At 37.8% G+C, this 72,089-nt stretch overlaps 2 protein-coding genes across 2 annotated transcripts; one reads left to right on the top strand and one right to left on the bottom strand.

Annotated features, from left to right (window-relative positions):
- Positions 1-15,237: 15,237 nt before the first annotated feature.
- On the bottom strand, positions 15,238-16,651 carry LOC104893618 (protein MIZU-KUSSEI 1). The gene has a single exon (XM_010679747.3). It carries the CDS (start codon positions 16,511-16,513, stop codon positions 15,761-15,763), a length of 753 nt encoding a protein of 250 aa, XP_010678049.1. The 5' UTR covers positions 16,514-16,651; the 3' UTR covers positions 15,238-15,760.
- A 22,642-nt stretch (positions 16,652-39,293) lies between these two features.
- On the top strand, positions 39,294-66,996 carry LOC104893619 (wall-associated receptor kinase-like 20). The gene is made up of 4 exons (XM_010679749.4): positions 39,294-39,667; positions 39,983-40,900; positions 65,186-65,245; positions 65,492-66,996. The coding sequence occupies exons 2-4, from the start codon at positions 40,039-40,041 to the stop codon at positions 66,568-66,570; spliced, it is 2,001 nt and encodes a 666-aa protein (XP_010678051.1). The 5' UTR covers positions 39,294-39,667; positions 39,983-40,038; the 3' UTR covers positions 66,571-66,996.
- Positions 66,997-72,089: the final 5,093 nt, after the last annotated feature.

Below are 72,089 nucleotides of genomic sequence, written 5' to 3'. Positions count from 1 at the left end.
AATTATCGCGAGTAATGTCGTAACGAACATTTGAATTCATATTGAAGTCGACAATGAGGCCCGATTTGGCTAAGAACCCCCAAGCGCGTTGTACAGGACTGTGCGCCAGTCGCACATGCCTGCACTTGGCGTAGCATGCTGACCTTGGCGCTGAAGCGTGCGTCAGACACCAGATTCGTCGATGCACTTGGCGCACGTGACATGGGACAAAAATTCTCATTTTGGAAACCTAGGCGGTGCGCACTTCGCAATGGACATACATTAATGGCAGATCCATTGTCTACTGGTGTCATGGGGAGATTCATACTCATGCATGCTATAGTTTGATGCAAAGATTTATTGTGTTTGCTTCCTTCAAAAGGAAGGTCATCACCAGTAAATGATTTGTTTTCCTTGGATTGGTTTATCAATAGTTAGGAAACTAACCAACCCTTCAGGTGAGGTATCAGATGACATATTCATCTTTGTGATGAATATCATGAGAGGAAGCTATCAATTACCAAATGTCCACATCAGCTTTTGTTTTCATGAGCTGTTAGATGAGAGAGTTTTCTTTGGGAAGAACTCCTTTAGGAGATGCAGGCGATGCGGGAAGGTTATATTGAATAGGCTGGGTTAGCCTTCCAGTTCGAGTGAGTACTCATAGAGACTCTTCCTCCTCACTTTTGCACCAATCCATTGCTAATGTAATGTGATCGGTTTGGAAATCAATGATTCCTTCATTGTCGTGAAATTTCGGAGATGAAGGGATGCATATTCCCCAGATATAGTCACTTTCGGCAGTGACATAGTCATCTTCCTCATCACTATCCCATATACCATTGATATCAGGTGATGTGCTGACAATAATGATAGCGGGGACAAGATCTCCTATCGATGTGATTAAGAGATATGGATCATAGCAGTATTGATCTTCAGAGATAGCCAGTTGTTTAATGGCCTATCTTGATTGTTATGCTTCTTCCGTGCATGAGAAATGGGAAGTCTACCTTCACTAATCATGTCCAATCATGTCTTAGATGGCGTGTTTTAGTTTAAAAGATTCCCCCGTTTTGTGACCATTCCCTGTATGGTATTTGCAGTAAAAAAATTTGTCCCAATTTGATCTTTTCTTACTTGCTTCCGGATGGGGAATCAGTCCAATGGGAAACAGAGCGCCCTTTGAATTGAGACGATCAAAAGCGGTGGCCTACGACATGCCTATTGGAGTGAATATCCTCCTTTTGGTCCTTTGGAACGATCTCTGGGGTGCCTCAAGAAGGTTCACCTCTCCACCTTTAGAAGTGGATCCATGATCTTTTTTCTTGTTTTTATTATTTCCCTTATAACGATTCTTGTCACTTTGGGCATTTTTCAACAAGTCATCTTCGATTTGCACACCTATGTCGTATAACTTAGTGAAATTATCGACACCCAAGTATTTAAGATGAGTTATGTATTTGGGCAATAAGTTGTTGACGAAGATGCAGACGAGCTCCTTGTCGGCAGGTCTGGAGACCATGTAAGCAGACTTTTCCCTCCACCTATTAAGGTAGGTGGTAAAGCTTTCATTAGTATCATGCTTTAACACTTCCAATTTCCTTAGTGAGGTTTGGATTACAGAATTATGTTCATTTTGCTTCATGAACTCTCTAATGATATCACCCCATGTTTCAACATGTTTGTGGTCTAGGGAGTAAAACCAGTTTTGAAAGGCAGGGTCCAATGACATTGGGAACACCGTTAGATAAAGTTCAAGGTCCACAATGGCCTTGAAATTCCTCAAGTGATACTTGGGGTTGTCAGTAGGCTTTAACTAAGGGAAGTCACTCGTGGAAAATTTTTCAGGTAGTATTCCCTTGAATTTCCTATTCTCATCAAAATCGAAGTAGGATTCCTTATTGATGACTTTTTGAACAACATTTTCCATTTGTTTGGTGAATCCAACAGTTTTACCACTTTCAATTTGGTGCAGACGAAGAGTGACCTCTTCCATGTTCTTAGCCATTCGTTCAATGATATTAGTGAACTTAGTAACCTTTTTGTCACCCATCCTTGCTTCAACAATTAAACGTGTTTTAGCTGGTCGAACAGATCCAACCTTTCGCGCACGTGAACGAGCTATCAAAAGTGCGTTCTCGATTACCCTATTTGATAAGGACACATTGACTTAGGACTCACTCCCGAAAATGGATAGGATGGGAAATAGAAAAAAAAAACAAACAAAATATTATCGAAGAGGTCTTTTTAATGTGTTCGAAACTCCTGCCAAAAGGAGACGATATTTATGGAAGGAAATCTATTTTCTGGAAGGAAGTGGATAATGATATACCGGATATTATGGATACTTATGGAGATGAATTTATTTTGTGAAGGGACATGGATAATGATATATTTGATGTTATGGATATTTATGGAAATAAATGTATTTTGTGAAGGAAAATGGATAATTATATAATGGATGTTATGGAGATTTATGGAAATGAATGTATTTTGTGAAGAGAAATGGATAACGGTAATTTGGTAAGAGTCTGTTGACGGGTCGTTATATACTCGCCAAATATAACCTAAACTACTCAAGATAGGGTAAGTATAGTGTCGAATCCACAAGGAAGTAGGGTTAGTCAAAGTTCAATTAGCCAATTACAATGAGCTAAATCATTTTTTGGGGTTTTATAAAAGTTGATCAATGAGTCTAAAGTCTAAATAAACTAAGAAATCGATAAATTAAATCAACAAAGCAAGTAGGGAGATAAAATAAGGGTGAAAGAACTAAGGGATTAAAGGGTTCACCAATTCTCAATCCAAGAATCCAGTCATTAAAACCAACGGGAAACAATTAAGAGATCACAAGGGGAAAAATCAGGCATTTAGGAATTCTAATTACTCTCTCAAGCTAATTAACGGAGCTTAATTAGTCACTCATGACGTATTGTCATGGCATGACCAACCAATCTAGCCAAATCAAACACAACATGATTAATCAAGCTTCCCTAATCTAGAAAATGCCTATTTTCATGGAGATCCTAGTCTAGTAACCAAACATAGTTTATTCCTAGCTTCATTATTCGATCCTTCACTAGAAATTTCAAATATGCAAGTTAAGTGGTTCGATCCCCCTAGTACTGCAAGTTTGATCCAACGAACCAAATAGAGCAAGTTTGATCAACAAGTTCAACCTCTAAAGTTAACTTAGATTTAGGATCCGAAGAGTACATGAAGATTACATCCCTTCCCCCTAGTAGGAAACTACTTACACATTATGGAAATAGAACAAAACAAAGCTTGAAATAACGTCATCACCATAACTATGAAGGAAAGATAAAAAGGAAAAATTAACAGAAAAATAAACAAGAACTAAGTAATAAAACAATGATAATAAACAAGATTAAGGAAAGAGAAGAAGAAATAAACAAGAAATTTAAATACTTCGGACTAGTCGCGGTTATTGGCCAAAAGGAAAGCAAATGGTTGGGTGACAACCCCCACAGTCGGAGTGTAAGCTTTTTCAATATAAAAGCTTTTTCAATATTGAATTCCTAATAAGGAATAACAGTAAATTTGCAAATTCTAATATAGCTTAAAGCACAATACTTACCACCATCTCCGGCTTAGTATTTTGGGTAACAAATGCCTCCTAATCTTCTCGTTTTATATGTGACCAAATCTCAAAAGGCATGCTATCCGGTTGTTGTGGATCTTCATCTCCCCCGTCTATTCTGTTTCTTCCGTCTCATTTTGCTTTGCTTAATGAATTTTCCTCTTCTTTTCATTCCTCTTTCTCCGTTTCGTGATCCATCCACTAACTAGTTTGCTTTTGAAAGCTCTAAATCTTTTGGCCATCGCGGATAGGAACAACGCCTTTTTAGCTTCATTCGGAGTAATATGGAACAAATTCTATAGAAAAAAGAAATAAACAATTAGTTAATTCCATATAAATATACACCAATGAAAACATATGGCTAAATACAAAAAACAAATTACATTGAACATGAATAACAAAAATCGACCCGAAATGACCTTTACTTACCCAAAATGGGTTTCTAAATATATGAATAGATTTTAGTTGTGTCTAATGGTTGTATAAGTTGTTATTAGAGCTAAACATTTCCTAACAAGTGGCTAAATGCATGAAACTAAGTCACTGAACATGAAAAGCAAAAATCGGCCCGAATTGACCTTTATTTACCCAAAATGAGTTTCAAAGCATGTGAAGTGACTTTTCTTGGCTCTAATGGTTATATATTTTTTAATTATAGTTATATATGTCCTAACATATGGCTAGATACAGAAAAAAATTACATTGAACATGAATAGGAAAAATCGGCCTGAAATGACCTTTACTTACCCAAAATGGGTTTCTATGTATATGAATGGATTTTAGTTGACTCTAATGATTGTATATGTTGTTATTAAAGATAAATATGTCCTAACATATGGCTAAATGCCTGAAACTAAGTACATTGAATATGAAAAGCAAAAATCGGCCCAAATTGGCCTTCATTTACCCAAAATGGGTTTCAAAGCATGTGAAGTGACTTTTCTTGACTCTAATGGTTATATATGTTAGTTATTGTTATATATGTCCTAACATGTGGCTATATACAAAAAAAAAACAAACAAATTACATTTAACATGAATAACAAAAATCGACCGGAAATGATCTTTACTTGCCTAAAATGGGTTTCATCTTCCCAAAATGGGTTTCTAAGTATATGAATGAATTTTAGTTGACTCTAAAGGTTGTATATGTTATTATTGGAGATAACACTAGTAGAAAAAGGTCGATTTACGTCGGACCTGGGACCCCTATTTGCGTCGGACTTTGGTCCGACGACAAAGGTCTCGATGCAGATGACCTAGAACTGATCTGCATCATATGCAGAAACGACGTAGATGTTTTAGCTATTTGCGTCGCACCTTGTATACGGTGCGACACAAATTGGTCTTCCCAGCCCCCAAGAGGAGAACAAATGTGCGTCGCACCTGAGGCAACGTGCGACGCACAATACCCTCCCCAGCACCCCAGGCAATGTGCGTCGCACCCAGGCAAGGTGCTGATGTATTTAATCTACTAAAAGACTAAATAACAAAGTGCGGAAGCTAACATAAATAAAGGATAGTACTTAGTTGATTGCCGTTAAAGAATTTAATCACCACGAAAATCAAACTAAGGTTTGGATAGGCTTTTATGTGAATTCTATAAAGAATTTAATCACCAAGAATAACATAAAAGGTTCGAATTGTTTGATTAGCATAAAGGCAAAGCCACCAACTAAACAAAACAAAACTGGATAGTACTTAGTTTATTCAATGATAAAGGCAAAGCCACCACAAGGAATAAATCTAAGGGTTTTGAATGCGTAAAGGCAAAGCCACCAGCACTCAAGAGAATTTGGGTAAACACTCAAACTCACGAAATTATTATTATTCACCATCTAAAATTCGAACTACATAGACCCTATTTATACTAGTTTAATTATGCTAATCCTAGTAGGAAAGAAATAACCTAATGCTACTAGGAAAACATAATAAACTATAACCCTAATAGGCTTAGGACAAGTCCCTAAGTCCTATACTTTCTATACTCTTTGAATCATGTAAAATCCATCGTTTTAAGAACGTAGGCAAAACCATGATTCCTAATACAAGTAGAACTAGGAAAGCAATAAAGATATGAGTTCTAACATAACTAGAACTCTACACAATTCTATTTGACATCATGACTCAAGAGTATCCAAGAACAAGTATCCACATCATCTCATGCATCAGGTGCGACACACATTCCCCTGCCATCCAGGCTAGCCTGGGAAGGGCAATGTGCGTCGCACATGGCACAAGGTGCGACACACATTAGGCAAGGTGCGACGCACATTGCCCTGCCTAGGCTAGCCTGGATGGCAGGGGCAATGTGCGTCGCACCCTGTGCTATGTGCGACGCACATTGTGCAACATCTGTGTCGCACTTTTTGCCATGTGCGATGCAGATGTATGATTTTTTTTCCGTTTTGTCAACTTTATTTGTTTTTTTTTACATATTACTAAAATCAGATGATTCAAAACTAAACAATCATTCATATTAACAGTTGTGAGGGGAAAATTCGGCAGAGTTTCCTTTGTAATTTGGATAACCCAAGAAATCGTTGGGAAAAAAGTTATATATATATATATATATATATATATATATATATATATCAAAACCTGTTTCAATACATCTAAAATGATCTCAAACAAGCATCCAATGTTGCAATACTCAACCAAGGTTGCAATACTCAACGAATAATGTACAACTACTACACTAACAAGTTACTTGGCCTTTTCTTCCCTCACGAGATGTTTAAAGTATTCCGCAAAATTGTTTTTGAGTTCGTTGATATCTTCTATGGTGTATGATCAATGCTTGAAGGAAATTCCTATAAATATGTTAACTTAGTTAACAAAATTTAAAATTATATAAGTAAAGTAACGAATTTACAACATATATAAACCTTCTTCAAATCATTTGCCTCAAAGAGAAAGCAGACGATTAGAAACATGTATCTCATGACGAAATAGCCGCATTCATCTCCTCCCGTTTGTTGAGCACACTACACCACATTTAAATACACATATTAGAATCGAAAAATTAAATACACATATTAGAATCGAAAAATTAAGAAATATTAAATAGAACTATAAAATGCGTATCAAATACAAAACCATAAGAGCTTTACCTTCATAGATATCCAAGACAATTTTGTTGCTTTTTTGATACCTTCAAGGCGCGTGAATGATGTATATGCACTAAGTACAAAAAATTTTAATAATAAAAGAATAATTACTATAAACATTTATAAATTATTTAAAATATCATAAAATACATGTAAGAATTATAAGAATTATTAACTTACGTATGCATCGGTTCCTTGATAGCTAAGTCTCTATCTCTCCTAAGCGAATCAAATACATATACGGTCTTTTTGGGTAGAGAAAGGAAGAGAAGAATCCAATGTTCCCTAAAACATGCAACAAAATGTGATGTTCAACATATACTTTAACTACAAGTTCATATATAAAGATAAAACAAAGTAAAAATTAGTTTAGAGAACGTATTGTGTCGGATTCGTCCGACCATAATCTTTGGTCGGACGACTTTCAGGTGGTTCCAATTTTTTTCAGGTAGTCTTCATTTTTTTTCAGGTGGTTCCAATTTTTTTTCAGGTAGTCTTTATTTTGTTTTCAGTTAGTCTTCTTTGTTTTTCAGTGGGTTTTTGTGCTTCAGTTAGACTTACTTGGGTTTCATTTGGTCTTTATTCTTTTTCAGGTAGTCTACATTTTTCTTCAGGTAGTCTTCATTTTGTTTCAGTTAGTCCATTATTTCTTTCAGTTGGCCCATTATTTCTTTCAGTTGGTCCAACTGAAAGAAAATAAAGTCTAACTGAAAGAAAAGAAAGTCTAACTGAAAGAAAAGAAAGTCTAACTGAAAGAAAAGAAAGTCCAACTGAAAGAAAAGAAAGTCCAACTGAAAGAACACAAAGTCCAACTGAAAGAAAACAAAGTCCAACTGAAAGAAAACAAAGTCAAACTGAAAAGAAAATAAAACACTAACCTTTGATTTCTCTCACTTTCTCCTCCTTCTTCATTCCCTAACCTGTCGAACAGCATCTTGATTTTTGTAGCGGCTGAATCGTTTGACGTATTGCAGAGATTTCTCGAATACTTGAGGCATCTGATTTAATGGGTCTTCTGATACTTGTTGAAGTTGCTCTAATCTGTGCTCCAGAATCATCGCTACTTCTCCATTCATCAAACACTTTGCTTTAACGAAATCTTCTCCCAGTTTTAGCTCTGCTGCGTTCTCTTCTTCTTCTCCTGACATTTTTTTTTTGTTGGGGCTCCTTTGGTTCACTTTCTATCTCCAATTACAGTTCTCGAAGATTTAATATCGCCAAAATTTAACATCAATTTTTCTAAAAATCCAATTTTCCAATTTCAAATTTTGGAAGATCAAACAAATTCCAGTTTCGAAGATTAACATGGATCTCCATACCGTCGTCGCCAATGACGAACTAGCGAGCTGTCGAATATGTCGATGAAGATTCTGAATGCGGCGATGATGACGTCAATATTGTTGTTAGTTTCTCAAGCTCACATCAATGGCGGATTGAGGAAAGAGAAGATATATAATTTGGTTCCCGCTAAGAAACAAAGTGCAGCACAAATAAATCCATGAGAAATCATTTGTAAAATGGCCCCATCCCTAATCTCTAATGAAAATCAAAAAAGTAAGTAGCAGGATGAGAGGAGAGAACTAGGCTCAGCCCGTCTGACGAGAATATTGGGTCAGACGGTCTGACCCAATACTTTCACATTAGTTTAACCAACATACTTTTCAATGTACGGAAGCATGATGAATGTCATATTCCGATAGACTTTCATTGACCTTGGCATGTAGTTGATCGCGACATCTGGTTCAGTGCGTAGCATGGTCTCCGAAATCAAACTAGGACACATGAAACCAATATTTGAATCTCTATTCAGCTCGTTCTCATCTGACAAGAACCTATACTCCAAATATTTATAGTTAGACCAATAATAATAATTAATATCAATTTTGATTAGTTTAGAGTTTGAGAAATCTCACATCATAAATACTTGCAAAATGGATACATTAAGCCATTCTCCCTTCAGAAGTTGGAAAACATCTTGTCGGGAGAGAATGATCATCTGATCAGTAGTATAGTTGAAGTAGGAACTCCGATTAACTTCAATACTAAGAGGCTCATCTGCTGGTTTTTTGCAAAACATTTGATGCATATCCTTGACAGAATCAGACATATCCTCACGTGACAACTCAATCAATGGATCTACATGTCTATGTGCAGACTCATCGGTGCAAGACATTAGCAACTGTTTTCTTTTCTTCTTCTTCTCGCACTTTCTTTGGTGTATGTTCCTAATTCAAATCGACTTCTTTTTAATTCATATTATATAAAATAAAGATTATTTGGTATATATAAATCAAGATTTCTAAGTATATACATTTAGATTTCTTATTATACTAAATCATAATACTAAACATAAGTTACCTGATTATCTGAGACTAAAAATACCAACTCTTTTGCCAATTCTAAGATAGAACCCTCAGCTTGACTGAGTTTCGTGATAAACGGAGTAGGGAGTGGATCTGGAGCAGCTGCATAATCCGCATTAAAATCATACAAATACTCTCACGCTGCGTCGTAGAGTGTGACGATGACTCCTGTCGTGGATGAACGGTACCTCAGCTACAATGATTGGTCCCGAGACATCCGTTATTGCCAAGCGACATGGAACTTGACTCTTAACATCCAATGAAAGAAGAATGTCATCAATTAAGTGTTTTAGAAGCATAATATAATAATTAGAACATATATAAAAAAATGAAATATACTGCAAGTCACAAATGGATCATTCCCCCCGATTGACAGCTACTAGGAACGACTGGAGTGGAAGGAGTTGGTACATGAATACCTAACTGCGCCGCAAAAGCCATTAACCTTTCTTGAACTAATGCATCTATCTTCGAGTTCATCTCTTCCATTGTCTGCTCTCTAACTCTTTGACTCACTCTAGCCTCTAATGCCTGAATCTCCTCATCATCCATGCCCCTACCCTTGGAGCAGTACTGCTTCGATCAGGATCTCCCCAAACAGATGTAATCCCAATGCTACGCCCAGCTGTTAACACACGCCCAGGTCGGTCTTTCCTCTGCAGTGCACGTGATAGAGCATCATCTACCCGACTTGGAACAAACTCTCCTTCACTTCTTTCTTTTTCCAATCATCCTGCGTTCAAGTTAAAAAAAATCATATGATTAGTAGAAGACGAGTAAGTAGACAAGAAAAACGTTATAAATTTGAACAATGCTTACAATGGACTCTTTTATCTTTTGTTTTCTTCATTAGGAAAGAAGAATTTCCATCCTTATCTTTTTTCGATCTCGCAAGAAACCAAGGCAATGTCCGATCCGGTAAGGAGGAAATCACTGATGATGTAGATGAGTCAACAGATGATGCTGTAGAGGATGAAGGGATATACCCTTTGCGTTGCCAAATGGGAATCATCTCCGCATATGATTTTTGACCCAAAAAATGAGGATGCTTGTTAGCAGCCTGAGAGATTCTTGCTTTTTCACTTTTAGCCTAATATAGGATTTAGTAACTAGTCAATATTAAAGAACCTAATGATGATATAATTTCATATTATATATTACAGACCTGGAACTCCTTAGAGCCACATTTTTCTACAAACTTGTCCCAGATCTCTCGCGTGATGAAAGGATACATATCGTGGGGTAGCCTATCATTGTTAGGCCCCTTCCTCGTTTTCGTGATCCATCTAGTCACCAATCTTGACTTGAAATCTCTCCACCGTTTATCACATGTAGTCAAGACATCTCGTTTCTTCAAAACATCCTCTTCTATTCCAAACTCTCTCTTCAATATACAAAAATAAACAATTAATAATAAACGATTAGAATAATAAACATAATCTCAATTATGTATTAAAAGAATAAGGTTACTTACTTTACATCTTCCCACAAAGTTTTTTGTGCCTTCTGGAACATCATCCCAACTGTCGTACAAGATAGACATTTGCTTCTACTGATCTCCCCCAATATATCTTGTACTCACCAGCAAAGTGCCTAATCGGACGTATCCACTCATCCCAAGCAAGAACTCTCTGAAAGCCGGGTTCAGAACGTACCTCTTGGCCTACTCACTTTCTTCTTCCTAGCAGCTCCATCTGTAATCTGGGGCTCATCAGATGCATCATGCATTTCTCATCTTCCATCACTACACCTGAAACCATGTACATGTTAGATTAATCAATAAATTAATACACAATTATTTGAACATGCAAACACAAAATAAATAATTAAAGATTATAAACATTAGTAGTTGTGTTAATATTACATAATTTACCTATTAATCAGCTATTTCTTTGCCAACGTAAAATCCCTCATTGTGGTCTCGACGAATGTAATTTGTGTCTAGATCTTCCCCTAATGTACTTGGAATGACTACTGACGAAGCAATGACTTCATTGAATTGTGCATCGTAATCTTCTTCATCGTGTACATCATCAATTCCAAGTATTCTCCTTTTTCCTTCCATGACAACAAACCATTTTGAATCGGCAGGGTCAACCATGTAGAATACTTGTTTTGCTTGTGATGCCAATATCAAGTTATCTTCATATGTCCTAACCGGCTGAAATTGACTAATGTAAAAAAGTCATGTTCATCTTCTTCACACCAGACGAATATCAACCCACTTGCATTGGAACAGCGGAATTTGAAGTCAACATAGTCAAGTTCTAATATCTCTTCAATGAACCCATAGTAAGACTTCATTGTCTCAACAATCGTTCTATCTCTTTACTTTTTACTCTGATGACAAAGCCCCCATCGTAACACCACTGTTTTGCATCGTGGATTTGTCATCTTTCGTTAGTATAATGCATAACCGTTGATGTCATACCTCTCATAGGAAAGAACTTGCGTCTTTGACCCATATGCTAACCATTTCAACGTATCCGATACATCGTTGGGAGTGTGAGATAATTGGTCCATAACTCGTTCTTTAAACCAATCAACGAATGCCCGATTATGCTCAATCATCAAGTCACGTTCATTTACAATGGATACTGAACACTAAGCACAGTCATGTGCTCATCTAAGTAAGGATGAACTTGTTTCAGATTTTCTAGCACAATCAACTCTGCTTTTCTTTTTAACTCCCAATCAAGACACAATCTTTTTCTCCCAATGGTACCACAACCTTCAAGCCTTCCTTCATGTCTATATTTTGGCAAACCGATTACTTGTGCACGTGCTAAATATTGACTTCATATTCAGATACTTCCTCAGCAACTGTTCTTTGGACAACACTTGCTTCTGGTCTAGCTGGATTCATCACTTTAAGAGTACCCATATGTCTTTCAAAAGGCCACATATACCTCATACAAACGGGCCCACAAAGTTTAATTTCTCGGACAAGATGAAATATCAAAGGAGGCATGATGTCAAAAAAGATGGTGGGAAGTACATTTCAAATTGACACATCGTCTCTATTAAATCGGCTTGCAAGTTATCTAGAGTGTTAGGATCAATCACCTTGTAGAGATAGTTCTGAAGAAGAAACACAATTTGTGATTGTATATCTTACTTGGGAAGGCAAAATTCCTCGTATTGCAACAGGTAATAATGTCTGCATCAAGATATGACAATCATGAGATTTCAAACCAACAAGTTTCAAGTCCTTCAGTGAAACAAGGTTTCGGAAATTTGACGAGTATCCAGCAGGAACCTTTAACCTATGCAGGGACTCACAAAAACTGGTTTTCTCCTTAGACAAAGTGTAGCAAGCTGGTGGAAGATAATAGCTTGTCCCCGCTCCTGAGGTGCTAGTTCTGGTTTCCCATTTCAGCCATGTCTTTCCTAGCTTTAACTCCATCCTTTGTCTTCCCGGGCATATTCAACAATGTTCCGACAATGGCATCACAAACATTTTTCTCAATGTGCATTAAATCAAGACAATGTCTGACTTCCAAACATTCCCAATACGGAAGGTCCCAAAACTTAGATCTTTTCTTGTATAAGTTCTTTGAGACACTTTTGAAGGGCTTGCCAAAAATTGTTTCAATATCCTTTACCCTATTAGAAACCTCTTTTCCACGTAAGGTACAGGGCTTCTCTCATCTCCACTTTTCCGTTGAACAATTTTTCTTCTACGGAATGGATGATCTAAAGGAAGCCATGTACGATAATCCACACATTCTTCCCACAATGATGTAACCGCTTGTCAATCATATCCTCATCACAAATAGGGCATGCCTTTGCTCCTTTAACCGTATACCCTGACAAATTCCCATAAGCCGGGAAATCATTAATCGTGCAAAATATCATGGCACGCAATGTGAAGTCAGTTTTGCATACGCATCGAACATGGAAACACCTTCATCCCACAACAATTTCAGATCTTGAAGGAGGGTCAAGATACACATCTATGTTCGTTTCCGGGTTGCTTAGGACCCGAAATAAGAAGCGATAGCATAATAAATTTACGCTTCATACATAACCAGGAGGGAGATTATAAATTGTCAGTAGAACCGGCCAAGTGCTATGTTGGGTACCTAGTGTGCCAAATGGGTTCATCCCATCTGTACAAAGTCCAAGCCTAAGATTTCGAGGTTCTTTACCAAAATCGGGAAACTTTCGGTCGATATTTCTCCATTGCGGAGAATCGGCCGGATGTCTAAGCATCCATCTTTTTTCCTCTCGTCCGCATGCCATCTTAATAATTAGCATTTTTTCATCCGAAAATAAACGCCTAAATCGCGGAATGATTGGAAGATACCAAAGAACCTTCGTCGGAGTTTCTTTCTTTCTCATCCCCTCATCATTATTCTCTTTTACCTTGTATCGAGACTTTCCACACCTAGGACACTCACACAAATTCTGGTACTCGTTTCGATACAACACATATCATTTTGACATGCATGTATCTTCTCATATTCCATACCTAATGGACACAACAATTTCTTTGCCTCGTAGTAGAGTTGGGCATTTCATTCCCTTAGGTAGCAATTCTTGTAAAAAAGTGAACAACTCACTTAGACTTTTATCTGTCCAACTATGCTTCGATTTCATATTGAACAATGTGAGGGTGCCAGAAAGGTTAGTGAAATTCTTACAACCCGGATACATAGGTTTTTTCGCTGCACTTAAATACTATCATACATATGCGGACAATCGGTTCCTTCATCCTCCAAATTGTGCAACATCTCATCTACTCTATCATTTTCATCATCTACCATATCATTTTCATCATCTACCCTATCATTCTCATCATCAGCATCTCCTTCAATCTCAACCTCAACCTCAACCTCATCAACATGCAAATCATCACACAAGCTAGTGGAGCTCATACCCATATCATAAAATCTCCATGCCATGTCCACCTAGTATAGTTACTCTTAAACCCACGACGAATCAAATGATCTTTAATTTGATCCATATCATGATACCCCCTTGAGTTATTGCAATCACAACACGGACACAAGACTAACTTTGACCCATTCTGCGATTGATGTTCTAACGCAACTCTAATAAATTCATTAACCCCTTGTAGAAATGTCGCCGAAATTCGATTACCAAACATCCAGTTTCGATCCATATTCATACACTAGAGACACCAAACAAGAATACAATCGATCACATCATTCAAAGTGGTTTATCAAATACAGTCATGACCATTTGGGTCCTTATCACTCTAACCTAACCCATCATTGAGTTTCTCATCTTACTAGTGAATGAACATTTGATTTTCAATCTTAAGAAAAATCCGGCAGCACTTCCCTACAGTTCACAACTATACAAGATACATCAACTATTTGCAAAATACAAAATTAGAAGAAAATAATCTAAATTTAATAGGTAGAGGAATGAAACATTTTAAAAAGAAAATAAACAAAAAGGAAAATGAGATTAAAAAACATAAAATGAGAAGAAAACAAAAGAACAAGAGAAAAATCTTAAAGAACAAAGAAAGTAAACAAAAAAAAAAAGAAGATGAACTATTACAGTCTACACGAGGAGTTGGCAAAAAAAACCAAAAAGAAAATGAAAAAATGATATCTTTGGGACTCGAACCCACATCACATTGGGGTCAAAAAACCAAACGCAGCTTGTCAACCAATGAGCCAACACACATCTAACTGAACTAAATGGATGCGCCATTATTATTTTGTTATAAACTTTTGTTTCTTTTGCCTATTTCGTCCAGTTTTTTCACAGATCTTCGTGGGTTCAGTTGAACCCTGAACCCACGCTAGATCCGTCCCTGATAGTGGGACTTGTCATGCATTATAGTTTAAATGTGTACTATAATTTCATTACATGTGGTAATGCTAATTCATCCCAAGATATCAATTTTCTTCGTGAAATGTCATTACCATCCATTACCACTTCTGAAGATAAAGTTTCATTTCTATGTTCATTAACATGAGAACTTTTTTTACAAATTTACACTAAATTTTCTTACTATTACCACTAATTATAACCACAAACCAAAATCAAACAATCTTTTTAAACTCATTGAAAACAATGCATGCATCAGCTCCGATTTCTTCATGCACCTTCTGCATTGTATTACAACTTTCAATTGCAGCAATCACAGCAGAAATCTCTTATGCCCACATATCAGAATTATTTTCTTTACAGTAACATTATATCACAATAATTTCTTATAAATCCAAACTAATTATATCATACAAAAACTAATCATAACTGGAAAAAACTAATTATATCATATAAAAATTGAATAGTAAAAAAAGCTGACTTTATCATAAAAAAAACAATGAAGATGATTATATTATACAAAAATTAATTACATCAAAATAAAAACTGCCTATATTGTACCGTACCCATCACAGTAATCCCAAATACATTCCCATTTCCGCCATTAAAAGAGGAAAGTAACAAAAATTACAAACATAAACCCAAAACCCCATAAAGTTAGCTGTCTCGAAACCCAGAAAACGCAAAGTTTTCACGCGCCTTTCTCTCTATGAAACCATGTAGAAGGAAAATGAATTAATTGATCCCAATTATGATGTCGAAACAGAAAACCTATAAACTTTGTGATCCCATAAAGAATTGATCACATAAAGGCCAATTAATTGATTCCATTATGATGTTGATAATCTCGATTTCCTTAAAGAATGAAAATAGCCCAAAGATTAATGAATTAGTGATTCAGAAAGACCTGAGCAAGAACACACTAAGCTCCTGACCAGGGCATTCATTGGGACTAATCAAATGGAAGGACTCAGAATCAGCACCCCCAATAACCCATTCATAATTGGCCCTCATATACATTAAATCTGGCCTTGTTTCTTCTTCTTCTTTCTCCCTCGCGGCCGGAGCAGCAATTACTCCGGCTCCCATGGTAATATTTTGCATCTTCTTTAACATGTTTCGGGTCTCCAGATTAGCCTTTCGACAGGTAGCGAAGCCGACCCGTCGACCGTTACAAAACATAGTCCAAAGAGGAACCAAGTGAAGTGGGCAAGAACTGAACTCGAAATTATTCTTGCTCTCCAAGGCGATACGAAGAAGACCACATTGCATCTCCTTGACGAGGTCTCGGGTGGAGAGAGAAAGTTCGAGGAGGAGGGATGGTTTTGGAGAGACACGGTTAATTTGGACGCAGAACCAGACGTGGGACGCGCCTCGGCGGCCAAAGAAGGTGCAGATCACCATAGATTTGGAAGCGCGTGGTTGGGCGAATTGGTGGGAGATCACGCTGATGTTGTCGTCGCTGTTGCTGTTGGACGCTGAGGAAGAGCATGAGGGAGAATTAGGGATGATTATGTCGTCTCTCAGCGAAGTGCTGAGCCGTTTCTTGGTTGTTGTTGGGAGGGTGGTTGTCGTGGTGGTGTTCGGTGTGGTGGGGGTTATGGTGAAGCAACCGAGGAAGAAACGACGGAGGAAATCTGGTTTTGTCATTCTTTCTATCTCTGTCTCCCTTTTGTATTTCAAGTTGTTTGGATGTTTGTGTGAAAGGATTGTTCCGGATTGAACGATGATTCTTGAAACAGATTTGAGAAACTAGGGAAATGCAAATGAAGGAAATATGAGGCCATTTATAGAAAAAAGGGCGGGAAATGTTAAAAGAACTACGCTATGTTATTTTGAACTCATTTTCGCTGATTGATCTGCGTTTAACTGAATTGAACTACGCCGAGCAAACGGAACTTCACTTAACTGAAGTGAACTGCATTAACATTATATTGTCAATCACAAATTCTTATAAAAGTCGACGACCATTAGTTATATTTTCTGGGCAATTAGTTATACTTTTTGCACGATTAGTTATTTTTACCTCCGTTTCCTAATGATATTCCTTGTTACTGTTCCTACAGATAGTAAAGAGGATCTATTTATGTGGGGTATAGGGTGGGTAAAGTAGGAGAGAGAAAGATATTAAGATAAATAAACAAATAAAAATGATTAAAGTAGGAGAGAGAAAAGGAATCAAATTGAATTAATAATGTAATGGTGGATCGTGATAGAGGCATGAGAGGGTAAAAAGGAAAAAAAACATTTCAAATAAGGAATAAAGTAAAAGAGGGAAGATCTTTTGGAAACGCACTTAAACGGAAAGAAGGAAGATCTTCAGGAAATGAAGGGAGTATGTTTAGAATAAAAGTTATGATTGTGTAGTCACTAGTTAAGATTTACGGGTTAATAGTTATAATTTTTAGTTCAGTTGGTTATTATTGTTAACATGTCTGACGTTAAGCTTAACATCAGACCGTCTTACCAAAGACCTACACATCTTACTTACTACTCCCTCGTCCCATAAGATAATGCTCACTTTTAAAAATAATATGTAAAAAGTATTTATGTGGTATTTTTGTCTTGGAACTAGGTCTTTATTTTAATTTTTGTTTTAAAAAAAATCAAAAAGCAATGAATGTGTTTAGAAATGGTTTAAAGCGATAAATAGGGGCACATATTTTGAAAGAGAAGTAGGGGTATTTTGGGATGTTTGAGTAGAAATTGAGTATAATTTATTCCAAGCAAATTAATAAAAAATAAAACAAGTAAAACATAATAAATAATAAGTAATTAATAACAAACAATTAATAATAAATAATAAATAATTAATAGTTAACAATAAATAATAAATAAAAAATATAAATAATCAATAATAAATCATAAATAATCAATAAAAAATAAAATATAATCAATAATAAATAAAAATTAAAAATTAAAAATTAAACCGATGCCATTGCTTTTCTTTGGTCCTTGGTTCTCATAGGGCTTTACCCTTCTTTTAACAATTCTCGGCACAGAAGTTTGACTTGGCTCCCTTTCTTTTCCTTTTGAGGAAGGGTGTGACTCGGTGTCATTGCTTATCTTTGGTCCTTGACTTTTGGACCTTTTCTGGAATGGACGTTGATAAGCAGGTACATAGGTGGGTTACATACAACATTGCGAGAACATTCCGCTACTCAGAGCCTCAACCCTTATATTTCTCTGGTCTGTAATGGAAATTTTTGAGTAGCCTCTTTATAGGTCTTAGCTCTTTCTTTAGGCATCGCCAGGCTTGGAGCTGGGTTTGAATTAACAGGTGCCTTAGCTTTGGCTAAATATGTCTTGTAGCCTTATAGCTCCATGGCATGTTTTTCCACTTTTGAGACACCCATTCTTTTGAGACTTAGTTCCCTAGTTAGGAATCCTCTGAATACTTGGCACTGGTATGTTGTATGTAACCCATTCATATGCCAACTGCACATATAGTCTAATCATTCTTCATTGGCTATCTTTGGCATAATCAAGATTCCTTCATCAAGCAATTTGTTGAAGAGTTGCTTACCTATTTTGGTATATTGAGATGCCTACTGACAGGCTAAAGTCGTATCACCTTATCAAAAGTAATCCTAAAGTCCTCCAATAAATAGTAGTCAGGAAAGTAGGGTCGAATCCACAGAGAAACAGTGTTCTTTTTCTAATTGTCAGTCAAATCTAGAGTATAAAAACGAGTGTTTGTGAATAATTATACTAAACTAGACTATAACTATATCAAGAATTATCAATAATAAGAAGTCTAGGGCATAGGTTCACCAATGATCAATATATCGGGATAAAACACAAAAATCAACAATTATTAATGCAGTTAAATAGGTTAATTCGCTCTCTCAAGTCTAAATCAACCATAGAACGTATTAACAGGCTCTCGCAATTTATTAATACCAACTCTACCTATTGAAACTAGCCTTAATATCAAGTTTATACCTCTCGGCGCATAACCTAATATTGCAACACTATAAAAATCAAATCTGGCCAAATTGGATTGAATAGACATAAAAACATTCAATAGGAATCAACATGCATCAATAAAAATCAATACTTTAATAAACATCCCTTCCTAATTGATCATGGATCCCCTAAACCCTAGAAATAGACTACTCAATCATAATTGGGAAGACATATTCATAATTAAATAAGCAAACATGAATTAATAATAAAGGATTGAATAGAATAAGAAGAGAAAGAATAATACCAATTGTAGAACCAATTGCAAAAACAAACAAGCTTCTATTGAAAATTCAATGTAATTGGGGAAAAAAAAAACTAGGGTTCTTACTAATTGAGAGAAAAGAGTTCTAATCTCCAATGAATTCATGATGGAAAAAACAAAATAGAAAATAAGATGGGAAATAATAATATTCCCTTGAGTCTTTTATACCTTTCTATTTCCTAAAACAAGTAGAAAAATAGAGTCTAATTCGTCAAAAGATAAAGCCCTATTCGACTAGGAACACGGAATAACCCGCGGCGCGGGTTTTCGCCTGCAAAACAGCGTCAACTTGTAAAGACCATATCTCGAAACTAGAATCGTATCGGGGCGTGTATATACCGTTGGAAACTCTTCAAGTCTAGTTTCCAACCCCCTGGAATCACTAAATTCCGATCTCTGGATAATGGTTATGATCAAATAGTGCACATGACTCAATTTCCATACTTCTTTTAATATGTTTCCGCTATGTTTGAGTTGCAATCTGACTCGAAGATGCCCTTTGGACTTCTCATTTGACTTAGCTCCTTCCTAGATGCTTCTCATGCTTAAGCTTGTCCAATAATACTCCAATTGTGTTCTCAATACCTGAAAACTATCGAAAACACACACAAGAGTGATATCTTCTCAACTTAAGTAACTAATATGCAATTATGGACTAAGAATGCAACTAAATGATCCTAAAATGCAACCTAAATATCATGAAATATATTAATATGACTCATCAAACTCCCCCAAGCTAAACTGTTGCTTGTCCTCAAGCAATCAAACAATAGACACGGAAAGAAAATGATAACCTACAATATGGGACCAAAACAGGGTTAAGCACACAATCCAAAACACGAGAGATATCAATGCTACACGAACCAAGCATCGAGTATCTACGAAACAAAGCCGCATAGCACGTCATGTGAATCAATCTCAACAATCTTACCACAAACCCTTTCCCCCAAGCTGGACTTAACAAAACTTGACAGACCTCACTATAGATATGTGCACTAATACCCTCTTGTGTTTAGGAAGAAAATCAATGACACTCAACGATCTCAACCTATATATATCAACTCAGAAGAAGCAGTACTCTTTAACTTTGACCTTTTGACTCACCTTCAACACGAAAATGCAACAGACAAAGATCAAGAGGACTTTCAAGGGTTGTAATGTGGCTAGGCACTAGTAGAAAAAAGGCTACTTGCTGCGGTTAAAAAGTGCCCTATTGCTGCGGAATAGGGCGCGCAACAATTAAGGGCGCAGCAATAGGTAATAATAATATTGCTGCGGTTTTAAACCGCAGCAATATAACGTAATATTGCTGCGGTTTTAATGACCAAACCGCAGCAATATTAGGAATTGTGGTGAAATAAGGTGGCCCAGAAAGGTAATATTGCTGCGGTTCCTGGCCCAGAACCGCAGCAATATGTAGTTGTACAGGTAAAAAAAATATATTTTTTTTTTGGTATTTTGTCATCAAATTTGAAAGACAAAAAGGCTAAAAGAAAGAAAACACTATTGATTATAACTAATGACAAAAAAATATTATATAACATTCAAAAATAGAAACAATACAAAATGAAATATATTATTACAATATAGGTAAGGTATAGTATAAAAATCAAAAGTATAAAAAAATTTACAAACAACTAAGCAACAAATTAAAATTAAAACTAAAACATAAAACTAAAAAAATCAAAAAACAAATTAAAATTAAAAAGTAAGAAACCAAAGAAAACAATAAACTGAATTGTACATACTAGATACCACAACGAAACAAAAATTCTCAACAAACGAAAATCATTCGTCAGCCTAACATATATTTATTCTTAACAAACTAAAATGAAAAAAACAAATCAAAAAGAAAAAAATGAAATGCTCTCGACAACTTTCCAGATCAATCGTCAAAAAACACAACACCACAACGAACAAGTGAAATCCAGATGGCCGCCCGCCGCACGACGACGAACGACGAGGACGACCGAAACGCGACGGAGGTGGACCGCACGAACGACGAACGACGAAGGACTGGGCCGCACGAACGACGAAGGACTGGACCGACGAACGACAAAAGGATACGAGAACGACGACGGACGATGAACCGAGACCGAGAAGAAAACCAGACGAAATCGCGTGATGAATGACGAAGCAGAAAAATCTCCGATGTGAAAAAAACCAGACGAAATCGCAACCGGCGACGAAGAGTAGAGAGGAGAGATGCGACCGTTGTATTTCGACAAACAGCAACAGAAGGATTTAGGGCTTTAAGTTTCAACCGGCCGAACAAACGAAAAGGAAGAGGATGTGAGGATGACGATCGAATTCTACACGAGAGAGAGAGAGGAAATTCTGGGAGTGAGATGTGAGGGAGGGAGAAGAGAGAGGGGGCTGGAGCTTTGAGAGGGGGAGTTTTGAGAGGAGAGAGGCGCCCAGTTTATTTATATTTAGGGTTACATGAGAGAGGGGGAGTATGAGAGGAAAGGCGCCCCATTAAAAGATTTTACATTTAATTTTTTTAGCTATATTGCTGCGGTTTCCACGTAGGACCGCAGCAATATATTAAAAAAATATTTTTTTTAATATATTGCTGCGGTCCTACATGGAAACCGCATCAATATTTGCTGTTCAGGGGCCTACATTATTTTTAAAAAGTGTCTGTTAGACAATATTGCTGCGGTTTTGGGCGGGAACCGTAGCAATATTGTCAATTTCTATTTTTTCTTTTCTTTTTGCGTGTTATATTGCTGCGTATAGGTAAAACCGCAGCAATAGTACCGCAGCAAATAGCATTTATTCTACTAGTGAGGGTTAAGGGTATGGATCATATTTTGGGAAATGTGGTGGAAAAGCCAAGAAGGGGAACAAATATCAATGTAAAAACGGCCGAACAAGTCATTCACAACTTCATATAACACCATCATTGCCAAAATATCACCACAATATCTTTTATGCATAATAACCCATATATAACCTTTTCACTTTTCTTTCAAAACATGTTCACTTTCTTTGTTTCTTTCATTTCTTTTTCTTCATTCTTTTTCCATATTACCAAAATCTCTTTGAACCACATTCAAATTCGATGATAAAGCTCATTAATAACACTTTCCTTCAACAAAATCACGCATTAACTACATTCATATAATACCGTATGACCAAAACTAACACTTGCTCCCCCAAGCTAGGCTTGGTACAATAATCAAATGAGGTTAAGGGTTGTAATATGGGGTGAAAGTAGCAAGCAAAGGTCAGGAAAGCTCAGCGGGGCTAGAGACGGGAAATACGTAAACAAGTAGAACTCTGGAGCTAAAATCATGAAATGAACGCCTCAATCATATCAAATAGTGTACACAATCAAGTATCAAGGAGTACCAGGTCAAAATCAAGATCAATACATCAACTGAGGAACTAATCACTCATGAAAGAACATAACTGACACAGATTCGTCAGTTTATTAGGCACAAAAGCTCACATGGGTTAATTTTGTCTGCACAGTAGAGTTAAAGCCAGCCAAAGAGATCAAACAGTCTTACCAAGGCCAATCAATCGTATCACAATTATGCTATGAAGAATCATGAAACCACTTTACAACAAAGCTGAAGAGCTGTAGTAGAGATATCCACAAAGTTCTCGAAGGTGTGCCAACAATAGTCCCATAGATGAAAACTAGAATGAAATGAGCTAGCTAAAATGCAACTATGATGCAACTAAGAAAGCAGTACATTTTTTTGGTTACACGTAAAATCATATTCCTAATGAACAGGCAAAAGCGTGTAACAACTACAAAGCAATAAAAACTACACTAGAAAGCAATAAAGGATAGAATATCCCTCCCCCAAGTTAAATACAACACAATGTCTCACTGTGTAAAAAGTAAGGGAAGGGAAAAAAGAAAGCTCACGCAACGGGAGCTTCGTCCATCGAGGATGGCTTAGGAGTAGTGTCGATGGCAATTAGAAATTCAACACGAGCTAAGCACCAATCAAGAGTGATCAACAATAAACAACTTGAATAGCAACCAAGTATCAATAATGAGTAGTAGGCACAAAAAATAAGTGTTCAAAATTCGGAATGAAAATGAACAAATCGAAAACTTACTACCACGTGAAGTACAAGATTGATCGATGTAGGGGACGTGATTGAGGAAATCCAAATATGTGTCCAAGAGTCCCAATTGAAATTTCAAAGCACCTTCAAGAAGAAACCCCAATTCAATGAGAAGGTTTAGGGTTTGAAGAATATGTGAATGGAAAAAGGGGGAAAGGTGGCTTTGTGGGGGGGGGGGGGGTTAGGGTTGTTGCGCCGGCGGGTCGGACGCCCGGCGGGTCATCGGTATATGAGAGAGGGTGAGGGCGAGGGTGCGTGGGCGAGAGGGGTGCGTGAGAGTTTGTGAGGGTGAGGGCGAGGATGTGTGGGGTCGAGAGTGTTTGAGGGGTGGGGTTTTTGTTTGGTTTTTTCTTTTTGGTTGGGTGTCGTTGGTTGGGTGTGCGGATGGTAGTAGGGGAGTCCCGCGGGCGCGGACTATAGCCCGCGGGGGCAGGCTCGACCCTGCGGGCTGGCAGAAGATGGTGTGAGAGGGGAGCCGAATTCCCGCGGGTGCATGGTGGAGCTCTTGCTGTCACCTAGAGTCAAAATTAGCACACCAAAACCACTAGACAACACTTGTTAGCATGGTTAGTCTAAATCAAAATGGAAGATTGAATTCAAGTGAATTCAAAAAAAACTAAAATAAACTATGAAAAGAAACTAACTAAACTAAAAAATAAAAAACGAATTCAAGTGAATTCAAAAGCAAAAAAAATAAAAATAAATTGAATTCAAGTGAATTCAATATGCAAATATTTTTGTTCTTTTCTCTTTTTTTTTTTTTAGGAAGAGTTAGAGATTCGGGTTGCCTCCCGAATAGCGCTGGTTTATGCAGGTCCCGCACGATCGTTTACCTCTACATTACACACAGATCGATCGAACCTCTTTACCTGTTGGCATCCATCAAGGTCAAATTCTTCACTTGCTAGCATCTTCTCAATAGCATCCACTTCACTGCTCCATATACTGCCATCACCTGTGGAAGAATCAAGACAAAGTACCGCCTCCAAGGGGTCTCTATAGAGAGCTTGGGGCATGTTATCATGGAAAATTACATCAACCACATCAATACTCCAACACTTTTCCTCTAGCATAGGACTTTTCAAAGCAGTGCTTAGATTAAAAGTGACCTCATCATCTCCAACAGATAGTGTAAGCTTACCATTTTTCACATCAATGACGGCACCTGCAGTATGAAGGAATGGCCTACCCAAAATGATTGGAATTTGCCGATCTTCCTCCATAGCAAGAACAACAAAGTCCACGGGAATAAAAAATTTACCTACTCTAACATGCACATCCTCTAAAATACCTAGGGGGTATTTAACAGAACGGTCGGCCATTTGTAGAGTAATATTGGTAACTTTCAAACTTCCCATATTCAATTTTGAGGAAATAGACAATGGCATAACATCACACTAGCCCCAAATCACATAAAGCTTTATCAATGAACAAACTACCAATGTGACAAGGTATAGAGAAACTACCAGGTCTTTTAATTTTGGTGGAGATTTATTTTGTAAAAGGCACTACATTCTTCAGTAAAAGCAACGGTCTCCACCTCTTAAAAGCCCTTTTCCTAGTCAAGTATCTTTCATAAATTTGCATAAGCAGGCACTTGAGTAATTAATTCCGTGAAAGGAACTGTTACCTGAAGATTCTTGACGACTTCCAAAAACTTACCAAATTGCTTGTCTAGCTTACTCTTGAGGTGACGATTGGGGAAAGGAAGTTTGATAGGAGGAATCCAATAGCAGGCTTTTTGGCTTCATTGGTCTCTTCATGTTCAGTTGCTTGCTTAGAGTTCTCCTTGTCATTTTTAGCTTCAGCTGGGACCTGTTCCTCATCATTTTCACACTCAAAGTATCATCAATAGGCATGGGTGGTCCATTGTAGTGAGAACCACTTCGGAGAGTGATGGCATTTGCCGAATCTGTAGGCTGGACAGGTGTGCTGGAAGAGCACCTTGTTGGCGAGTAGAGTTCGAAGTAGCCAATTGTGCCAAATGGTTCTCCAACATCTTATTGTGAGCAAGAATGGACTCAATTTGTGCTTTGTCAGCTTGTCGATCTTTTGCATTTGTAGCATCATGTTTCTCATCTCAACCATCATTGGATCGGCAGGAGGTGCTTGTTGAGATAGATTGAAAGGTGGTCTAGAGAAACCAGGAGGGTGTTGGGAAGGTTGATGGTAATACCTCTGGTTCAATTGTTGTGTGTTGTGGTTGTGGTGTAGGAGGATTTAGGACATTAGTGCTCTTGTAAGACAAATTAGGATGATTTCTCAACCCTGGATTGTATGTGTTGGAGTATGGGTTGTTCGGCTAATATGTTTGAAAAGCATTAACTTGTTCGAGAAATCCGACACTCTTGTGCCCAATGTCCAACTGACCACAATTATCACACAAAATCACGGATGTAGTACCCAAAGCAGCAACACTTGCAGGAGAGGAGAGTTGCATGTTGTCAAGCTTATTGCTGATTGCATTCATCTGTGCAGCTAATAGGGATATAGAATCTATCTCATGCTTTCCACCCTTGTTAGCTAGTCCTCGAGGATTACCATATTGAGAGTTGTGGAAGCCATCTCCTCGATCAAATCATGTGCAACATCAATTTCTAGTTTCATGAATCTCCCATTTGCTGCAGAGTCAAGGATAAGTCTCGAGTTGTTCCCCAAACCATTGTAGAATCCCTGAATAGGAACCATTTTTGTAGACCATGATGGGGACATTCTCTCTGAAGATTTTAAATCTTTCCCATGCCTCATGTAAAGACTCATCATCCCTTGGGTGAAATTTGTAATCTGACTACGCAACCTAGCAGTCTTCTCTGGAGGGTAGTACTTTCTGTAGAAAGCTAGGCCAAGGTATTCCAATCAGTGATCCCAAGAGTGGCTCGATTAATCCCATTGTACCACATCTTTGCCTTGTCTCGAAGTGAAAATGGGAAAAGAATCTCCCGAATCTGATCTTGTGTCACTCCCTGCTGCTTAATGGTAGAGCAATATTGGCAGAAATCCTGATAATGAAGATTAGGGTCTTCATTAGGTCCACCACCAAATTGTTTTCTTTCGATCATGTTTAACAATGCAGGTTTGATCTCGAAATTTACAGCTTCGATTTCAGGCATTTGATTGCTCTTGGGAAGTTCAGCCAAAGAGGGTTGGGAAAAGTCTGTAAGCCTCTGAGCCATCTCTAATTCTGGTGGAGTAATAGAGACAATGCTGCTAGAATCAGAGTCAGAATCCAAAGGATTATCTTGCCTTGGATTATCTCGCAACTGTCTGGAAAAGTTCTTCTGTCTATGAAAGATCTTTCGATTTCAGGATCAAATGGTAGGCAATCTGAACTCAAACTCCTGCGCATAGAAGAACTAAAGAACAAACAATTAAGAGATTTCGTCCCAAAGAACAAGTGTTCTCTGAGACGAGAGTGTATAATCTAGACTCTAAAACAATTAAAGAAAATGGAACAAAACCGTTTCCCCGGCAACAACGCCAAATTTTGACAGGCTAAAGTCGTATCACCTTATCAAAAGTAATCCTAAAGTCCTCTAACAAATAGTAGTCAGGAAAGTGGGGTCGAATCAGAGAATCAACGTTCTTTTCCTAATTGTTAGTCAAATCTAGAGTATAGAAAGGAGTGTTTGTGAATAATTATACTAAACTAGACTATAACTATATCAAGAATTATCAATAATAAGAATTCTAGGGCATAGGTTCACCAATGATCAATATTTCGAGATAAAACACAAAAATCAACAATTAATAATGCAGTTAAATAGGTTAATTCGCTCTCTCAAGTCTAAGTCAACCATAGATAGGAAATAATAATATTCCCTTGAGTTTTTTATACCTTTCTATTTCCCAAAACAACTAGAAAAATAGAGTCTAATTCGTCAAAAGATAAAGCCCTATTCGACTAGGCAACACGGAATAACCCTATTTCGTCGCGGGTTTTCGACCTGCAAAACAGCGTCAACTTGTAAAGACCATATCTCGCAAACTAGAATTCGTATCGGGGCGTGTGATATACCGTTGGAAAACTATTCAAGTCTAATTTCCAACCCCACTAGAATCACTAAATTCCGATCTCTGGATAATGAGTTATGATCAAAAGAGTGCACATGACTCAATTTCCTTACTTCTTTTAATATGTTTCCGCTATGTTTGAGTTGCAATCTGACTTGAAGATGCCCTTTGGACTTCTCATTTGACTTAGCTCCTTCCTAGATGCTTCTCATGCTTAAGCTTGTCCAATAATACTCCAATTGTGTTCTCAATACCTGAAAACTATCAAAAACACCGAAAACACACACAAGAGTGATATCTTCTCAACTTAAGTAACTAATATGCAATTATGGACTAAGAATGCAACTAAATGATCCTAAAATGCAACCTAAATGCATCATGAAATGCCTATATTAATATGACTCATCACCTACAAATAAAGTGCTAATAAAAACATTATTAATCTCTACCATACCACAAAATTCTTCAAATGGTTCTTCCATTCCAACTACATTAACATCTTGATCATCCGGAAACATCATATTTTCTTATCAATTTCATCCTGGATTTTATTCCTAAAAATAATGCATTCAGAGTTATTGCATCATGTCATTTACAGTATTTTTTTTACCCTTAACTTCCTCAGTAGTTTTTACTTAATGCCTTCCTACCAGTTTTATCTGTTTGTTAGATAATATCCAGTCGAAAATAGCATTGGATTTCTTAGCATCAAATCATTTGGGGCCAGAAACTCTTTCTTCTCTAGAGGAGAACACTTATCAGGTACCCCATGAATGATTTATGCCACGTCCACTTCTTGTGCAGTTTTAAAGTGGAAGGTTCCTCATTCTGAGCGAAGAAACTTTAGTGCCTTGATGCACTTCGTCAGCTTCTAGGTTTCTCTCATATATTACAACTAATTATGCTAATTTAACAAAATAGCTAGAGGCATGACCATCAAACCTTTTTCGAAATTGAATCAACATTCCTCTTGAGACATTTGTACAAACTCTCTTTCAGGTTTGCTAACACGACACCTAATCCTAGCCATTTTAAATCTAGATAACTAGTCTTCTACAGATTCTCCTAGCTTTAGTTGAATTTTGGCCAGATCACTCCAGGTTCAGTGCATGCAAAATGATTTGTTAATTGCACTTGCATGTCCTGCCATGAGTGGATATAATTTGGTGGTAAATTTATATACCACTAAAAAGTCGTCTCAACTAGAGACATGGAAAATATTCTAAGCTTTAAGTAGTAGTCATTGTTTGCTGCTTGTACAGTGACAATTGAACATAACTAAATGTTCCTCAGGAGAAACAATGTCATTGCCTGAGAACAAGGTAATGTCAAGTATTTTAAAAGTTGTAGGATATGGATTGGCTCTATTAATCCAATCAGGGTAAGGTTTTTGACTTGTTTGCCTCTGATTTCTCCTAGAATTATCTCCTACCAGTCTTTGAACTGTGCCTCAACTTGTGCTGCCAATGGATCCTGATGTGTCCTTGGGTATCCAATATTCCCATTCCCCACACCTCCTGCTTGATCATATAATTGATTAGGGTTTGGAGGGAAATGTTTATTTTGATAACCTCCCATAGGGATCTCTTGGTGCTGCATAAATTTAGGATTGGCTGCTCCTTGTGTCATTTGCGGTGGGAATGTATGCTCATTTGTGGGCATCACATGCTGAGCACTACTTTCTTGGGCAAATGGAGCTTAGGGTTTACCATATCTTGGAATATTCCCCTAATGAGGCATACCAACCATAGTTGGTTGGTTAGGCATATAAGAATAGGGTGAAGAAGGAATCCCAACCATATTTGGTTGTTTAAGAGGTATATATGCATGTGGTGAGCTATTGTTGTTTGCAACAACAGTAACTTACGTATGTCCTCCACGTGACAGTCCAGATTGGTGTATGTTGTCACCGTTCCTCCACCACCCATGGACAACAAAGGTTGATGATGTCCTGATGCCTGGTGCTAGCCAGGCTCCACGCCCGCTGCCACTGCATCACTTCTCCTAAGGTTTCCACGATTACCCTCTCCAAGGCTCAAGGGTATTGCTCTTGTTGGGTGCTCATGGGAGGAAGTTTTTGGATCATTTAATATTAGTGGATCTCTAGTTTCAAGATGAGAGAAATGTACCCTTAGAGGGTAATATATTGGAGGAGTATCTGGCGTTATGCCACAACTTCCCCTTGCTCTATTTAGCGGGACCTCTTCTAAGTCCTTAATCGATTTCTCATTTAACTGATATTTTTTTTCGACTGGTGGTTCTAAGCGAGTTACTACTTCAGTAGCGAGAGACTTAGACATTGCCGTGAAAGTTTCACTCATAGTTACGTTGAGTTAATATCTCTGTTCTCCTTACTTATCCTTTGGAGGATGTATGTGAAGAATCTCGCAGACTCATGGGCAAGAGTTATGTAGTTAGAATCAAATTATTGGCTTTGACTCTCTTTGGCTTCCAATAGTAAATGCTTTACTATCTCTGGGAACTTTCCATGCATTTGATGTATAAGTCCACGACCAATAATACTACTTGGAGATGAGATTTCCCTATATGGCCTATGGGGTCTCTCCATTTAACTCTTCCTGACCATGGTGAATTGGTTCACCAGTGTTACTTTGTGCCATAGTCTCTGAAGGAATTGAAATAGTAGTTTTCATGTTTTGGAAACTTTTCACCTTGAGCAACTTCATTATTCTTTCTAGAATGGTTGTCTCGCATTTAAATGAAAATACCAAGAGTTGTTTTATACAGTTGAATTGTAAAAAGTATGAAGAAGAAATTTCACAATTTAATTATGAATCTTCTCCTTCCACTGTAGTCACCAAAAAACTTATTGGTGCAAAATAAGTTTGTTAACCTTGCAAACAAGTAAATGGACATCCAATAGTTTAATACTGAATGCCGCATGAGGCTTAGTCCTTGGGGGTTACCGGTTTTAGTTAGATAAAACCTTGCTAACGTACTTTGTTGCAATTTAATTAATGATTAAACTACGACGCCAATTATATTCAGATGAAATGCAATAAATAGAGCAAGTAATAATTAATCTTTTAATTAAAGCAAAACATTCCTATACATACCACAAACTTTAAGAAAGATTTTACAACCCATATGAGGATAAGCCAGCCTGGACAACTAAAGGGAAAACACGAAGATTGTTACCTCCATGGTTTCTAGCTTCAATCAGAGAATTATATAACTTGGCGCCAGGACATGTTCTTAATCTAATGGATTATATTATAGCCCTAGAACAAGGTTGGCTAGACTAAGGCTAGGCTACTCTAAGAAAAGAGTAAATGCAAGCTGTTGCATGATGTTTTGATTGTCCCTTCTGCTTGATGATCCTTTTTCTATTTATAAGCCGATGTGTTATGAAATTTCCATGCTTTCTTGGAGGGAAAACATTTGAATCATCTTTGATTCAAATCTCAACCATCTTCTGGCACTAGGTAACTATAGCTTTGCACGTTCTTCCTTATGTGGATGTGTCTCGTCATTACTCTTTAACCACCTGTATCTTTGATGATGGGTGATTTTCATCATCTGATGATCTTAATGGCATTCTTTTATGACTCCGACTTACGTTGCTTCATCCAATGGGCTTTATACTCTAGTTAGGCCTTTACATTGAGGTGAAATTAAACAACTTAAGGTTTAATACAATGTACCATAATAAATGTTATCATACATCTATAAAGGGTGGTAATAATACATCAAATGTTAGTAGCTTTATAATTATGATGCGAATCCTAATGAAAAGGATAGAGTTTTAGTAGGTTCTCATCAAAAGTAAATAGTTAAGAAATCCAATTACTAACATTGTTTAAATTATGATTTATTATGCAAAATACTCCCTCTGGTCTTTATTCGTTTATCTGTTTCTTTTGCACAAAGTTTTGGGAGAAACAATATTATGGGACATAGAAAGAAAGATAAGCCATTATTTTATGTTAAAGTTGAATGTATGTGTGATGGAAAGTTAGTGATACCATTTATGTTGTTCTAATATGCCAACAACAAGAGGGGGATGAATTGAGGGAAAATTTTCGAATTTATAATGCGGAATAGAAATAGCTTTAACACTTTAGAGAAAAGACACACGGATTTTTACAAGGAGAACTTGCTAAGCCCAATAGGAAGAAAAACCTTGACCCCAAGGGATTTCAATCTCAACTTTCTTTAATCACTTAGGCCAAAAGAATCTCTATTTATAACCTACCAAGGACCTTTTCAGTTCCTTTAGGAACTTTTTCCCCGTCACCCAGTTCCCCCTGAACTGATGACGCTCACTTTGACTTTTCTAGAAGTCTTCTGTTTCCTCTCGTTCTTTTTATCATTTAATCTCAAGGATATTCTCTGAATTTTATCTCACCAAACACTTAGAATATTACAAGGAATACTGAAGAAGATAAATATAGAAAAAACTTTCTTTGTAATAATCAACTTTTAAGAGCGAGAAAGTTTTATTTTTTCTTCGTGAATTCTTCTTCTTACATAGTTATTGAAGTTGACCTTTTTCTTCCTTAATCTTACTCCTCCATGATCTCCTTAATGTTTGCTTCTAAGATCATGTGAGTTGTGGCTCGAAATCGGCTGCGCATTATTCCACAAGTGTAACAACGGTCATAGCAGCTCCCACTAACCGTTAGTGGAGAGAAAATCGAGTCGATAGTTGCTTTTGTTCTTGGCTGGTTAGTTATGAAGGTTAGAGTACTTATAGGAGGTAGTGTCTCCTTTTGCGCTCAATTCAGCCAGCCAAATCCGTGAGGACCGGTATTTTCCACGCATGTTTTAACTGCACTTTAACACCAACAACAATATCTAATAACTAAGAATCTTTAATAAAAGATTCTAAGTTAATTATAACATTAGATATACCTTATAATTCAAAGTGAATAAAAATTATATCTTGACTTAGATTTTTTTAAATCTTTTCCCTTCAAGATACATAACATAAATATCACAATATTTTTGGTATTTTTTTTTTCAAAAATAACATAACATTTTTACCTAAGTATTTGGCATCATTAAAACATGGAATACAACAACATTCCCTCTTTTTAATGATGGCAAATATAAGGCATAAAATAAAATAAAATAAAATAAAACCAATAGTAAAAGGCAAAATAATGAAGAGTTATGAGGATTAATAGAAACAAAACAAAAACTAACATAGCAAAAAAAAAAAAAAAACGACACTGACACTAACTAAAGACAAACAAGTCTACAACTAAATAGCATCATGGATCAGTATGTGAGATCAGGGACTAGGGACTAATTAAAGAATCAGTCACCAATAATTAGAAATCATTAGAATGAATTTTATGTGCCACAGTCTTTTCCCCCTTTTGACAACATAAAAAAAAACAATAAAAGATTTAGCAATATGCAAAGAAGTCATGATATACTCAGAAGCATACCTCAGTAGCTCAAATATGATAGCTAATAATACTAGCCATCCAAGCATTTGAATGAGAATAGCGAGATAGAAGCAATGCAATATAACAATAAAAATGCACAAGATGAGTTCAGGGAGAAAACAAAAGATGAAAAGATGAAAGAAATGAGGCAAAAAACAAAAGTAGCAAAAGAAGGTATGCTCCGCACGACCATAGAATAAGAAAAATAAAATTAAGTCATTGATGTTTAGTACAACCCAAAAAAAAATTGTTTAATAAGATCAAGAGATAGGAAATTAAAATTGAAACATGGTCAATCTTATCTCTCACGAAACTTCACCATGCCTCACAACAACAAGAACCGACTCCTGTTGGATGTCAAGGCGTGCAATTCGAGCTTCCACACTCTGGACTCTAGCATGCAAGAGAGTCAGAGACTCCTTTAGAGAGTGAAGAATCCCAAGGAGACCAGTGGTGGATCGTAGAGGATGATCAACGGCCTGTGATCCTGAAGGAGCTTGATCCTCCTCCAAGTTAATGTGAACTGCACCCTGTCCCTGATCCCGCGGAGTCTTAGTCTCAGCAATCCTTTGACTCTTTCTGACAGACTTCGGACCCTCTATACTAACCTCCTCCTCCAGCTTTCTCTTAGAACCAACTTTTTCCTTCCCCTGTTCCCTCAAAGACTAACTTCCCACCCAGTACCTTCAACGACAACCTAGATTGGGTGTCCTTGGTTAAGTAGTTATCATGTTCAAGGTCAAATGATCTATTTGAGGGGAGTTTGATTTGATTTTTCTTGAGGATGATAGAGACCAATCGAAAAGGAAATTTATGGTAAGGAGAGAGATCCTTTTGATCAATAGACAGGTCAAATTCTTTAGCACCAAAAAATTTCGAAATGGTTGCATTTGATGCGCCATTGACATTTAACTTGGCCTACCCATCACATACTCTTTGTACCCTTCAATAGGTACCTCAAACCACCCGCTTAAAAGCTTTTCAAAAATTTCACAATTTTTGAATTCACAACCTCGATGCACAAACCATCATTATTCTCAAAATTAGACACAAACTCACCCATTTCCTCTTCATATAAACCCTCATCAAAACTAAGAATTTTACCCCGTTTTTTAAACTTAACTAAGTTAAGAAATTGACTCCATTTATTTTTTTGCACCAAGAAAAATCGACACAAAACCCAATTATATATTTAGAAGACTTTAATTTCTTACCCCTCTTAGTAAGAACTAACACTTCTTATTCTGTTTCAACCTCCCCCACGAATTCTTCCTTTTTCAGAGAAATTATTTGCGGTTCTCCAGAAAGTTGATGTAATCCTAATGAACTCGCGTTGGAGTGTGTTTACTCGGTTTCACTTGCATGGTAATCGACAAGTGGAGAAGACTTTTCGGTAGGTAAATTTTGGGTACATTCAGATGTGGTTTTCTTGGAAGCCATTATTTTAGAGTAAGGTGTAGAAGATGAGTTTGAGTTTGAGATATTTTAGGAGAGAGAAAAGGGTGGTTTTGCAGAGCTTTTGGTTTCGGGATTAATAACAGTGAAATTTGACGTGTGAGAATGGATTGATTTGATGGGTTTTTATGTGGGTTAATTTTAGGAAATTTACTGCGACTTTTCTTTGTCCATCTCTAAATCCGTTTTATTTTTCATTACTTCGGTTTGTACATGCACGCTGGTGAAGTGGTGCTTTAAGTTATGTAAATTTTTCAGTAGGACATAATTCAACTTTGACAATACCTTTTTAACATAGTCTTTAAGAAAGTGATGCCTAATGTGTATGTCTTTGACTCTTAAATGATGAACTGGATCCTTTGAAATGCAAATGACACTTGTATTATCACAGTAAATTAGAACACACTTAAATTTAATACCAAAGCATCGTACATGTTGCTTGATCTAGAGGACCTGGGAACAACATGCAACATGTAATCCCCCACATTTTTAAAGGATTTTCATAAATATATCAAGTTATTTATGTAGTTATATTTAAATCCAAATGAGTTTGGAAATGGTTTGACTTTTAAAAAGGGTTGACTATTTTTAAAAAGTCAACTAAAAATATTTTGCATGACTTAATAAAATTGAAAATGTTTTAATTAAGCATGTCTTAATAAAAGCTTTAAGCATTAAAAATATTTATTTAAAAGAAGTTTAATGGAATCGAAACTCCTAAAAGGATAAAAAGGAAAAGAGTCCTATTGATGATTAAAGTCCTAAGTTGATCATCTTTTTAGTCATCAAATAAATTTTAAATCTTATCTCTTTTCCTAAATTCTAATCTTATCTCTTTTCCTAAACAAAAAGGATTAGTCTTTTGTAAATATCCTAAAACTCAATTATTTTATCCAACCCAATTTTTTCTTCAAAAATCACGTCCTTCATATTCTCCTCCTCGACATTTTTTCTCTCTCCTCTTTCACGTGACTTTTCTTTTCTTCTCACTCGTTTTTTTTCTCATCACCCGAGTCTGATTGGCCATATTTCTCATAGTTCCGTTTATTTTTAGCCAAAACTTCCTTCTTGGAAAGTTGTAGATCTCGAAAAGTTATTGAAGTTAGGCTCAAGAATCCTCAATTCCGATTCTTATTCTATTAGTTATGGCCTCTGCAAGTTTCGCAATTCTGCTGCCATATTTCCCTCGCGATTTCGGTATATTACTCTTTTTCTTCCTTCTTCCTTTTGATTCTTTTCCTCCTTATTGTTGTGGTTGTTTTTCTTTTCCTTCTTCTCTAAGATTCCATTAAAGTATTAGTTTTTACATTATTTTATTATTTATTAGCATATTTATGATTTAAATTATTATTTTATATGGAAAATATTTCGGTTTTCATATGTGTAAAATAATAGTTTCAGATTTATTATTTTTAGTTTTTATTATGAAAGATATAGTTTTTAGGGTTTTAAATCACTAAAAACTATATATTTAAAGTATAAATATGAGTTTTGATGAGAATATGATTTTTCCTATGCATTAAATATATTTTCAGAAGGTTTATAAATTTTTATAAATGCTGGAATTTCAGAAAGTTTGTATTTTAAAGGTTTTTAATGATTTTTAATCACTAGAATAGTTGTACTATACTAGGGTTAAAAATAACGAAAGTTTATACATAAACAAGATTTTAAAGACGTTTAAAATGGTTTGGGACGTTTTTAAAGTTGTTGTAAATTTTAGTTCAAAGTATTTACTTTGTTATTTTATTTTCTAGGCGGAGAATTATAGTAGGGGACTTTTAGATCGAAAAGTGGCCTACCGTTTCGTTTACACAAGGTACGTACATAGTCTACGTGCTATATGGTTTAGAAACATGCTTAGGGATGTTTTTATTTATTAGTATCATGTATAGGACCTTGTTGTTCATATATGTGATTTACTGAATTGCTTTACATGTTACTTGCCTGTGTGCTACATGTAAACTAAGAATATTATGGTATGACTGTTTGTATGGAAGTTTGATGCAACCAGATAAGTTCAGTTTTGGTATTAATTCGTGAGTAATTAATGTAAGTAAGTTGGAATCATGTGTTACATAGATTCTTTGAGATTATTTATTTATCTTATAAGAACCGTGGATCTTATTTGGTAAGTATGAGTTATATCCTATTAAAATACATTTTACTATTGCTAGGTTCAACAGGCAAGTTAGTAAAGAATAAAAGAAGTTAAAGGAGTCTTGAATGATAAGTTGTGAACACTTGTTGATTCTAAGATAAAAAGGAGTTTTGTGATGCTTATGTGATTATTAGCTATGTGTGTTATGTGCTTGGTTGGTATCAACACAAGTACAAAAATGAATGCAACGTAAAGTGAAACGAGAGTAGGTTATAGACTTTAGACTGGTGCACGTCTAGAGTTGGACACTAAGGGTTGGGATACATAGTCCGCCGTGATATGTATTTTCCTAGGATTGGATTGATCACCTTTCCTTTTTAGCTCAAAGGTTCCTCGATATCGCAGGTCAATTGGAATATGTGGTAGCTCCATATCTCCTACTTCAGTATAGACAACTCGTCCCATAACTATTCCATTTAAAAGAAGAAATAAAAGTTTAGAGTCTAGTTCAGTAAGAGTCATCTGCAGTTTGTTATATGCTTATTATTATTTATTTCTACAAGTTGTGTTGTAGTATCATGCTTAGGATTATTTATGTCTGGTATGTAGTACTCACCTTTGCTGATTACGTGCTTGTTTGTGTGTGTGATCATGGCTTTGCCTATTGATCCTGTGATGATCCTTTTGGTGAGCAGAGTCAGTATTGCATTGACATTACAGGTTTGCAAATGCATCGCATTGGGAATCTGGAATGGAGAGGCTTATACTTAGCATAGTTTAAGTTGTTTTCGTAGGGACATCTTTACTTAAGTTTGAGATTTTTAATTGGTGTGCTTTAGTTTCCAAACAGTTGTCATTTATTTCATAAGTTTAATAAAGTTGATTTTATTTTAGTAATTGTTTTCCGCTGCAAAATTCTGAGTAAGCCGAAACGTTTTCACACGGGCGATAATGCCTGGGTAATTCTCTATATTCGTTATAAAAGTATTTTCTAGAAAGAGAGAATTATCGGGGTGTTACACAACATCTTCCACATACTCTGCTTATGTAGTGGATAAGGCAAATGTGTTCTGTTTCTTTGAGCTCCAGGGGACTAACCTTGTTCCTAGATACTGAACAATGTCTGATGTGCTTTTACGATTTACTAAGTCTCCAGCAAAATCCACATTTGAATAACTTATAAGATAAGAAAAACATCACTTCGAGGATAGAATAAACATAAGTCATCACTTCCTTTCAAATATCTAAGAATTCACTTCAGTGTCGTTAAGTGAGATTCTTTAGGATTTTATTGGAATCTTTCACATAAACCAACACAAAAAAGAAATATCTGGTCTACTTGCAGTTAAGTAGAGTAAAGAACAAATCATACCTTTGTATTGCTTCTCATTTACACACTTACCATTTGTGTCTTCGTCTAGCCTTCTTCCTGTTCCTATGGGAGTGTGGTTGTTTTTTTTTTTTTATTTTTCTAGTCAATATTTCTTCAACAGTTCCTTGACATATTTTTGTTGATGGATCATTGTTCCTCTTTCGATTTGCTTAATTTGCAATCCCAGAAGAAGTTCAATTCTCCCATCATATTCATTTCGAACTCACTACTCATAAAATTAGCAAACTCCTTACATAGAAGATCATTAGTAGCACCGAATATTATATCATCAATATAAATTTGAACTACTAGTATGTGTGTTCCTTTTGATCTGAGGAGCAGTGATCTATCAACCTTGTCTCTAATGAAATCATGAGAAAGTAAGAATTTGGATAACCTTTCATACTAATATCTAGGAGCTTGTTTAAACCCATAAAGAGCCTTCTCAAGCTTATAAACCTAATTTGGAAGGTCTAGATTTTCAAACCCAGGAGGTTGTTCCACGTAGAAGTCTTCAAGTAAGAAACTATTTAAAAATACACATTTTACGTACATTTGGTACAACTTGAATCCCATAAATGCAACAAATGCAATTAGGATTCTTATTGCTTCTATTCTAGCAACATGAGCAAAGGTTTCATTGAAATTAATGCCTTCTTGTTGGTTGTATCCTTTGGCTACAAGTCTCTCCTTATTCCTTACCACGATTCGATGCTCATCAAGCTTGTTCCTGAAGACCCACTTAAGTCCAATAACTTTCTGGTTATTTGGTTTGTTCTCCACGTGCCAAACCTTGTTCTTCAGGAACTCATTTAGTTCCTCTTTCATGGCATTGGTCCAATCAGCTTCCTTGAGTGCTTCCATATGATCCTTAGGTTCTGTCATAGATAAGATAGCATAGAAAGCACAAAAATTCTTTCTTTGGGATCTAATTTGAGTTCCCTTTTCAATGTCGTTTATGATTAATTCTAAGGGATGAGAATTTAGGTGCTTCCAAGGTTTTAGATCAAAGCTCCTTGTTGCTTCTTGAGTTTCTTGATGTGGTTGATTTATGTGAGTTTCTTCAGTTCTAGGAGTTACTAGAGTTACTTGATGTCCCCCTGTTGCTTGTTCCTTGGGAGGATCAGGTACTAAGTTCTCTAGATCAAGAACTAGCTTTTGCTCTTTTTCTGTAGGTGTTAGTTCCTCATCATTATTATTAGCTTCTTCTGGACGAGTTAAACCAATTTCAAAGTCATTGTCATGACTCAGTTCCTGCAGAGAGTTAGTTTCATCAAATATAATATGGATACTTTTCTCAACACACATTGTACGCTTATCGTAGACACGATAAGCTTTACTATTTAAGGCATATCCTAGAAATATAGCCTCATCACTTCAAGCATCAATCTTTCCTAAATTGTCCTTTCCATTATTATGTATAGAGCATTTACATCCAAAAATTCGAAAGTAGGAAATATTTGGTTTTCTTCCTTTGAATTAGTAATTATTAACATGAGTTATAATTTATCATACGAATCCTAGTGAAAAGAATAGAGATTTATGTTGAGACATCTAATTACTAACATTCATCAATAGTGTACCATGCCCATTCGAACTCTCCGTTTTTGTTCATTTGTATCATGACTAATTTTTGCTAACTTGTTCATTGTAACTTCCGTGTTTTTTAGAACATTTTGCTCATTTTGATAACTTTAAATGAATAATGAGCAAAAAAAAAAAAAAAAAATATTCACCATGCTTATGGTATATCCAATCACCAGCCACCCACGTGTATGATAATTTTTTTGAAAAATGAGACGAACAAGTTAAAATGAGACGGAATAGTGCCCACTAGCCGAGGTCATCAACCATTCGAAGCAACATATACCGAACTCTGCTCCCTCTTAGATTTGCACTCACCGGGAAAAAGGTACAATTTGGTCCCTCAGAGATCATAACCAGATCGAATGAGATAAGTGTCGGATGCTACTTCTATGGTGGGTGAACAACAAATCCGACGACAATGTTACTGTAAAGTATATATCAGGAGATCTCATGCTAGTGAAACGCACAGTGCGCGAAAAGGAGGAGATCAAGTGGAAAGCTGATCGAGGCAAAAATACGAGTCTCTCTAATAACCTAGGTAAATGTCCTTAAAATACACTTAAGTGTGTTAAAAACGATATTATAACGATCTCAGCTTTGGATCCTGAAATCCCACAATAAAAAAAATGGCAATGCAATACCCAAGTAACGGAAACAATATCAAAGGTAAAGCAACTGATTTATACATTGGTTGTCATCTTCTTTCAGGAGACTAAACTTATTAGATTAAACCTTGATCATCTGTGTTGCATTCTATTTATTTGTCAGTTGTCACGATATCAAGGATATTCTCCCAATCTTCTGTCTGCTATAAGCCTATTCCTGAAGTACCTTTTTTTTATTTCATTAACAGTGTAAATTAACTGCCAGCATCTTTCAACACAGCTCACCTTCTGCAGCTCCATTCGCATGATGCGCATGATGAGGGCAGTCCTGCAGCTCATTGTAGCAACGCTTTTCTGCTTAACCAGCACAGTCATTGCAAACTTAGGTTGCCCGAACTGTGGTGCTACACATGTGCCTTTCCCACTCAGCACTTCACCCACCTGTGGCCATCCATTATATAAGGTTCGGTGCACTAAAGGAACATTATGGTTCGATACACTTAATGGTTCGTCCTACGTCGCAAAGTCCATTAATCCACAGATGCAACAGCTGGTAATTCGCCCTCAAACCGTTGATGGGAATACATGTATCAACTCTGATTTCCACGCTGGAGGAATCTGGCTTGATGAAAAGCTCCCCTTCAATATCAGCAGCCGGAATACTATTCTGAAAATTAACTGTACAACTCTTGCTTATGATTCAACCATGAACTGTTCCTCTAACAACATATGCTACAGGCATGACTCTATTTTCTTTACATATGTACCAGCATGTTTCTATTTACAAATGAAGTCAGACTTTTCTTCTTTTAGGTATATAAAAGAAAACCATGAGGTAGCAGCAAGATGTGGTGATACACATGTATGTTGCTCGTTTACGGGTGGGGGTTCCCAAAACGATCATAACGTGAAGATAACGCCAGAAAAATGTGCAGCATACACGAGTTTCGTAGGATTGCCATTGGATACTATAAAGCCAGTAAGTAAGTGGCCAGATCCAGGCGTAGAGATTCAGTGGCTGCTGCCTCCGGAACCAGATTGCTCGTCAAATTGGGACTGCAAGAAGTTGCCAAAATCTTCATGTATGCCTGATGTTGCAAGTGGAAAGAGGCGGTGCCTGTGCAAAACACAATATCAGTGGGATCCCATTCATGGAATGTGCTCTAGTAAGTCATCTACTTTCAACTTATTTTACTCAATCATATATCCGGAGCAATTTAGCTAAGCAAGGAAATAAGAGTTTTCAACGATGAAATAACTTTCATGATAAAATGTGCAAACCTGTAGTCAAATTGATTGTGTATTTTGACCAAATTTCTCTGAATTAATAATATTCTAATTAAGTTTATCATCTTCTTAGTTGCATTCCCCAAAAAGCGGCGATTTTAGGAATGGTTGGTCACACCACCCTTCATTGTCCATCAACCACCAACCACCAACCACATTATAACTATAACTAATGTATCAAACTAATATCATAATAAGATATCATAATGAAACAAATAGTATTTAGAAATTACTACGATTGTTCACAAAGACTTGTAATATAGATTCTAGAAATTTCCATTGTATATAATTTATCATTTCCTTGTAGAATATAAATTGCAATATGAATTTGATTAGACAAACCAAATTTGTAAAACTATGAGATTCAGTAAATGATAATTATCCAAAATTCAATCAATTTTTATATCAAATTAGATACTTTTTAGTGTAAATTTCACACAAGGATCAATTTGAGGGGGTTGACAATTAACTTGCAAATAATAAAAACTTGCGAGAAATAAAGTTGCACAAAGTAAAAGCACCAACACAACAATTTTTACGTGGAAACCTTTTGAAAATGAGGAAAAACCCACAGGAGGATTGGTATCCTGCCAAATTCACTAAGTTGCTTTAGTTTGTCGGGAGTACACGTGTTGAAGCTAGTGAGGGAGTAGAGAGAGTAGTGAGTATGGGATGATTTACAATAGAGAGCTAATGAACTGTTTATACTACGCCATAATAATGACGTTGTTGTTTTAACCGTTTTACTCAAGGCATTTGATTGGCCTAGATCCTACTTAAATGGGTCGTGCGCATATCTTCTATCTGGCAGTTATTCTTCGTTCCACTTCTTTCTCCAACATATGCCACTTGCTATAATATAGGAATCCTTGCTTCAAACGAACTGCCATGTCGTCAAGCCTTATTTCCTTTATGCATTCAATTACTCGCTGCCATATGTCTTCACAAATAGATGCAATCTAGGGCGTTCATTTACTCGCCACGTCAGAATAAATTGAACCCTAACAATAGCCCCTAATTTTCTTTTTTGGGCTATAAAACGAATGAAAGAAAATTATTTGAACTTTGAAAACTAGGCAACCATCTTGTAAATCGCGCCTCATTATGACAATTTTCTTTCTTTTGCATGCTTTGACTAGACAGTTTTCTTCCTACATATCTCTATAAATACCCTTTCTTAGAAAGCAATCAATTTTTTTCAGCTTCTACCTTTGTCTGCTTCAATCTTTCTTCCAGGTAATTCTCTTCTCTTGTTGGTTTTCTTTTGCGAGTTTTGTATTTCAAATTTGCTCTTTGTTTTAGCACGTACTTGGCTTTGTCCCTTTTTTCCATTATTTCATTCACCATGACTAGAGCAAACCCTAGTACGAGATATAAGCTTTGCTAATCCTGTTCTATAAGCGACCGCTTTCAGTTCTGCTATAAGCCTTATTTATGGAAAAGTATTTAAGTTCTCCCTAAGCGCTTGATCATTGTTCTCAAGATTTTGATGCTTGATCCAATAAGAGGGAAAACCCACTTCTATCGGGAATACAACTTTTGAAGGAAAAGCCAACTTGAAAGGACTCTCTCGTGTCGCTTCCTTTTTAGTTATCTTGCTTGCCCAAAGAACAGCCGGCACCATGTCGGCCTAGCTTCCTTTAAATTCATCAAGCTACTTTGTCAAAGCATTCAAGGTCTATTTCTTTGGGGCATGTGCCTACCCATTGCTTTGAGATCATATACGACTGAGTACGCGAACTTTACTCTGAATTCTGATAGGAATGCTTGTATGGGACGACTCGAATTGGACGCCATGGTGAAAAACAATTGCCATGGGAATTTCGAGTCTGGTCATAATGTTCTACCAAATGAATTTATTTTAGTTTTCCTTGATTTTTGTTGTCGGCTCTTCCTCTATCCACTTCGTAAAAAAGTCAATTCCCACTATTAGAAATTTCCTGCCTCTCGTTGCTGCTGTAACTGGTTCTAAGATGTCCGTTCCGCATTGGGCAAACGGTATCAGACACAATATTGCAGGTCGTTAGCAAGCTTGTTGATGGCGGGAACAAACTTTTGACATTCATCAGATTTCTTCACATAACTCTGATCGTCCGCCAACATACTTGGCTAGTAGAACCCTGCCCTCAGAGATTTTAAGGCTATCGACATTTCGCTAATATGGTTACACTAAATACCCTCGTAAATCTCTTCCAGTATTTTAGCGGATTCTAAGACGTAGCACATTTTAACAAAGGTAGGCTGAAAGACTTCTTATAAAGTTCATCTTGATAGATGACGTACTAACTTGCTTGTCGTTTCAATTTCTTGGCGGCCATAGGGTCCTACGGAAGCTCACTCTGTTAGCTTATAGGCTACCAACTCGGTAAATCACTCTCCTTGTTGGTTTATATTGTTTATGGTCATAATTTTTTAAGTGATGCTTTTTTCTTCACAATATCTACTCTAAATCGGATCTCTCAATGTTGAATGTATTAAAGCTAGCCACTTTAGAGAGTGCATCTGCTTTCGTGTTTTCGGCGCTAAGAACTACTTGAATTCAAGGTGGTTCAACTAAGCCATCATTTCCTTGGCTTTCTTAACATATTTTTGCATGCATGTTACTTTCTTCAACTTCAAACTTCCCTTTTAGTTGCATTAACCAACTGTGAGTTTATATTCAATAGTAAACTTTTAGCTCCTGCCGCTATACACATTCTCAACCGGCAATGATTACCTTTTACTCAGCGTCATTATTAGATACTGATAAGGTAAACTTGATAGCATATTCATAAACGTTTCCTTTTGGGCTACTAATAACAATACCAGCTCCCGATCCGATAACGGTAGAGGAGTTGTCAACTACTATCAACTAAGTTTCCTTTTCTTTTATCTCTTCTTCTTAATACGAAGCTTCTAGAACGAAATATGTCATGGCATGCGCTTTGATGGCAGTCTTGGGTGTATACTATATATCATATTTTCGACAATTCTAAGGCCCATTTAAGCAAACGACCTGCATTATCCCTTTTTTACAATGTTTATTCTAGTGGTGATTCACCAAAATATGAATGGGATGACAATCAAAATATGGCTTGAGTTTTCTTGCGACAATTATCACAGTTATGGCCATTTTCTCGACCAGCTGATAACGACTTTCTGGTCCATTAAGGATGTGACTAACGAAGTTGGATGTTGTTTCTTCTCCTTTTCCACCAACAAAATTATCGCAACCGTTTTTTAGTTAGGTCAAGATATACCAATGTGGTACGTCCCCCGTTTCCTATTATGGTAGGTAAGCTTTTTAGATGCTCTTTGACTGCTAAAAAAGCTTTGCTTTGCTCCTCTCCCCATTCAAACTTTTTGTTCCCTTTTAGTTGTGCAAGGAAAGGCAGCGCCGTATTGACTGACTTAGAAATGAAACGAGTGAGGGCCGCCATTATTCCTCTCAGTCCTTAACTATCCTTAACGTTCTTTGGCTCAGGTAAATCCATGATGGCATCAACCTTATCAGGGTTCACGTCTATATCTCTTTTACTTACGATGAACACCAGAAATTTACCAGCTCTTACTCCAAATACACACGTTTTTGCGTTGAGCTTTGTCTTACCTTTTTTGAGAGTGCTGAAAGTATCTTCAAGGTCGTGTAGGTGTCCACGGTCAGTTTTTCTCTTAACAATGAAATCGTCAACCTATACTTCTATGTTTCTCCCCTTCTGATCCACGAATACTTTATCAACCAACTATTGATATGTTGCTCTCGCATTAGATGGTTAAAATGACATTGATTTATGGTTGTAGTCGCTGCAATCTATGTTACATGCAGCTTTTCTTCTGCTAGCCTCCAGTAAGTAAGCGAATTTGGTGATAGCCTGAGAATGCATCCATGAAGCTTAATAGTGCGTGACCACTAGTAGTGTCTACAAACTAGTCTGTTGTGGGAAGAGGATAACAATCTTTGGGGTAGAATCTATTCAGATATGCGAAATCCACGCACATTTTCCACTAGTCATTAGTGTTGTAGCCTAAAAATCAAGGGCTACTAAGATGACATGTGGCGCATGCTTATGAAGGTAAAGTATATAGGTCAGAAGATTATATCGGCTAAAGTACACTTTTATGAGGAAAAAGATGTACCAAAACCCTTCTTATGACCCAAAATTGTACTTAGGCCCAGAGAAAGCAACTCATATCTCTGCATAAAGGTGAGGTGTGTTGTCCAATCAGCACCTTCCACGTGTCACCATTTTATTGCTTAGCCAATCAGATGCACTCAAATTAGGGTGACATCAAGGTACAACAGTCATTTCAAACAATATAAATAGTCCTTGAAATCAGGAGAAAGGGACGTTTTCCGGAGGATAGTACTGCTATTCTGCCATAAATTCTCTTTCTCTCTCTACTTTCTCTCTCTAAAAGTTCCTTCACATCCCTGATATCTGACTTAAGCATCGGAGGGGAAAATACCACCCAAACCTCCAGGGTGGGTCCCTTTTTGCAGGTTGCTGATCGGAGTTCAGAATCGGGATTCGAGCCCAATCATTGTTGCACAAGTCTCCAAATTAAGAACCTGAAGTTGGGAGTTGTTGTATTAGTTTACTAGTTTCATACTATGTAACATTTGGCGCCGTCTGTGGGGAGACGCAACAATGACGGATTGTCACTCATCAAACGTGGCGAGGAACAAAAGTTTCAGGGTTCAAGTAGATTACACTATAGATGACGAGAGGCCACCCCGAGGACGGGACATGCATCATGCTGCCGTTCATCTGGAGGGAAGAATAGTGACCCCTGTCATCCAGGAAAATCTTGATCGTCCAGTGACAGATGGTCACTTTTAGAATGTCTTAAATGACTTCCTGGCCAGAATGGCCGCTGTCATGGAAGAGCAAATTAAGAACAATATGTTGTTCTTTCAGATAAGTCCAGGAGGAGAGGCAGTAGAGCCGCTCAAAGCGAGGTCTCAAGAGGGTCGTCCAGGAACTAGCCGGCCACCTCGACCAGAGTTGTCCAGGCCGCCTTCTAAGGGAAAGCAACCAGCTGTTAGTGACTCAAGGAGGAAGATGGACTGGAAGCTGGTAGTCCGTTCAGGAGAAAATATTCCCCCTACTGGCCACAAAATGGAGACAGATCCGAGGGAGTATCTGGAAGCCAACAGAGCGGCAGCTCAGCAGCGTTCAGCCTCTGGTTCCACTTCTTATATGAAGGACCCGTTGTTAAGGCTTCTGTCCAGAACAACAGGATGAAGTCATGGACCTTCGGCTTTTCAGCCAATGGTGTACAGGCATCAGGCCTTAGCTAACACCTCTTTTAATTCGGTACTAAAGGAGTATCGCTGGGAGCACATACCCATTGAGGGTCAGGTTGGGGCACTCCAGATCAATTGGCCAACTCCTTTCTTGGTCAGAATTATGGAGTCCCCTCCTTTCCCAAAGGTTAAGCTCCCGACGATCGAGCCTTTCGATGGAACAACAGATCCAGATGATCATTTGTCAGCCTACAAGCACCAGATGTACGTCCAAGGAGTTGACGACGTACATGGTGTAAGAATTTTCGAACCACATTGAAGGGAGTGGCGCAGAAGTGGTTCAACAATTTACCTCCTAACTCAGTGAACAATTTCACTGAGCTTAGTATCTTGTTTACCAGCCATTTTTTGGCAAACCGTCAAGAGCAGAAGACAAGCATGCACTTAGGTAAGGTAGTTCAAGGGCCTAAAGAAGCCTTAAGGAGTTATGTGAAGAGATTCAATCTGGAAGCATTGCAGATCCAAGATCTGAATGCTGGAGTGGCATTTGACGCCTTCATCCGAGGTTTAAGACCTGGCAGCTTTAAGTTTGATTTAGTGAAGAAGAAGATATCAACCTTAACAGAGGCTCTGAAGGAAGCCGAAGCATTCATCCATGCCACGGAAGTTTGTGCAGAAGCCAAACAGCCGGAGGCGAAGAAAGCTGAAGAGGCAGTTCAGCCAAAAAAGAGTCTCCCATGAAATTTGGGCGATGACTTCAATGACCACCTCGTCCAAGAGGAGCAGGAGGTCTGAGCCGATAGCCTCAGTTGAGCCCATAGAGTTCAACAAAGATCAGTATTCCATTCTCATGGAAATTAAAGATCTGCATGAGTTGAAGGCCCGGCAGAGATGAAGACGCCCTACAGAATAGGGACAAAAGAAAGTATTGTCATTTCCACAAGGATTGTGGTCATGAAACGAATGAGTGCAAGCATCTCAAGAGAGCATTGGAGGATTTGGCTCGAAAGGGAAAAATGAACTCTTATCTACCTTCGTTAGGAAGAAATTCCAGAAAAAAGACAATCGTCAGGGAAGAAGGATGGATGACGAAAGCATTGATGAAGACGTTGTAATGGTAATCGCTGGGGGATTCGCGGCTGGAGGTCCAACAACTCGCGGCCATAAAAACTATCTGAGGGAACTCAGCCAGGTGATGCTCACCAATCATGCAGAGGCTGATCCTTTCCCCAAGATAGTGGTCATTGAGCAGGATCGGGGAAAGATAAGAACCCCTCATGATGACCCGCTGGTGGTGAAATTGAACTGGGCGATCCTGATTGATACAGGAAGTTCCACCGACATCATTAGCGCGGATTGTCTCTCAAGATTATAGTTTGATGAGAATGAATTGGTGCATGTAAATCATCCATATTGGTTCGGCGGGGGGGGGTGTAATTCATCCTATGGGACGGTTACCCTACCGTTAGGGTTGGAGACAAGGAAGCTGCGAGAACGCTTTTTGTGAAGTTCCTGGTAGTACGAGATCTGACAGCATACAATGTCATCCTCGGACGACCTACCTTAAATCATATTAAAGCCGTCATTGTAACTCACCTGATGCTCATGAAATTTGAGTGTGATGGTGGGAAAGTTGGGTCTTTGTATGGAGACCAGCAGGCGGCTAGAGAATGCTATCTTACTATTTGAGACCATCATCATGGAAAGAGAAATCAAGCGGCCAAAGGCCATGGAGGATGAGCCGGCGAAAAGTTAAAGGCCATATAAGTGAGTTGAAGCATGAGGTAGAGAAGGCTCAGGCAAAGCCCCTCCAAGAGGGCAAGCCGTCCATGCTCTTACCTAGCAAGAAAAGGAGATGTTTGTCTATTAAAGAAGAAAAAAATTCATCTGAAGAAGTAATGGCTATCATGAGCTTGGGACAGAACGTCCAGAGCCAGTGGAGAGCCTAGTGGAAATCTGTTTAAATCCAGAGCGTCCGGAGAGGACATTGAAGATTGGATCCGTCCTAGGTTCTGAAACCAAGGACGTCTTAGTTGCCTTGACATGATACCTTGAGAAAGTGTAATCTTTTCTTAGTACCTCACAATGAAAAAATTAGAAATGTATACATGTACCTTGGCTCTCCGTCAAGCAAAATTCATATAATACAGCTCTACTTCTCTCCTATGACTGTCCCTCTGTTTGATTTTGTTTGCTTGATTTAGTTAAAAACGCATACTATCGTTCAAGCTGACTAATAAAACAGAGCAGCAAGTAAAAACACCTTCTATTAGGAGATTGGCCAACATGTTATCATCCTTATAAGGACAAGTACATGGAATCGGCCTGCACCTTGTTTACTTAAAGAGTAAACATCTCCTAAACAAGGTCGGCTGGAATTTGGACGCCTTAGTAAAGGTATCCTACTTTCCGTCCAAAGCCATACTTCGAAATAACAACCTTAGTAAAGGAACAAGTTATTTCACAATTTAACAAAGATGGACGGGTTACAATAACCTTCACAAAATGTCCAAGTTATTAAGCAAATTATGGTCTTTCTCCTTCTTGAAACAAAGAAAGGTCACTAAGACCTCTTCGTCCAAGAAGGGGGGCATATAGGGACCTAATTTATTGCAAATAACTAAATCTTTGTCCAATGACGAATAATAGCCAAAATTCAGGCCGAGCAAGTTATTAACTTAACAGTTCTTAAACTCACAAGTTTTCAACTTAGGCATCTGATAAACGTCTTGATATATTCGGCCAAAAAGAGCCATTGGATCAGATGAAGTGTGTTAGGACGAATTGCTTTCGTACTTGGGCATAAATATTTGATCATGGTCGGCAGCTTTGGTAGCGTCAGTGACAAGTTTTTTGTTCTCTTTCCTCAGCTGCCTTGCCCAGTCTTCGACAATAAAGCTGCGAGCAAAGAGCTGTCAAAGGAAAGACGAAAAGTGTTAGGACGGATGCAAAATTAAAAAATATATCCAAGTATAGAATTCAAAACGTCCAAGGAAAAAGTTACCTCTGCAGCCAGTTGAGACATGTAGCCAACATGCCCTGATGAGGCTCCCCTCAAACCCTTGATGTAAGGTTCAGGGAAGCATTTGAAAAGCTCCAGCTTGAGCTTCTCTCTGTCAGCCGAGCTCATCTTCAAGAAAGCGGTCGAAGACTCATCGTCAGATAGAGTGGGAGAGCCGGCTGGAGCTTCTTTAGCTTTGCCCTTTCCCTTATCTGAAAGAGGTGACTCGTCAGTATCTTCAACGGGTATAACGACAGTCTGGCGGTTAGAGGGACTCATTGGCCGCCCACCAACGCGCAGGGTTCCAATGATATTTGAATAGTAAGACTCACCAGAGGAACGGAAGGCCGTCCTGTAGGCCTCCGGCATCTGAGCCACCAGCTTGGCAAGTGGCCCAGAAAAAGCGGACCCATCCACAGCCGCGTCCAGCTGGGAAGGCTGATCCCCTGTTCCGTCCAAAGCCACAACCGCGTCCGGTTGTTCAGTAGTCAGCTCATCGGTCTTCGGGAGCTCCTCCTCAGCCGGAATGTCAATCACGACCTTGGGAATAGGCCGCGATGCTTTTTTCTTCTTGGTCGTGAACCCCCTTGCCTTTTTAGGGGGTGGGGCATCGCTGGTAGTGGCCGGTCATTTCTTGACGGCCGCCTTCTCCGCCAATACCTTGGACGTTGGGGCATTTTTCTGAAAAAAGTAAGTAAAAATGTTAGTCAAAAGCAATTAAAGAGAAAAGAGAAAGGAAGACGTCCAAGACTAGCTCTGGACGTTTTGCTCTTCAAAGAAGGAGCTCGTCCAGAAATTAATTCAAGACGTTCTACTCCACAAAAGAAGGAGCTCGTCCAGAGTCAATTCAGGACGTTTTGCTCTTCAAAGAAGGAACTTGTCCAGAAGTTCATTCAAGACGTTCTACTCCACAAAGAAGGAGCTCGCCTAGAGCCAATTTAGGATGTTTTGCTCTTCAAAGAAGGAGCTCGTCCAGAAGTTCATTCAGGACATTTTGCTCTTCAAAGAAGGAGCTCGTCCAGAAGTTCATTCAGATGGTTTTGCTCTTCAAAGAAGGAGCTCGCCCAGAAGTTAAATCAGGACGTTATGCTCCACAAAAAAGGAGCTTGTCCAGAGTCAATTCAGGACGTTTTGCTCTTCGAAGAAGGAGCTCGTCCAGAAGTTCATTCATGACGTTTTGCTCTTCAAAGAAGGAGCTCGTCCAGAAGTTCATTCAGGACGTTGTGCTCCACAAAAGAAGGAGCTCGTCCAGAGTTAATTCAGGACGTTTTGCTCTTCAAAGAAGGAGCTCGTCCAGAAGTTAAATCAGGACGTTCTGCTCCACAAAAGACGGAGCTCGTCCAGAGTCAATTCAGGACGTTTTGCTCTTCGAAGAAGCAGCTCGTCCAGAAGTTCATTCAGGATGTTCTGCTCCACAAAGAAGGAGCTTGTCCAGAGCCAATTCAGGACGTTTTGCTCTTCAACGAAGGAGCTCGTCCAGAAGTTCATTCAGGATGTTTTGCTCCACAAAAGAAGGAGCTCGTCCAAAGTCAATTCAGGAGGTTTTGCTCTTCAAAGAAGGAGCTCGTCCAGAAGTTCATTCAAGACGTTCTGCTCCACAAAGAAGGAGCTCGTCCAGAGCCAATTTAGGATGTTTTGCTCTTGAAAGAAGGAGCTCGTCCAGAAGTTCATTCAGGACGTTTTGCTCTTCAAAGAAGGAGCTCGTCCAGAAGTTCATTCAGATGGTTTTGCTCTTCAAAGAAGGAGCTCGCCCAGAAGGTAAATCAGGACGTTCTGCTCCACAAAGAAGGAGCTCGTCCAGAGTCAATTCAGGATGTTTTGCTCTTCGAAGAAGGAGCTCGTCCAGAAGTTCATTTCATGACGTTTTGCTCTTCAAAGAAGGAGCTCGTCCAGAAGTTCATTCAGGACGTTGTGCTCCACAAAAGAAGGAGCACGTCCAGAGTCAATTCATGACGTTTTGCTCTTCAAAGAAGGAGCTCGTCCAGAAGTTAAATCAGGACGTTCTGCTCCACAAAAGAAGGAGCTCGTCCAGAGTCAATTCAAGACGTTTTGCTCTTCGAAGAAGGAGCTCGTCCAGAATTCATTCAGGTTGTTCTGCTCCACAAAGAAGGAGCTCGTCCAGAGCCAATTCAGGACGTTTTGCTCTTCAAAGACGGAGCTCGTCCAGAAGTTCATTTAGGACGTTTTGCTCTTGAAAGAAGGAGCTCGTCCAGAAGTTCATTCAGGATGCTCCACAAAAGGTGGAGCTCATCCACAGTCAATTCAGGACGTTTTTCTCTTCAAAGAAGAAGCTCGTCCAGAAGTTAAATCAGGACGTTCTGCTCCACAAAGAAGGAGCTCGTCCAGAGTCAATTCAGGACGTTTTGCTCTTCAAAGAAGGAGCTCGTCCAAAAGTTCATTCAGGAGGTTCTGCCCCATAGTGAGAGAACTCGTCCAGAGTCAGTTTAGGACGTTTTACTCTTCAAAGAAGGGACTCGTCCAGCAAAAAAAAAAAAAAGAGAGAGAAGGGCAGTTCCAGGTCGGTTAAAAGAGGAAATCAACCGTCTTGGCGCCTAAATGATAACTTCTTCTTTTAAGGGGCAAATGTTGTAGCCTAAAAATCAAGGGCTACAAAGATGACATGTGGCGCATGCTTATGAAGGTAAAGTATACAGGTCAGTAGATTATATGGGCTAAAGTACACTTTTATGAGGAAAAAGATGTACCAAAACCCTTCTTATGGCCCGAAATTGTACTTAGGCCCAAAGAAAGCAACTTATATCTCTACATAAAGGTGAGGTGTGTTGTCCAATCAGCACCTTCCACGTGTCACCATTTTATTACTTAGCCAATCAGATGCACTCAAATGAGGGTGACATCAAGGTACGACAGTCATTCCAAACAGTATAAATAGTCCTTGAAATCAGGGGAAAGGGACGTTTTCCGGAGGATAGTACTGTTATTCTGCCATAAATTCTCTTTCTCTCTCTACTTTCTCTCTCTAAAAGTTCCTTCACATCCCTGATATCTAACTTAAGCATCGGAGGGGAAAATACCACCCAAACCTCCAGGGTGGGTCCCTTTTTGCAGGTTGCTGATCGGAGTTCAGAATCGGGATTCGAGCCCAATCATTATTGCACAAGTCTCCAAATGAAGAACTTAAAGTTGGGAGTTGTTGTATTAGTTTACTAGTTTCATACTACGTAACAATTAGCTTTTTTCACCATAAACACATTGTACAACCACTCTAGATAATCACAAGTTTTAAAGAAGTCAGCTACCAATAGTTTATCTACTTCATCCTTAATGGCTTTGTTAGGGCGCACTGCACTGTCAGCATTCAGAAGATGTACCATCACGATGGGTCTATTCAAGACATCTCATCCTCTCAAAGTAGAGTCACTAGGTTGACTTTGACCTCTGGGTCCAAATCTGTCCCGACAGTGGCCGTCCTTGTTGGATCTTCACCTAGCAACTCCTGTTTAGATTCTCCATCAAGCTTAGGCCTTCGCGTATCATCGTGCCTGGCCTCCAATTCGTGCATAGTTATTTCCATCATTTTCTCATTTATTTACAGGGTCCTCTTCGCACGTTAATGCTTTCTATTTGGCTCTTTGCTCCTTTCGTGTTGGCGGACCCAACTATTCTGCTGGGGTTCTCCTTGCTAGTCGGTTTAGAGCTGTCAGATAACACGATTTGGTCGTGTCCTGATTGCCTTTTACCTTTGTTGTTGTACCCTGGTTGGATACATATAATATTGTTAAATGATAAGTAGATACAACTCCCTGGACATCATAAAGAAACAATTGTTCCACTATTGCATTGTATGCTCTTGGCACGTCCACCAAAAGAAACTCTACCATCACATCCCTAGCTTCCTCATTTTCACCCACTATGACCGGCAGCTACATACCCCTCTGAAGGACCACTGATGCTCATGTGAACCCTATCACTTGGTAGTGAACAGGCTCTAGGCGCTCTTGACCGATCGTCAGTTTTTCAATGGTCGATAAGAATAGTATGTTTGTTGAGCTTCCTCCATCGATTAGAATTATATGGATTATGTAGTTTGAAACTTTCAGGGTGACAACTAGAGGGTCATCATGAGGATAACCAACATGCTTTGCATCCTCCAATGTCAAATACATGTCCGATTCTACTGGCGGCTTTCTCCATTGCAGATTCTAATTATAGACTCTAAGAGTAAGTAGTGCGATTTCAACGGGGGGCTTGACTTGTTTCATGCTTGCTTTGGCTCCATTCATACTGCCGTCATGAATGGGACTATCACTGATGACGTGAATTTCCCTAAACACGACTGAAGATTCTGATTGCTTGATTTACACTGAGTGAAGTATCTTCTTCTTATCAGGTCCTCTAAATTATCCTTCAAGTGTCTTCCATCCTTAGTTAAATGTCTGTGATCCCCATTTAAATCGCACCACTTACTCTTATCACCATTTTTGTGAAACATTTGCTTCGGACACTTCCAAATACTCACAATGAATAAGAATATTCTTATTCATTGTGATGAGTATTTGGGCTCTCGATGTTGTCAACTGTGTATATTCATCAAGCTTCCCCTTTGGTCACTTTTGCCCCAGTCTCCGTGATTATGTTCATTCCCCTTCTTAACCATGTTAGACTCCAATCTCTTCTCATATTGACCACGATCATTGTCCCGACCCTTCTCTTTTTTTCCGCTTGGCTTCTTTCCTCTTCTTGAGCTCCCAATGCTAATTTCTCACGGCCTTATTAAAGTGTTCACCACTGATCCTTCTTTCAACCATATCATCAAGGCAAGAACTTCAACGTCCTGTTGCAGACGAGGAATAGTGACTGCTTCTACATTAAAACGATCTATGAAATCGCGAGGACACTCTGTTTCTCCCTAATTGGTTGACAATAATTCTCCAGTAATGCTCTCATGATGCCATTGCTCACAAAATGAGTATTAATCATTAATGACAGCTGAGAGAAGTGAGAGGTATTACCAGGCTTAATACTCCTAAACTATGTCTAAGTAATCTGATCAGGGAAGGACTAGCATCACACTAGATACTATCTTTACAAAGTGTGTTTTGTGAGACTTTGCAACTTTTGTGCTCTTGTAACTTGAGACTTGTAAAAATTGTAATTTATTATGTATTGTGGATTTAGTTGTTTAATTTATGATGTTTGTAGTGTATTAACTTTGAATGTTTGTTGTGAAAATGGCATTTAGGCCCATTTAACTAGTAGTACTTTCTAGTTAGTAGGCCTTTAGGCCCATTTATTTTTATTTTTTGAATTTTATAGCTCAATTGGCCCAAATTAGTATGTTGTTAAACTTACAACTGGGTACCCAATTCTGGATCTGGCACCCAGCGGTTCCGGGTGTGGGTCCAAAAATTTAGGACCCGGTTGGACCAATTTCAATTCCAATTCCAGATTTTAAATACCCACTGGGTCCGGGTCTATGAAATTCTACCGGGTACCCGGTTGTGCTCACCCCTAGTAGATAGTGTCCAACTGAGTGTATAAATACATGTGTCCCTCATATGCCGCGATATGGTCATCAAGATTAGAATTGGCATCATACGTGCATGACGACATTTTGATTTGTGTCATGGGACGATTTACAATTTCTGACACCAATGGAGAGAGCTTTCGCTTTATCAGCAGGGGTCCACCAGCCGAGTAGTTACTAACAACGTTCGTGATGTACTCTCGATAGGAATGACCCTGAACTTCATCCTTAGAGTTATCAATCTCCTATATCTCCAAGATATGTTCTTCATACTCTCATCTAATTGCCTTTGCAACTGGCTCCCTTCCTTAGTAAAGGTACGCATCTTTCGAATCTGTGTGTCGTTCAACATTCCTACCGGCTAAAGCCACTGGTCGCTTATGATGTTTACCGGCATTAGTATTTCGAAAAAGGGTTTACCGGCTAAATTACGGATTAGTATCATGAAAAATGCTATCCGAAAATTTAAAGATCAGATATTCGAAATTTTCAGATAGGATCATCGGATATCCAAAAATAAAAAAAATGAAATTTTCAAAGGAAAAATTTCATAAAAAAAGTTTCGGATTGGATCATCGAATATTTCGAATATCCGGCCTTGAAAACGGATATTTCCGATCTGATATCTGAAATGAAAAACTCCAACCCGTATTCGATTCGAAAATTTTAGGATATCCCATCGGAAGTATCCGAAAACTAAAAAAGTGGATCGGATATTCGAAAAATCGGATCGGATTGATCTGATCACGGATCGAATACTTATGAACACCCCTAGTTAGAAGCAGCTGCCCATGGATGGCAGTGAGGTGTGTGCTTGAGGTTCTTGATGCTAATTAGTGTTTATTTAGTTCTAAACATGCTTTTGGTTTCACTAATTATGTTTATTAGTTAGTTAGGTCCTAAATCAGCTTTTGTGAGTTTCGATTTTGTAATACTGGTTGTAATTTTCTTAGTTTAAGAAACAATTTGGACGTGTAAAGCAAGGGGAAACAAGCTCCCAGCCGAGTAGTGGATGTGGTTAAGCTACTTGCTTAGTTTGAGCGAATTCCAAGCCTTCCTTCCTAGCTAGGAGAGCTCCCTATTTGCTGAGTAACAAAAGATAACAAACAGGCGTGTATGCATCCCCTTTTTGGTCTAATGTGGGTAAAAGATGTTTTGCAGCATTTCAATGAATTCTTTTCGTGGTTGGAGGAATCTTCAAGTGTATGAAAGCTTCCTACTGGTTACAAATTGTTTCCAAGCATCCAATAGCAAAGAAGCTTCCATTTTTTTTAAAGTGTACCCAACCAACAATTTCAGTTGCCTTAGTTTAGGGGTTTATGTTATTTCTTTGTTACTTTAAGACTCTTAGCTATTGTACTTATCCTATAAATACGCTTAACGTATTCATATTTAGGTGGGTAGGTCTTGTTGTTGAATGAAATAGTGAGCTTTGATCTTGTTATAGAGTTGTTAACTCTAAAATGAACTATAGTGTGATCTTATGTGTAAATCTTGAACAACGACTTCAAGAGAACCTCTCCCTATCGGGAGCCTACATTATTTATTGGTTTCCTTCACTATTGACTCTTAAATATATAAACACATAAAGCGTAGTAGTTTGGTGAACTCGAATCAATCAAGGACCGCCAACCCTTCTCTTTTGACGACCTAGATTTTTGACCCAATGCAAGAACCAAAGTAAATTCAGACTCTAAGGAAACTATTAAAAGCGGCACAACCAAAGGTATGCTATAATGTTAGGTTTTGACGACTAATGGAATCAACTAGGTCAAACAAACGTTAAAGGCCTTCGTTCGTAACAAGAGTGCGATCTAAAGGAAACCTCAGCTTAACTCGAAATAGTGAGTGTTTATACCACCACATGAACGTAAGGATAGTCCATGACGAGAGTGCCCTTACGACGCAACACTAAACTATAGCCGTCGAAAAACTTTTAAAGCACCTCCCCATTCTAAAGTAACCCCAGTTTATGGCGTCCTCACGCATACCATCATCAAAATGGAATGAGTACCACTACAATAATTTGTTGGCGGCGATATAGTTGGTAAACATTGGTTTTTCACAATCTGGAATTATCTCGTGCCTATCCTCTGAAGCAACGACACATACTCCCCTCTCAGTAAATGTTACACATGTTCTGAGTTGCAGGATTAATATCCATCGCATCACTAGTAATGTGGGGGGATGGGCCGTAGGGTGTCGCGACGCTGGTAGACATATTGGTCACTGGCCTTCATAATTGTTGCAATTGAATATTTGTCATCACCTAAATCAATGCTAGGCTATGTAACCAATCATACTCTCTTAGGGGAGGGACATCAAGTGTGAGACTAGCATCTGGAGGTCGATTCCTTATGGTCTTCCTAGCTTAGAATTTGGTGTCTTAACTCTCTTAGCGTATGTTTATCCCTATTTAATTAGTGGATAAAAATTGTTCAATTAAATTCTATTGCTTAGGTGTTCAACGGTCGTCAAGAAACTTCGATCTCAATTCTCTCTCTCCCTCTCATCAGTAAGGGGAATGTTAGCCAAAGGCCTAGTTTTTATTCTTTATCGCTAGACGCAGACGAAGAGTTTTTGCTAGGAGATGAAGGGGAAGAAGGGTCACTCTCGATCATAAACATGTCACTTAGAGTTTTTTCCCTATTAGAGTGGTCTGACATTTCTCATGCAAAAAGAGAAGAACTTAGGCAAGAAAAAATGGGGGAAAAGGAGTACTTCAATATAAAGGGAAGTCAAACCGTCGCTAGAGTAAAGTAAAAGCACTTCAACAGCCCAAAAAGTCCTACTAAAAGTAATGTCCAAAGGAATTGCGAGCAAATAACTTAGTAAAAGATGAAACCTTTACTGGAGAATGTTCCGGAAGATACGAACCTCAAACTCTCACAGATACCTAGTAAAAGAAACCGTTAACGGTTGGTTAAATTCAGACCGGGAAAGTGATGAATGAATCTTCTTGTAAACTTCTGAGCAATTTGACGTACGATTATGAAGAAAGAGCTTGCAAAATGCCAAGAGAAAACTATGGAAAGAAGAGGAAGAAGTTGAAGGAAGGACATAACAAATATAAGAAGCACGACTTTGTCCTATATAGACCATCAAATGGATCGATGGGATGAAAGGCCCCTTGAACTCCCTATTCAGATCTTTGCCAACTGTCACACGCATGACTTATCCTAATAAAGAAAATGGGCGAGTTTTGGTAGAAGTAATTATTCCATTTATTTGAATTTTGTAACTCCCCAAGCTGCCACGTGGCATAGTAGGGAAACTCACCTAGCACGCTACATTCACCCGCGTCCAAAATAACATCACTGACAGTCAAGACCCCCAATGTTGTAGGGGGGCGAGTTGTGTGGCTCGTACCCACGTACGATAGGAAACATGTATCCCTTATGTCCGTCATAGCTATATCAAGATGCGACAATTACATGAAGCTTGAGGTTAGTTCGATGACTAGTCCGACAACATTAGACGCCGTCAACTAATAGGAAAAACTGAAGAGAACCTTCCTTATTTTAGGATCATCACAACCTTACACGTGGACAAGGATTAGAGATAAAAAAAGATGAGCTTCTCTTGAGAAACTTTCTCTCCAAGTTTCTCTCGGTGCATATCGTGCACAGTCACCATGACAAGAAAGGCGGGTGGAAAATCTCAAGGTGCAAATGATCGCAAGCACACAACGAAAGCTAAGGGTCGAATGTCAGAGTCTCAAGCATTAAGGACTCGTTCCATGGATGAGATTCTAGGAGTAGAAGCCTTGGATTTTAGATTAGGGATAGGTGAAATCCTAACTTAAAAGTCATTTGTTCAACACCTGAAGCAACAATTTGAAGTTCAACATATGTGTAATGAGTGGCTGCAATCTATTCATCGAAGTGGAGATCCTATTCCAGTTTTAAATCCTGCAAAATAACTTGCTGAGTCATTCTATCAAACATATTGATGTTGATATTGAAAATGAAGTTTTGAAGGAGAATGTAGTTCCTGTGAAAATTGATCTATAGGATATTCAGGATCAAATTTCCTTTTGGAATTCCTCTATAATATGTTACGTATTGGGAGCTAACCCTCCAATACCAGTTATGGAAGGGTTTTTCAGGAGAATCTGTAGAATGTTTAAGGTGGCATTGATGAAGAAGGGAGTGTATTTGGTGCGATTCTCAACGATGGATTCCAAGGATAAAGTGCTGAATGGCCATTATTTTTTTTGATAAGAAACCATTAGTGGTGAAGCCTTGGACTCATGAAATGGATTTTGAAAAAGAAGAGATCAAAACTCTTCAATCTGGGTGTAGTTGAAGATAGCTTTGAAATATTGGGGGTGAGAAATCACTCCATAAGATTGTTGCTCAATTAGGTGATCCTATCAAGAGGAATGAAGCTAAGAGGAATAGGGATAAACTCCAATATGCAGGGATATTGGTAGAGATGAATATAGATCAAGAGTTTCGTAGTCATGTTAATTTCATCAATGAAGTGGGGGAGACTGTTGTGGTGCATGTGACATAGGAGTGGAGACCTGTTAGATGTGGAGTATGTTGTAATTTTGGGCATGAAAGCAAGGAATGTAGAACTCAACATGTAAGAAAAGTATGGGTTCCATATGCTGTACAACAAGAGCAGATAGTGAGGGAGAAGGAGACTATTGTTATTGAAGAAGTACAACATCGAAGTAGAGAGATGCAAATTGATCCAAATGGCTTTCAACGAGCACTGAAGCCTATTAGATTGAGAGTTTCTAAGTGTATAGCCACAAATATAGAAAATTCCTTTCAGGAACTACTGGATGCAGAAGACAATCAGGGTGGCAGGAATGTATTGCAACAATCTGGGAGGAAAGATGTTTTGGATGATGAAGATTTATGGAACAAGGGAGAGGGATATCTCACTATCCCAATTGGATATAATCATAGTATGGAATGTTCGAGGAACAAATAATGCTAAAAAACAAAGAGATGTGAAAGACTATATTCATATATTTTCTATTGGCATTGTTTGTCTCTTGGAGACAAAGGTAAAGCAATCAAATCTAGGGAAGCTTTATCAGCGAATATTTGAAGGATGGTGTTTTACATCAAATAGCAGTTACCATAAGGGAGGTTGAATAGACCTTGTTTGAAATCAGGAAGCTTCACTATAACAGTTATCAAAGGGACAAGTCAGCTGATACATTCCTATATACAACCTAGAAGTGGTGCATCTGGGTTCTATTGTACAATGGTGTATGTTTATAATGCTAGGGCAGGGAGATGTGCATTATGGGAAGATTATTTAAAAAGAATAAGAACAAATGCAGCATGATTAATATGTGGGGATTTTAATTGTGTCATGAATGTTGATGAAAGAATTGCTTCATTGGTTAGGGAGGTGGAAATGAGAGATATTAAAGAGTGTATGGAGGCAGGTGCACTTGCTAATATCAAATGCTCTGGCAACTTCTTCACATGGAATAATTAACAAGCTCGAGAAGATAGGTTGTTTTCAATATTGGACAGGATGCTTGCTAATCTGGCATGGCAAGATCTCTTTCCCACTGCAAAAGTTAATTTCCAGATGAAGGAGTATTTGATCATTCCCTACATTACTCTCAGTGTATAGGGATGAGCATAATGGTAAAAAAATTTAAGGTATTTTACTATGTGGAAGAAAGCTACACTACTTAAGAATTAGTGAGGCAAGCATGGAACACCCTTGTACAAGGCTAAAAAATGTTCATTGTTATGCAGAAACTGAAGCAAGTTAAGGTAAGATTGAAGGAGCTGAATAAAAGAGGGTTTCATGATCTGCAAGTAGAGGAAATCAAAGCTCAACAGGCTATGATACATGCTCAACAACAGATGCATCAGAACGCAAAGTGATAGAGAGTTGGCAGTTGCAGAATTAGGAGCAGTAAAAGTGTATAAAGAAAAGCATGATACATATGTCTCTTTTTCTAAAGAAAAAGGCAAGGCTAGACTGGTTGATAGTTGATGATGAGAATACTAGGGTATTTCATCAAAGCATCAAAGCAAGGAGGATGAAAAACAGATATATAGCATCAAGGATGAAGAAGGAAAATGGAATAATAAGACAGATTCAGTAGCAAATGCTTTTGTAGCTTAGTACAAGAAGCTATTGGGATCTAATGTAGATCAGAGAATTGAAGCAATGGGACGAATTGTTCAAGCTGGTCCACTAGTATCTGATGAACATAGACTGAATGCACCATACATAACTGATGAAGTAAAAAATGCACTATTTTCCATCCCAGGGAGCAAGGCTCCTGGACCAGATGGATTTGGTTCATTTTTTTATAAAGATGCTTGGCATATCATAAGAGAAGATGTAGTAGTTGCAGTGTTAGACACATTACAGAGGGGAGTATTACTTAAGAAATTAAATAATACATCTATTACCTTAATTCCTAAGACTAGATGTCCTAGTAATGTCATAGAGTTCACACCCATCTCTTGTTGCAATACACTTTAGAAGTGTATTACAAAAGTTATATATTGCAGATTGAGGTAGATACTACTACCTGATATCATTGTGGAAATTAAGGGGGATTTGTGCATGGCAGATTCATTGTGAACAACATAATGGTGATTCAGGACATAGTAAAACATTCATTAGTGGAAAAATGAAGAAGGGCTGCGCTGAAAAAGGCCTGTAGGGCTGCGCTTTTTGACAGCAGCCCTTTCAATAGCAGCCCTTTACTTTTTAAGTAGGGCTGCGCTAGAAAAGCGCAGCCCTTCCTACCAAAAAAAATATAATTTTTTTTTTTTTTTTGACATTTTTTTATTCATAATCTCACATTTTCTGAAATTATATAGAAGAGAAGAGAAACGAAACGAAAATGAAAATACTAAACCCAAAACAAAAAAAAGAACAAAACGAAAATGAAAAAAAAGAACAAAAACTAATATACTGAAGAGAAGAAATTATAGATCTGAAAATACAAGAACATTAATCAAAAACAAAGATGAAAATACAAGAACATTAAACAAAACGAAGATGAAAATACAAGAACATTAATCAAAACAAAGAGAAGTATACAAGAACATTAATTAAAACAAAGAGAAGTATACAAGATCTATAGATCTGAAAATACAAGAACTACCTCCAAACATTAACCTAGTAATGTTTAAATACATAAAACAAAACCCTAATACATAATTAAGGAAAAAAAAATCGGAAAAACTTAAAATGGCTATTTGGAGCCTTAAACGAACTCGGATAGCTTAAAAAACCTAAACATCACGGCGTAGCGATGTGTTTGACTTGTTGGCCCGTTCCGCTTCCGAAACGGTATCACAATAGGCAATCGAACTCCGTCGGCATGATTAGTGCAAATCATTTCAGGCTTTTTGTCGCAACTTTTCTGGGAGTTTTTGAGAGAGAAGAGAGGAGGAGGAAAGGGAGGAGGGACGTGAGAGAAGGAGGAAAAGTGAGGAGGGACGTGAGAGAGGAGAGAGAATGAGGGATAATATATTTTGACGAATCCCGCTTAATATTTGAAGCCCGCGAACTTTTTTATTTCAAATTTTTTTAAGAAGGGCTGCGCTTTTCTTCAAAAGCGCAGCCCTACATAGGAGAAGGGCTGCACTTTTTTTAAAAGTGCAACCCTACTAAGTGAAGGGCTGCGCTTTTTTAAAAAGCGCAGCCCTTCCTGCGCAGCCCTTTCTTTTTTTCCCCTAGTGATTATGGGAGGAAGAAAGTGAGTCCAGGCTGTTTGATGAAGATAGATTTACATAAAGCATATGATACTGTAAACTGGGAATTTCTGAATGAAATGCTCCTGCAACTTGGCTTTCCAGATCACTTTGTTAAGATGGTGATGACCTGTATATCTACACCATTGTTCTCCATGTTGATTAATGGACAAATAAAGGGGTACTTTAAGTCAAGTAGAGGTTTGAGGCAAGGAGATCCTATGTATCACCTCCTCTTTGTGATTTGCATGGAATATCTTTATAGGATATTGTACAAGCTCAGTGAGTTAGAGCAATTCCACTTTCATCCCAGATGTAAAAAGATATAACTAACACATATGTGTTTTACAGATGATCTCATCATGTGTTGCAAAGGGCGTTCAAAATATTTTCATAGTCATCAGTCTTACAGGCAAATGTAGATAAATCTGTTGTGTATACATGTAGAATGAAAAAAGATGAAATCCAGAGAGTAAAGGATGCATCAGGGTTCACAAGAAACAAAATGACATTCAGATACTTGGGAGTTCCCATCTGCTCCACAAGATAACTGCCGCACAATGTGAAAGTATTGTAGAGAAAATGGTTGCTAGAATCAGAGTGTGGAGTACAAGAAATTTATCATATGGAGGTAGAACATTGCTCATTAATGCAGTGCTTTAAGCTTGCATAGATATTGGTCTCAAGTTTTTATTATTCCCAAAAAAGTCTTAATTGAAGTCACAAAGGTGTGTAGAGCCTTTCTATGGAGTAGTCAAATTCATACACATAAGGCAGGAGCTATAGCTTGGGATGATACTTGTTGGAGCAAAGCACGTTGAGGTTTAGGATTTAGGGATGTGATAGCTTGAAATAGTGCTTGCCTTAGTAAGTATGTGTGGGCTATTGCAAGTAAGAAAGACAATGTCTGGATAAGATGGGTGAATGCAGTATATATTAAGGGGAGTAATTGGTGGGAATATACTTCTAATTCAGGAGCTAGTTGGTATTGGAGAAGTGTTTGCAGAGTTAAAAAGAGATTGAAAGCTTTTTTATATATACAAAAAGGGAGATGTGTGAGATATCTGAATACTCTATACAAGAGGTGTATAATAAGTTCAGAGGGAGCAGACCTGAAGTGGCATGGGCTAAAGCAATATGGAATAGATTGTCCATTCCTAAACATAGATCTATTGAATGGTTGGCCATACAGGAGAGGTTGCAAACTACTGCAGGATTAGCCAGAATTGGAATTAGCAACTCAGATCAGTGTCTAGTATGTAAAGATGCAGTGGAATATCATAATCATTTGTTTTTTCAATGTAAATAAAGTGAGGCATGTTTGAAGGGTGTGAAGATCTGGTTACACATTCAAGCTACCACCAATGCTTTAAAGAGGCTTTTTAACTGGGTGAAGAACAACAAACATTCGAAGTTCGGAAAAAAAGTGATGTATGCAGGAGTTGTTGCAGTGGTATATCAGGTGTGGTAGGGGAGAAATAAGGTGTATTGGTACCAAAGTAGCCCAAGTATAGAATGGACTATTAAACAGATCAAATAGATTGTGAGAACTAGAATTGGAGCTATATTGTCCAAGAAGATTAGTAGAGAAGATTTTAATTGGTTCTTACAATTGTTATAGAGTAAAACTGTAATATTGAAGAAGTGATATCAAGCCTAATTAAGGGTCCAACCTAGTTGGTTCGTTAACTTTGATTTAGATTAGGTGTATTAATAGTTTGAAGCACTGAAAACTTACTTAATTAGCAAAAAAAAAAAAAAGACAAGGATTAGAGATCTTGTCGGAGAAATAATAATACTATAAATAGTCATTTGGTACTATTCTGCAGATGTATTCTAAACACACACATATTATCTACTGCCTCTCTCTCAATCCTTCAGGAACAAATCTCCGACTTGATCGTCGGAGGGGATTTCCTGGCATCCCCCGAAGATAGTTTATGTTTGCTTACATACGACTATCTCTTAGGTGTCTCCCACTCCACTCTTGGCAGGCTTATCTTGAAGACTTGCCAGTTGCCACATGTTTCATTACCTACACAATAAGTATGATTTGCTTGAACTAACATGTTTGATTCTAGCATTTTAAATATTATATATGGAAACAAGAAACTATTTGGTTAGGTGTTATTTCGTATGATGGATGGTAATGGATTCCATTCCATAAGTTTATGCACTCCCACCAACTTATTATCCTCCTCAACCTTGTGTAACACATTACCTTATCGTCTTTAATCTATGTCCTTTCCATTGTGGAACAAAGCATCTAATAGATACCCTATATATGATTCAATTCCCTTTCTAAACTATAACTTGACATGCAATGATGCAATGATGCAATAATCATTCACATAAATACAAGTCTGACTATAAATCATGTACTAATTTAATTTATCTTGGAAAGGACAGAGATCAAAGACGCTAAGGCACTAATTTAACTTTAGGATTCCAGTTTCCAATTCGAGAAACTTTTTGTAGATGGAATTTTATTCCCAACCCCTTACCTCATACAACCATTCTTTATCATTGTCGCTTCTCATATCCAGATTATATATCTCTGTGATGAAAATTCAGCTAATTTCATCATAATTTATAATTTATGAGAAACCACATCTCGTACATCAAAGAGGTGTACTATTATATAACCTGAGCATACTGCTGCTGTCAGCTCAAGCTTGCGAAAAATCTTGTTCCTACATGTTTTCCTTATATGTCCATATAACATCACTGAATTTTTCGTCTTTGCAGAAGTGACATGTCAAACTAAAAAATGTCGCGGAGAGAGAATGCGAAAACACGTGGCCAAAGGTACATGCATATTGATATATATAACATTCATATCAAAAATTTCTCATCAATACGGTAGGCCTGTGCTCAAGAATATAACATTCATATGGATATATATACACATAACCTGAACACACACTTGTGCACATACACTTCCGCATTGGTGTAACTTACACATCAGGAGGTATACTGACAATTTAAGGATCCTTGTAAATATTTTAAGCAATCAGAGAATGCTGTCTTGTTTATAGATATTCTTGTTGCCAGGTTTGAGTTACACAGGAGGTACAATAGCAATTTTAGGATCCTTTGCAATCCTTATATACATCCAGATCGAGCGAATCAAGCGACAGGCCCATGAAAGATTAGTTCAAGAACGCAGACAGATCTTAAATGCAAACAATACAAGTGGGAGATCAGCTAAACTTTTCTCAGCAAAAGAGATAAAAGGAGCAACAAAGAATTTCTCGAAAGAAACTGTCCTTGGTTCAGGGGGATTCGGTGAGGTTTACAAGGGTAAGTTAAAAGATGGGACCGCTGTAGCTGTAAAAAGGGCAAAATTTGGGAATACAAAAGGTGATGATCAATTGCTTAATGAAGTTCGAGTTCTATGCCAAGTAAACCATCGGAATTTGGTTAGGCTACTTGGATGTTGTGTTGAGTTGGAGGAACCTGTTCTCGTGTACGAGTACATCCCCAATGGCACACTCTATGATCAACTACACGGCTCTGCTAATAACGACATAAAGAGGGCACCTCTAGATTGGAAACATAGATTGGCTATTGCTCGTCAGATAGCTGAAGGCCTTGCGTATCTTCACTTTTCTGCTGTTCCTCCTATTATACATAGAGATATCAAAACAAGCAACATCTTACTCGATGACAGACTAGACGTCAAAATCTCAGATTTTGGCCTCTCAAGGCTAGTTGATGTGGAGGCTACACATATGACCACTTGCGCTCAGGGAACTTTGGGGTATCTTGATCCTCAGTATTATAAGGACATGCAATTGTCCGATAAAAGTGATGTGTATAGTTTTGGCGTAGTTGTGCTAGAGCTTCTTACTTCACGGAAAGCTATTGATTTTAACAGAGAGGTAGAAGATGTAAGCCTTGTTTCGTACATGAAGAAAATGGGAAACATACAGACGTTAATGGATGCAGTTGATCCTTTTCTTAAGGAAGGAGCCACCAAATTGGAGTTGGAAACTATTGAAGCTATAGCAATTTTGGGGATTAAGTGTGTGGGTGATCACAGGAAAGATCGTCCTTCTATAAGAGAAGTCACGGAGGAGATAGAGTATATGCTTCACATCATTGAAGACGAGGGTCACCTTGTATCATAAATGAGTCACTTATATAGTTTCTTTGAATAATAATGTTCTTCAATTTTCAGCAAAGAACACTTGGCTCAATCCATTGCCTGGCTAATAAATTACATTATGGATAAATATTTGGTCGGTGAATGGAAAGATAGGAAAGCAGCAATGTCACATAAGCATACATCATTGATAAGCGGGGGTTGTCGAGAGAGAGGGGCTCTGCCTTCTCTCTAGAAAACCCCAACCCTAGAAAGTTCCCCAATTCAAATTTTCAAGTCTTTCGCATCCTAGAATTATCTTCAGTCCTGTTATTTATGTTGTGCATGTACATGTTATGTTTTGATGATGAAAATTATATAATATGTTATAGTATGAAAGTATGTAACAGTTGCAACAGATGCATGAAGAAAGGAATTAATAAATGAAGACTTTGAAGAAAAGAAGAATCAAGATTGAAGTCAAGTTTATATGTTCCTTAGAATAGTTGCTTTGGATGAAAATGTAATATGCTCAAACTTGGTGATATGCTATGTGCTAAATATAGAAATATAAAATTAGTATAATTATTATTTTCTTAGAGTTAAGAAAATAAATAATTGTATTTAAATTATATATCTATATAAAAAGGAAATTAGTTTTCGAAATAAGAAATAAAAAGAATTTAGGAAAACGTGTTTTTAGAAAAAGAATTTAATAAAATCGTGTTTATAAAAGAATTTGATAAAAACGAGTTTTAGAAAAAGATTTTTAAAAATCGTGTTTTGAAAAATCGTGTTTTAATAAAAGATTTTATAAAAACAAGTTTTACTAAAACGTGTTTTCAGATTTTCTAAAAAGATTTGGAAAATATTTTTAGATAAAAACAGATTTTGATTGAAAAGAAATCTAATATGAAAACTTATCTTTTTACGTTTAAAGATAAAGATAGAAAAAGATAAAGTTTGTTTTTCTAAAAGGAGAGTTTTATCCTTTAAATCAAGGATTAAAAGATAAAGATATTTTTGAAGGATTTTTGTCCAAACCAATTCTATAAAAGGGTTTCATAATTCACTTTTAGATCTCACGTTTTTAGAGAGAAAAATCAGAAATATTATGAGCTGAAAACTATTTCCTCCGGCACTGAGCATAACACTGAGTGAGTCAAATTCAAGTTACTATTATACGATTGTAATTGTCCTCTACTTGCTTGACTTAGAAGCACATAATTGAGGATCGTTCTCTTTCTGTAATTTCACTATTATAGAGAGTTTCAATTCTTAGAGTTAAGGGTTGATGGCACTACTAGGGTTAGTAGTGGGGGAATCTTATTGTATCAAGAGTTTGATATTTTAGGGTTCAAAGAAATAAAGAGTTTTGTTTCGTGTGGACGTAGATCTCAGAGGTGAGATTGAACCACGTTACATCCTGTGTTTGCGTATCAAATCTCACATACTTTTAGTTTATTATCGCAAAAACTCAAATCAGCGATTTACGAGTGTTTGGCACAGTGCCAGGCACTGAGCTATAAAAGATATTTTGCGAAAATCGATTAGATTTCACCACTCAATTCAACCCCCCTTCTTGAGTGTCACCTCGTGTTACAACAAGTGGTATCAGAGCAAGCTATTACCGTAAGACTCACATCTAGAGAATAGAAATTATGAACACGCAAGATGACTATTGTGACAGGTATTCCAAGTGTCCTGTTTTCAACGGGAAGGATTATGGATGGTGGAAGACTAGGATGAGGATCTACATTCAAGGTTCTGATTTTGAATGCTGGAGAATCATAAAGACTGGACCTCTCCCTATTCAAGTGAAAGATGCTGAAGGAAAGCTGATCGACAAGGAGGAAGATGAGTACAATTTTGTTGACTATGGAAAAGCCGAAAAGAATTATAAAGCTATGAGTATTCTCCAATCTGGAATTGGACCTGATGAATATTCAAGAATCTCGGCATGTACTACTACTAAGGAAAACACGGGACACACTGGAATTGCCATGAAGGTACAAATGAGGTAAAACAGTCTAGGATAGATTTACTAGTCCAACAATATGAATTGTTCACAATGAATAAGGACGAATCTATTAAAGATATGTTTACCAGATTCACATAATAACTAATGAACTAAGATCCTTAGGAAAAATCTATTCTTCTGAAGATTTAGTTAGAAAAGTGTTAAGAAGTTTGACTAATAAATGGCTTCCAAATAACTGCTATTCAAAGGCTAAAGATCTAACAAAACTCTCACTAGAACAACTATTGGTTCTTTAATGACTCATGAACTTGTTTTAGATCTAAATCAAATGAACCAAAGAATAAAGGGTTGGCCTTAAAAACTGAAGTAGAAACGGATGATAGTGAAAGTGATGAAGAAGTAGCGTTTCTAACTAGAAAATTTCAAAATTTCTTGAAAAAGAATAGGAGTAACAACTTTAGGAGAAGTGGAAACTCCAAAGGTAAAGGCACCACTTCTAACCCTAAGAAAAGTGCTACTAACTCTGGTTGTTTCAAGTGTGGTGAGTTTGATCACATGATTAAAGAATGCCTTCTGTAGGATGAAGAAAAGCCTAAAGAAAAACAGGAGCAGTCGAAGAAAGAGTACAAGAAAGCCATGATTGCGGCATTCTGGGGAGACTTGGATTCTGACGAGGATCAGTGCCAGGCACAGTGCCACGAGGCGAAATTATGTCTGAATGCCGTACAGACAATCTGAAGACGGCATGTGCCTGACGACTCACATCTATGCTTAATGGCTAAAAGTTCGAACTCTGAAGAGGTAGAAGACATGAGGTAAGCCTAACTTCCTTAAAACCTTCAATTCATCTTCTTTCAAAAAGTCAACTTGTCACTTTGCTTGGAAACGTAATTGATGATTGTCAGAACATGAATGATAATTTTGATATCATGAAAAAGGAAATAAAAAACTTGACCAGGCTAAAAATTGGATTAGAAACAGAATATAAAGATTTATTGAAAGAAAAAACTCTGATGAAAAGGATTGACGAGAAAGACATAGAGATAAACACACTAAAACACGAAAAGACTCTAGTTGATAATCTCGTAAATAGCTCAGTGCCAGTCACTGAGTTCGAAGCTGAAAAATCTAGTCTTGAGGAACACATTGAAACATTAAATCACGAGTTGAATGAACTTAAGAACTCAAGATAACAATCTAGAATTGTTTTACTAATGCTGCCTAGTGATGCAAAGATAAGAGAAGAGCTGGATAAAGTTAAAAGAGACTTAGAGATTTCCCGAAAAAGAAGTAGTTATGTCAATACCTCAGTTGAATTTTTGGAATCACAACTTTCTATTGCTCGAAAGATGCACGAAAAATGGACTAATGGAATGAATGCTCTAAATTACTTAACTTGCACCAAAAACAACATGAACAAAACTTGATTAGGAAATACTAGAACCGATTGTATTTATTCTTCGACACATTCTAGGGCTGGGTCTATTCTGGCTGGTTATGAATATTTTTATAGGTTTGGCCGACAAAGTCAGACGAGCTACTCTTTATCTATGAAAGGTAAATCTGGCACGCGTCAAGCAAACGTCTCTCTGAAATGGAGGAATACACTATAGAAGTTCCTGAAGAGACGATAGCAACTCAAAGTTCTGAGCTATTGGCCGAGCCTTCTTCCCCTGATCATATGAAAGAAGGAAACTTTGACACAAATCCCGAGACTAGTCCGTCTAGTATGGAGGTGGGGAGGGAGGATAACGTCGAAAACGATCATGAGGGTGATTCCAACACTTATGAGGAATTGGATGACCCCTCCATTATTTCGTCTATAACTAGAAGACATCTAGGTCCCTGTCTGACCCAGGGTTTATTTTGGCCAACCGTAGGTGGTTAGAAAAAATTGGCCCTAGCTCTAATTTCTTATCTTCTGCCATGCCATGCCGAGATACTCCTTTTGCATTCAAAATAAGGAGGCTACCCTTTTAAGTTCCCCCAAGAACCACTTTGCCCTCTCTAAGCTAGCACTGGATGCGGGGTTGAGATTTCCCCTTCATGATTTTGTAGAGCAAGTCCTAAGGTTTTACAGCATCGGCCATAATCAACTGGTGTCGAATGCCTGGCACAACATCTTTACCTTTATAACCCTCTACGAGTTGTGTGGTCTGGCCCTTACTCAGATACACTATGTATCGAAGGTTCCAAAGACGGTGACGGCCCTTAGTTCAGTGTTTGTAACTGTACTGGATTTCTCACCGCTTGAGATAAGCCTTCGAAGATGTAAAACTTGAAAGTTGATATTATCTTCTTACGAGCCGCTAATGATTACATGGTCGAGGATTATGATATCCATAGCCGTGCAACGACAAATATTGGACAGATGCGCTCTTTCTTGGAGTTAGAAGACAAATATGACGAGGAGGTGGTGGACTATTTCTAAGTGAAGGAATATTCCTGCCAAGCCATATGACCTTTAAAAGACCGGCTAATTGGATTCCTTTTAAAGAGATTTTTTTTATGATAACTTCTTGATCGTCGTTGGCTTGCGGTTGGCCGAGGAAAGAGGTCATACTTCAAAACTATCAAGTAAACCACGTCGTTTAACACATATATCTAACTACACCTTTGGTTATGTTTACAAACATGGCCAGAGCACAATTAAGAAAGTCTTAGACGAGCGACATCAGTATGTCCAACTTCACTAACAATCTTTGGAAAGAGGGCTTATACTCGGGTAAAATTTATAGATATTTAATTTTTTCTAAAGAGCTTAGATGTCTTCATTACCTCGGACGAGTGTCACTCACGGAAGGAAAACGTCTGGTTTTAGACATTTGTTGTCTATGACATACTGCAATCCTTGATCGGCTTCCTTCGGCGAGTGCTCTTCATCCGAGATTTGATACCAAATGTTGGACGAGTGTCCTTCGCAGAAGGAAAGCGACTAAACCTGGCCTACTTCCTTTGGCAAATGATCTCTGCCTAAAATTTGAGAATAAATCTTGGACGAGAGTCGATTAGAGAAGGAGAGCGGTTATCCTTTGTTGGCTTCCTTCTACGTTTCTTGAGCAAGCAACAAAGGTCTGGGATTTTTCAAATTTCCCACTTGATTTTGGACCAGCATACTTCTCAACTTATTGCATTATTTGTTTGTGCAAAAGAACGCCCCAACGAATAAGACTCCACCTGGGAAGTCTTCGTCGTCGAAGAAGAGGCCTGCCACGACTGGTGATCAACCCTCAACCAAAATGAAAAATGAATAGTCGTCCGTTCCCAAGAATACTCCGACCAACGAGGGGGCCGGAGAAATACCTATGAAGGTGGACGAGTCGTCCACCGATGTTCCCGCCTTTGTGTAGAAAAGGCTTGGCTCCACTCCTCTGCCTACAGATTAGTTGGACGCGACTAATCAGGCATAGGTCCAGCCGGACACGACTATTGTAATGGTGGATCAGCCAGACACTGCTGCTAAAGATGTTTCGACCTTCAGTGGGACAGTCGCTTAATTGGTGGCTCAAATGCCATTATCTTTTAGATTCGCGTCTTTATCTTCGGGTGAATCATACTACCACAACAAATTTCAGACGTTGCGG

The sequence above is a fragment of the Beta vulgaris genome, chromosome 5 (genome assembly GCF_026745355.1).
Source record: "Beta vulgaris subsp. vulgaris cultivar EL10 chromosome 5, EL10.2, whole genome shotgun sequence".
Classification (NCBI taxonomy): Eukaryota; Viridiplantae; Streptophyta; class Magnoliopsida; order Caryophyllales; family Amaranthaceae; genus Beta; species Beta vulgaris.
The sequence above is the reverse complement of the archived record's forward strand: the minus strand, read 5'-3'. Positions and strand labels throughout refer to the sequence as shown.

Bases quoted from the DNA above. Each gene is read 5' to 3' on its own strand.
- LOC104893618 (XM_010679747.3), bottom strand. From the start codon at position 16,513: ATGACAAAACCAGATTTCCTCCGTCGTTTCTTCCTCGGTTGCTTCACC.
- LOC104893619 (XM_010679749.4), top strand. From the start codon at position 40,039: ATGATGCGCATGATGAGGGCAGTCCTGCAGCTCATTGTAGCAACGCTT. The intron at 40,901-65,185 runs GTAAGTCATCTA...TCGTCTTTGCAG, and splicing joins CATTCATGGAATGTGCTCTA to AAGTGACATGTCAAACTAAA. The intron at 65,246-65,491 runs GTACATGCATAT...TCTTGTTGCCAG, and splicing joins GCGAAAACACGTGGCCAAAG to GTTTGAGTTACACAGGAGGT.